The sequence below is a fragment of the Gossypium hirsutum genome, chromosome A05 (genome assembly GCF_007990345.1).
Source record: "Gossypium hirsutum isolate 1008001.06 chromosome A05, Gossypium_hirsutum_v2.1, whole genome shotgun sequence".
Taxonomy (NCBI): domain Eukaryota; kingdom Viridiplantae; phylum Streptophyta; class Magnoliopsida; order Malvales; family Malvaceae; genus Gossypium; species Gossypium hirsutum.
Window position 1 is genome coordinate 96,292,567 of NC_053428.1, and position 72,089 is coordinate 96,364,655.

At 34.4% G+C, this 72,089-nt stretch overlaps 2 protein-coding genes, 2 long non-coding RNA genes and 1 pseudogene across 6 annotated transcripts; 1 reads left to right on the forward strand and 4 right to left on the reverse strand.

The window, feature by feature from the left end:
- Positions 1-7,277: 7,277 nt before the first annotated feature.
- On the reverse strand, positions 7,278-8,360 carry LOC121229562 (uncharacterized). Its single transcript, XR_005927317.1, has 2 exons — positions 7,772-8,360; positions 7,278-7,627 (listed from the first exon to the last, which is right to left on the reverse strand). It is a non-coding gene; the product is annotated as an uncharacterized lncRNA (long non-coding RNA).
- Positions 8,361-8,516: 156 nt separating this feature from the next.
- LOC121229561 (protein YIPF1 homolog) lies at positions 8,517-13,350 on the forward strand. Of its 3 annotated transcripts, none has more exons than XM_041114166.1 (6): positions 8,517-8,669; positions 9,283-10,336; positions 10,455-10,539; positions 11,275-11,440; positions 12,352-12,625; positions 12,757-13,350. In XM_041114166.1, the coding sequence occupies exons 2-6, from the start codon at positions 10,280-10,282 to the stop codon at positions 12,949-12,951; spliced, it is 777 nt and encodes a 258-aa protein (XP_040970100.1). In that variant the 5' UTR covers positions 8,517-8,669; positions 9,283-10,279; the 3' UTR covers positions 12,952-13,350. The 3 variants fall into 3 exon arrangements, with proteins under 3 accessions (XP_040970100.1, XP_040970101.1, XP_040970102.1); XM_041114167.1 differs by having other exon boundaries at positions 8,542-8,669; positions 9,344-10,336; XM_041114168.1 differs by lacking the exons at positions 8,517-8,669; positions 9,283-10,336; positions 10,455-10,539 and adding an exon at positions 10,589-11,199.
- Positions 13,351-14,450: 1,100 nt separating this feature from the next.
- On the reverse strand, positions 14,451-16,116 carry LOC121229563 (uncharacterized protein At2g39795, mitochondrial). The gene is made up of 3 exons (XM_041114169.1): positions 15,663-16,116; positions 14,951-15,288; positions 14,451-14,873 (listed from the first exon to the last, which is right to left on the reverse strand). The coding sequence occupies exons 1-3, from the start codon at positions 15,933-15,935 to the stop codon at positions 14,714-14,716; spliced, it is 771 nt and encodes a 256-aa protein (XP_040970103.1). The 5' UTR covers positions 15,936-16,116; the 3' UTR covers positions 14,451-14,713.
- Positions 16,117-18,584: 2,468 nt separating this feature from the next.
- On the reverse strand, positions 18,585-21,843 carry LOC121229564 (probable mannose-1-phosphate guanylyltransferase 3; annotated as a pseudogene).
- A 2,911-nt stretch (positions 21,844-24,754) lies between these two features.
- Positions 24,755-33,033, reverse strand: LOC121229565 (uncharacterized). Its single transcript, XR_005927318.1, has 6 exons — positions 32,807-33,033; positions 32,374-32,517; positions 32,194-32,256; positions 31,750-32,111; positions 31,524-31,668; positions 24,755-25,119 (listed from the first exon to the last, which is right to left on the reverse strand). It is a non-coding gene; the product is annotated as an uncharacterized lncRNA (long non-coding RNA).
- Positions 33,034-72,089: the final 39,056 nt, after the last annotated feature.

Here is a 72,089-nt window from a genome sequence, read left to right on the forward strand (position 1 = left end):
GTACAACTTCCTTACCTTAATAGTGACCTAAGATGACCGATTGCTTCACTCCCTTCTTCTTCCTTTCAATTCGGCCAAGAAGAACCAAAGAACACAACTTGTTTTTTTTCTTTCTTCCTTAGAACATTCGGCCAAGAGAAATGAAGAAAGATGGACACTTTTTTTTGTTTTCTTTCTTACATTCACGGCAATGGAGAGGGGAAGAACAATCATACACATTCTTTCCTTTTTTTTCCATTTCTTTATTACCCATACTCCTTATTTTATTGTTCCTAACATACATCACTAATATAACATGTTTGTGACATGTTTCCACTCATAGCATGGCCGGCCACTAGCTCAAATATTGGGCAATTTGACATGCAAACCCACCATTTCTATAACATACATTAATAAGCCACTTTACATTTGCCTAGCACATTTCTAAATTCTTTCACATAAGTCCCATTTACTAAAATTCACCTACAATTAAACAAAATTCAAATATGAAATTTTCACACATGCATATATACATACAATAAGCATCAAATATGATAGCTAATTATTTTTATGACTCGGTTTAGCGATCCCGAAACCACTTCCCGACTAGGGTCAATTTTGGGCTGTCACAGTTTGGTTGTCTCCTATTTAGATTTCCTTGACCCATTTTGCGTGCTTGGAATCATCGTCGAAGTCATCACACCAGCTTGCAACATTTTGGTACCCTCTTCTTAGTTCATCTAAATGAACATTTTGGCATGTATAGGCTAATATGTATTTTGTTTGAACTTTGATATGTATACTTCCAGCCATGTGAATATGGCTTAAATACTAAGTTTGAATTTGGTTATGTTTAATCATGGTATAAATCGTCTTGGTTATAATGTGTAATGCCATTAATGAATTATATATATATAAATCTATACATATGTTTGAGTGTTGAAAATGCTAAGAAATATTGATTATGTGTTTTTGGGGTAGTTCGATTATGACATATTTATATAGGTGATTAATTGCAATTTGGCTATTGTATATGATCTTCGTATTTAAATTGAGATAGCGTAATGGGTCGTCTGGTTATGTCTGAACATAACATAAAATCGTATAATATGGTTGTTATATGATGTAAACTTATGTAATGGTTTTGATTGAACTTGATAATGATTAATTACGTGTTCCGGCTATGTATGAATAAAGATCGTATATGGTAGTATAATTAATTATGCGTTATTAAAGATGAACTTAACGAAATGAAGATGATAGAAGAAGATGCATGAAAATTTTACGAATAAGTATTTGGTTCGGTAATATCTCGTAACCCATTCCAGCGATAGAAACGGGTTAGGGTGTTACAGCTTAGGGGTTGTGGTCCAGCTGGGAGTGGTAATGGTTTAAGCAAAAGTCAGAGAGCACCGGGTAGAGGTGTTAATCAGACTGAGACGAGGCAGCCTACACTGGTTTATGCTTCTCGACGCCGAGAGGACGGAGACGCCTCTAATGTGATTACGAGTACATTCTTTATTTTTAATGTCCCTTACACTACTTTGATAGACATAGGGTCAACATACTCGTATGTAGCTAGTACTATATCTGGAAACATGGAAATTATTGTTGAGAGTACTTTTGGTGAGATTTCTGTACTAAGTCTATTGGGTCAATATGTTTGGGTTAATAGACTATATAGGAATGTATCGTTGGAAGTTCAAAAGGTTGTGTTTCTGGCAAATTTGATGGAGCTACCGTTTGGAGAGTTTGATTTGATTCTGGGAATGGAGTGGTTGGTAGAGCACTGAATTAGTTTGGACTATGCTACTAAGAGGGTAGTTTTGAGAACCGAGGATGATGTGGAAGTTGTTGTGATTGGCAAGCATCGAGATTATTTGTTTAATGTGATCTCCGCTCTAGTGGCCGAAAAACTAGTTTAGAAAGGGTGTGAAGCATATCTGGCCTTCGTAAGTGTTTCGATTTCTAGAGACTCTTCTGTCGGGAAGATTAGAATAGTGAGGGAATTTCCAGATGTATTTCCTGATAAGCTACTGGGTTTACCTCCAAATCGAGAAGTTGAGTTTGGCATTAAGCTTCTACTAGGTACAACTCTGGTGTCCATCGCTCCATACTGAATGGCACCGAAAGAGCTTACGGAGTTTAAGGCTTAGCTTCAAGAGCTTCTGGATCATGGATTCATTCGTCCTAGTGTGTTTTCATGGGGGCACCAGTTTTGTTTGTAAAGAAAAAGGATGGTACCATGAGGATGTGTATCGATTACCGACAGTTGAATAAGTACCGACTTCCGAGGATCGACGATTTGTTTGATCAATTTCATGGGGCTTCAGTGTTCTCTAAGATATATCTCTGTTTTGGGTATCATCAGCTTAGAGTTAAGGAAGCTGATATCTTTAAGATGACTTTTAGGACTCGTTATGGGCATTACGAGTTCCTGGTCATGCCCTTTGGTTTGATGAATGCTCCAGCTACATTCATAGATTTGATGAATCAGGTTTTCCAACTGTATTGAATCAGTTCACCATAGTCTTTATCGACCATATTCTGGTGTACTCTAAGACCGAATAAGAACATGATTAGTATTTTAGAATAGTGATTTAGATACTCCGTAAGAAACAGCTCTACACTAAGTTGAACAAGTGTGAATTTTGGTTAAGAGAAGTAACATTTCTAGGGCACATAGTTTCTGCTGATGGGATCCGAGTTGATCCTAGGAAGATTGAGGCTGTACTTGTTTGGAAACAACTTAAAAATATTTCTGAGATCCGTAGTTTTTTGGGTCTTGCAGGTTATTATCGGTAATTTATTAAGGGGTTCTCGTTGACTGCAGCTCCTCTGACTAAGCTCTTGCGTAAAAATGTTTCTTTTGTCTGGATTGATGCACAACAATCGAGCTTTGAGAAGCTCAAGTCTGTTTTAACTTAGGCTCCTGTTCTGAATCAGGCTCCTGTTCTGATACAGCTTGAATTTAGTAAAGAGTTTGTGGTTTACAATGATGCATCGCACGTCAGTTTGGGATGTGTATTGATGCAAGTTGGTAAGGTCATGGCTTATGCGTCCCAATAGCTTAAGTCATACGAGAGAAATTATCCGACGCATGATCTCGAGTTGGCTGTCGTGATTTTTACTTTAAAGATTTGGAGGTGTTATCTGTATGGTGAGAGGTGGATCATCTACACCGATCACAAAATCCTTAAGTACCTCCTTGCTCAAAAGAAGTTAAACCTTAGTCAGCGGAAATGGATTGAGCTGCTCAAGGATTACGACTGCATGATAAAGTATCATCCTAGTAAGGTCAATGTGGTGGCTTATGCTCTCAGATGTAGAAAAATGTCTGATTTAAGGGCGATGTTTGCACGCCTAAGTCTATTTGACGATGGGAGTCTGTTAGCCGAGTTGCAAGTTAAACCGACTTGGATTGATTAGATTTGGGAAAAATAGTTGAGGGATGATTCTCTAGTTCTAAGGTTCTGTCAAGTTGAGAGTAGAAATACGTCTGATTCTGGGTTGAATAATGATGGGGTTCTGTGTTTCCAAGGACAGGTTTGTGTATCGAACAATTCTGATCTGAGACAGTCGATTATAAGGGCAGCGCATAGTAGCCTTTATGTTATGCATCCCAATGGAAATAAGATGTATCGAGACCTCCGTGAACTGTATTGATGGTCGAGTTTGAAACAATATGTAATAGATTTCATTGCTCATTGTTTAACGTGCCAGCAAGTTAAAGCTGAGCACCAATTTCCTTTGAATTTGCTCCAACTCGTAAAGATTCCCTTATGGAAATGGAAACGTGTGATGATGGATTTCGTTAATGGGTTACCATTAACACCTACTAAGAAGGATTCTGTATGGGTTATCATAGATCGTTTGACCAAGTCCGTCCATTTCATTCTGGTTCAGACATATTATTCTCTACAAAAGTTGGCCAAACTCTATATTTCTGAAACAGTAAGACTTCATAGGGTTCCAGTTTTGATCATTTCTAATGGGAATCCTTACTTCAATTTTTGATTTTGGAAGAAAATTCATGAAGCTCTAGGTTCAAAGTCGAACTTCAGTATTTCGTTTCATCCTCAGACTGATAGTTAATCTAATAAGGTGATTAAGATACTGGAGGATATGCTTCGGAGTTGTGTGATTAATTTCTAATAGAGCTGGGAGGATTTTTTGCTTTTAACTGAGTTCGCCTACAATAATAGTTTTCAGTCTAGCATCTAGATGGCACCTTACGAGGCTCTGTATGGTCGTAAGTTTCGTACTCCGCTATGTTGGACTGAGTTGGGTGAACGGTGAATTTTGGGTTCGGAGTTGGTTTCTGAGATTGAGGACAAAGTTAGATTAATTCGGGATCGTCTTAAGGCAGCTTCTAATAGACATAAGTCCTATGTGGATCTCGAAATGAGGGATATCGAATGCTCTGTGGGTGACTTTGTCTTTCTTAAGGTATCTTCGTGGAAGAAGGCTTTGTGATTCAAACATAAGGGCCAGTTGAACCCTAGGTTCATTAGGTCGTATCCAATTCTGAAACATGTGGGACCGGTTACTTATCAGTTAGAGCTACCTTCAGGGTTAAATCGTATCTATGATATGTTTTATGTCTTTATGTTAAGGCAGTACCGGTCTGATCCATCTCACGTTGTTTCTGTTGAGGATATTGAAGTTAGACCGGATTTGACATTTGAAGAGGAACCGGTTCAAATTTTGGATCAAGATGTAAAGATTTTGAGGAGGAAGTCTATTCCGTTAGTTAAGGTTCTGTGGCAGAATCATGGCACTGAGGAAGCCACATAGGAACCTGAGGATTTGATGCGTCAGCAATATCCTCATCTATTCGGTTCAACTAAATTATAAATCGGTGACTTAGTTGCGTGGAACTACCATTGTTCGAATGAAGGTAAGGGTTTAGTTGTATAATGGATTGAACGGATAGACTTTGTTTTAGTTTTAGTATCGATTTAAGTGACTAATTCGATGATTTATTGGTTAATTTTAGGTTCTGGTTAACTCGTGGGAGCATTCACGGCAAATTTGAACCAGGTGTGTAACGAAAACACGGAAAATTAAAGTTTGATGAAAGCTAAAAAAAAGGTCTATCGACACCACACGGTCATGTGCCCAGCCGTGTGGCTGGCTGTGTGCGACACATGGCCGTGTGACAGGCGAGTTCATGGCCGTATGGGTCACACTGACTAGGCTGATTTAGGCGTGTAGGCCACAAGGGCGAGTAGGCTATGGGCCAAGCTTTGTGGGCCACATGGGCAAAGCCAATTTGGGTGTGTGTACCCACACAGGCATGTGGGCCCTCTAAATTTTTCCTAGGGTCCCACGTGTCGTTTCGATCGATTGTGGGCCTTCTGTAGGGTTATTAAGGGCAAAACAAAACCTAATGCATAAGATCTGTTATTTTAATTGACTGATCTGAGTTTAGGAAAACTAATATGTATGTCTGATTGTGTTGTATAAGCATGTATGATATTTGTATACGAGCATGCGGGTTATGTTAAATATGTTAATTCTATATATTTATATTTTGTATCTGTGTATGGGGTGCGTTCTGTTTGTTGGAAGAAGTGTTCTATAAGGCGATAATTCGTCGTTATTTTAGGAGCACAGCTGCAGATTATTCTGATAAGTGTCGTTCAGACACTATGTGGTGTGTAGGGCTAGGTGTGTGTTTTATACCCCACGTGGTGTATTGGGATGGTCGCAGATGGTGTGTAGAGGATGGGGGTAAGACTTTGCATATCTGTATGTATTTGATAATATGATTTTGATAAGGACTTATGTTCGCTTCTGTTATGATATACTGAAATTCTAAATTTGATGTATGTATGTTTCCGTTGAGTTACACATTGAGTTTATGAAAACTCACATCTATTGGCTGTTCTGTTTAGGCAATCCTCAGACATAGGTTGGTCAGTGCGACGGAATCTCAGCGGTGACCACTAGCTTGCAAATATTGTTTTGATCAATGGTTTTTATTTAAAAACTTGGATTATTTTTTGAGATTTTTGTAATTTTGGAACTCTCTGGACTGTTTGTTTTAATTTTGGTTTTGGATGTGTTTTTGACTTTTATACTGCCATGTTTGGCAAAACCACGGTTTTAAGCAAACAAATATTTTTCTGAAAACATAAACTCGGTTTTCAACTTTAACTATATCAAACTTCCGCTGCAAAATAAGTTCTCTGGAAAAGCAAATTAACAATGTTTTCCTTAACGAAAATAATAAAATGTTTGATAATGTGGATTCTTTTTAGTAACAATTAAACACAAGAAATTTAACATAATAAGATTGATTTCAAAACTCTTCTTCGTAACACTTCCAGATTCGGCCATAATGTCTAGGCCGAGTTCGGGGTGTTACATACCAATTCTTGGCAAAGATGAGGAATGTTTCTAATGAAAATTGCGAATTCAGTTGAAAAACAAATTGAATTTGGAATAGATTTTAATTCGGGAAACAAAAATAATTTCAACAATGGTAAGAAAAAATTTTGATGTAAAAATAGAATAGAAAAAAAAAGATGAGAAGAAATGGGGAGAGAAATAGAATTTTGATCGGGGTTTAAAAAGAAAAAAATCCTTGTCTAATTGAGAAAATTGGACTAAATAGCTAGGGTTTTCAAATCTTGAGGGGTTGCATGGTAATTTCCCCTAGTCTGTCGAAAATAAAATGAAAGGGACTTGGGTGGCTCAAACATTGTTATGTAAGGGGCAAAAACAAGTGTGTTACTATTAGGACAAGGTCTATTTCTTGTTTAATTTCTACTCCAAATAGTATTTATTTTGGTGTGGTTTTGTCCTAGTGTGCTGAAATTAAAAAGAAAAGAAATGAGAGAAGAGTGGTTTGGACCTAGAATCTCTAAGAAATCCACTAACCATTTAACCATCAAGCCTATTCAACTTCTTAGTTATTTATTTCAATTAACCCCCTATATTTTGAGGCATGACACTTGTAGTGTTGGTGTCACTTGGCTTAGAACCCATGCAATTAAAAACTTTATATATAGTATAGATAGGCATAGTTTTAAAATTTTGTTTTTTGTCTATTTCTTTAATTGAGTTTATCACACTTGACTTGTAACCCAATCAAAAGCTTTATTTTTTTAATGTGTACACAATCAAAAGCTTTAATTAACTAAAAATTAGGACATTTGTTTTTATATTTCAATATTGTAAAATTGTTAATAAAGTACTAAAATAGGAATTCGTAAAAGTTATTTCTCATAATAATTTTTTAACTATAAGAGTAATTATCTTATATAAATTTTGAGAGTTTTAGAGTTGTGGTTTTTGAATTTTTTTTTTTCAAACTTGAACGTATATACAAATGTCATAGTTAGTGCCTATCCCTTCCGAGCCATGAGAGTTCCCTTTTAAATGAAGGGCCTCCTCCAACCAAGGGCTTCCTAATGTGCGAGCAAGGTATCCCCTAGTGTGTTAACATAGGACCTGCCTATGTGTACTGGAGTAGCCCTTTTGGTGTGCTAGCAAATGGCTCCCCTAGCATGCTGGTGAAGGGCCCCATAGTATGCAACCGAGTAACCCTTGGGTGTTGGAAAAAGGCTTCCTATTAGCCCCATGTTAACCCTCTCTTGGGAGTATAAGAAGTACTTTTTTATGTATTTGAAGGAAATATCTGCATTGCCACCATAAGTTAAAAGCTTCAAGAAACCCAAATTAGACAACAACTTCAAAAGACCCCACACTACTAAAAGCTTCAAGAGATGCATAAATAGAGAAAGATAAAAGAGCTTGAGGGAATTAAGCCATGGATTCTTACTCATAGAAGAGACATGATCTTTTGCTTAGTTCCCACATATGACGCCAACTATTATTACACAAAATTGAGAGTATTTGTAATGGTGGTTCATACCACATTTGGTGTGAAAAGCCACTTAAGTTAGTGATTTTGAGGGGTCTCGTGAGCTTGGAGAGATTATGAATGCTTTGGCATATATCTTGGAACCTTTTTTTTTTTTTGATAGAGAGAACTTTTATAAAGAGTTTTTATGTGAGTCCCACTAAAATGATATGCTAATATATAAGGTGGTTGTATGGACATCAAAGCTTCATTAGAATGTGAATAACCCCATCACATTCTAATGAAGCACTCAAACTCGTAATCACCAAATATTATTTTATTGGGATCCATACCAAAATTCTTCCTTTATAAAATCTCTCTCCATCACAAGAGAAAAAAGATACGTGACAATATTTTACCTAATCTCTCTCAAAAATCTATTTGAATGAGACCCCCAAAAACCACCAACTTCAATGGCTCTCCGCACAACACATGTGTGAACCATAATAATAAATCATCCCCAATTCTTATGTTATTATATAATATTTTTTTATAAAATTTTTGAACTACTCATAATCTCTAAACCTTTAAAATAAAAAGTTATTATGAAATTGATAACACTTAAACTTACAACCTACAAATTATTATAATAACACAACTATATTTTTAAACACACGATATTTACATACAGAAATTGAGGGGATGCTGTTAACAATGAATTCCTATATGAACCTATCAATCTTTCGAGTTGTTGCAATCCTAGATTCAAAACGAAACTCTTTATTAATATTTTATATCATGAGAAATTTCAAGTTCGTGGCTGCTCATTTTGCTCTTGTTTTATTTGCTTTGGCTTTCACTGTATTGGTTGCAGAAGGTAAGTCCCAAATTAATCATTTCCATTATTTATTTAAAATTTCAGCGCATTTAATAATGTATTGGAGAAAAGTTGTAATTTAATTTTCTTTAAGTGTTTAAGTATTAAATAAATTTTTATTTAATATAAAATTCGAAAATCATGGTTTGTTGAATGGAGTTAATAAGTACATAGGATAAAATATATTTAGATAGATTTATTTAAATTTATATGTTTTAACTAAGAAAGAAAATTATTTTTTTAAAGTTTTATCCAAAATTATTTTGAATATATTATTATGATATAAAAGTAAATTTATAAACTAAATATTTCTTTTAAGGAATAAACTAAATGTTTTTAATAATTAATAATTAATACTTAATTTTTTAAATTTATTAAAGATAGTAATTTTTAAAATTTTGATATACTATCAGTAGAGTTTTTAATTTCATAAGCAGAGTCAAGAAATTGATAAGTCTCCTGTAAGAATATAGTAAAATATTTATATATATATATAAAAGAGACTTGTGATAATTTTTTAAAATTTTTTTGTAAAATAAAAAAATATGCTGTGAATATATCAAATATTAAATACCATTTTAATTTTATTTTATTTTATTTTATGTAAAAACAGGTAAGAGATTGCTTAATGCGAACATTAACCTTGGACCATGTCTGTTGCACCTTGAATGTAGCCCTCAAGTTAATTGTTGGTGCTGCATGGGCGACCCCAGAAAGCAATGTTGGTTGTATAAATCCGATTGCCTGGCCTATTGCTAATGAATCTGGAAGAAAAAGAGAAGTCCAAATTTATATGTCATTTCAAGTAATTCATGTTCTTCTAAAGATATTAAATCTAAGTACTTCAAAAGAAATCAATTCAACTCCATGATTTTGAGTTTGAATATTATTGGCATTGTTCAAAATGTAAATTCCAATTAAGGATATTAAAAATTATACGTATGCATTCAATTTTTTGTATAAATTTTAATTGCATGCATTCAATCATTTAACATAAACGAAGATAAATTAATTGAGTTATAACTTAGTTAACATCAGTTTAACTGTAACAATCAAGAGAACATAGATTTAATGGCATTTAAGCGCACATTTTTTCAATTTAAAATTTTTAAAAAAAATTATGAATAAAGTAGTTAATAGAATACAAGTATTTTTATTTGAAAGATAGGAATTGGAAATACTATTTTAATAATAAAATTTTATTTAATATTGTTAGAATAATAAAAATAAGGTATTCATTCATATGGGTTGAACCCAAACCATCCCATGAATACATGAGCCGTCAATTAAAGTAAAAAAACTGGAGCCAAAAGTAGGCCCATCAATAATCCAAAAGTGAAAGACTAATCATGTGAACGTAGCTGGAAAATTTAAAAAGGCGAGGAAACGCGTGAAACGCAGCGCTTATCAATGGCGCGTCCCAAGAAAGTTAGAGCCATAAGTAGTTGACGGTTTAGTCAAAGTATTTCTTTCCCTCGTCGTCTCCGTTGCTTCTAAACTACGGCAAGGAAAACTCATCAGAACTTTTCTCCTTTTAACTAATTTCCACTTTCCAAAAGAAAAACTAAATCTCTTTTTTGTTAAACTCTTAGTTCGATCTCTTACTTTCAATGGATGAATCTTCGTATTGGAATCATCCTACTAGTCATTTACTCGGCTCAGTTCCCGTAAGCTTCTTAATTTTCTTTTTCTCTTTTTTCTTCCTTTTGAATTAATTTATCAAGATCGGCATTCTTATGTAAATTAGTTTAGAATATTATTTGAAAATTGTTATTCGAATCCTAGGCTGTTGTTAATGAAGAAAGTGAAGCCTCGTATGGCAGAAGAGGAGGTGGTGGCCGAGGTTATCAAACTCTTGGACCTCCGACCGGTATATATTCTTTTTTATTTCTAGAAAAAGAAAATTAGTTAAATGTATCAATCTTTCATTTTTCGTACTATGAAACGGGATTTTTCCTCCTTTTAAAAAAAATATTTATATATCTTTTATTTGATTTCCTTGCCCTATTTCTATATTTGAAATAACTAATGTCTTAAGAGAATTGTTTAGTTTTATTATTTCCCAAATGGAAAATAACTGGGGAGAGGAACTTTCAATAATCATGATATCTAGAGTTGAGACATGGAAGATTTGGCGTTGAATTGAGTGGTTTTCTTATTTAAAGTTAAGGTAATTTAGTGAGGAAGAATGAAACTTCCGATGCCTTTTATTTTTGAAAGAATAGACTATAGCGCTAACTGTTATGTTTGTATTTGCATTCTGGAGTAGTTAACTGTTATTTTCGTAATCACAAATTTCTTTACATAGAAGGGAGGTACCCAATTAAAATCCTTTATTTGATGCATATATCCTTTTCGTGTTCTGTTAATATTTTTGAACTTTCCTGGAGTATTTCTTCTTTTTTTATTTTATTTTTTTGTGTATGACTCTTCAAAAGTAAGGGATGTAGATTACTGATTTTGCTTCCATGTTCTAAAATTCAAAGGCTATAGCAGCTAAAGTACTGCCTTAAGATGTCACCCACTGATGGTAATATGTAACGCTTTTATTTAGTGCTACTGAGGCACCTTAGAGTTTAACGATCCCTTTGTCTATTATATGCAGAAGGATTTGACCAACAATCACAAAACAACTGGAAGGGAGTGTTTAGTATCTCATCATACACACAGTATTTTGATGTAGATACAGATGTTGTCGTAAACAGATTGATAAGTTCCTTTTATCCTGCCGGTGGAGACTTTTTCAACAAGATTGGCGCTAACCCTGATCTGTGAGTCTGCCGCTCTTTTCCCCTTACTCTTTTATGCGGATGTAAAAACTGCTTTTGAAGCCTCATCTTGGGATGAAAAGTGATCCTCTGGAAGAGAAGATTAAGTGTGAAGGAGTATTAGAAGTATAGGAAGTCATATGAGTATTATCTGTAGTCAATATAAATTGGGATGAAAAGTAGGATTGAAAGCAATAAAAGCATCCATTGGCCTAGGCATTCTTTCATCTTCAAGAAACATGCTTTTTGGAATTCAGGACCAGAACTCACTAATCTTGTTCGTAAATTTAGTAAATTAAAAAGTTTAGTTATTTGGCTCTTCATTTCGACATGAATTGCACCTAGTAGGGAAAACTGTGAGAAGCACTAAAAGAAAGATATTAATGACAAGTGCACGCCATGTGGGCGTTATCAAAATGTAATAATGACAGCAGCAATAAAGAAGTTATCAGCACACATCAATGCATGTTTATTGCATTATTACCTATAGTACTCTTATTTGCATATATGGTCATCTTTGCAAGTAGATCGATGGAAAGAAGTCATGTATTAAGAAAAGAAAAAACAGGAGACAACTAGAAAAGAGATAGAATCCTTCCATCTGATTGGTTTTATGGAAGTTGAAGTACACTAGGATCTTATAATTAGTTTGTATTTGTAGCTTCTTATTTGTCTCAATGCAGAGACTCTTCTGTTTGAAAAAGAGATCATGGATGACCTGCCTTATTTCATGGCTTTCTGTATAATCCATATTTTTTTCTCCTTGGGAAAATCGAATTCCTTGCGACTATGATGTGGTGAATCATACATCTGATGGTGTAAAAACCTTGACCATAGCTGTAACAATCTGCAGTAGTAGTGTTCATGATTATCTGTTAAATTATTTTATTGTCTTGATTTCTGCCATTTGTTAGGTATGGGCTTATCTGGATCACAACTACATTGGTCTTTATGCTTGCGGCCTTTGGAAACTGTGCCACATACCTTATTCAAAAGCGCACTGATCGAACTACTTCTTGGAGCTTTGATGTTGGCTATGTAAATGCAGCAGCTTGTGGAATCTATGGTTATTCACTCGTGGTGCCAGTGGCATTTTACTTCTTGCTTCGGTATCTGGGTTCAAATGCTAGCCTTGTACGATTTTTGTGCATGTGGGGTTATTCACTTTCCATTTTCATTCCAACTGCAGTAAGTTTTTCTCTTTAAAGGAAGAAAATGATCCTGGTTTTAAATTTTATTCAAGTCCAAAAATTTCAATTTTTTAGTTATTCATTGTTTATTTACAATCAACTGAGTTGTAGTATATGGCATATTTGCAGTTTCTACTGCTTATTCCAGTTGAGATTCTCCGATGGATCATCATACTTATTGCCGGTACAGCCTCATCATGCTTTGTTACCTTGAATTTAACATCCTATATTGGTGGCAGTAATGATCTTAGAATGATGATGATTGCTGCGTTCTTGCTGCAAATGGCCCTTGCAATCTTTATCAAGGCTTGGTTCTTTCCATAAACCTTACAAAGTCATCCTATGCGGGCTATCTGAGCACCTAAAATCCAAACTCTGCTGTGTTTTGCTCTGCTCCTGGGAAATGTGAAAAAGAAGAACAGTTTGAGCAAAAAAGGCCTCTTGAAGAAAAGCTTGTGTATGTTTTTGGATTCCTTGTAGTTTAGTGGTAAATTTGAAACACGCAACGGATGTGTGTCATAGGAGTAGAGATGTTTTTGATGAGGTGCAGCAACGCGCTACTAATTGCGTTTTTTTGGAGTGGGTTAATCGAATTGACTTGGTGCTGTTGGCCTACAACTTTTAATAGACCAACAAAATGAGAGAAACTAGAAGCAAATGTGAATGCAAATATGTTTAAACCCTGCAAGTTTTCCTTCTGTGTATATACAGGTTTTCATGGTCTTTTTGCCAGTCTGTAATTGTTACTTCACATCTAAAAGCAGACTTTTGTATTAAAAAATAGGTTCTCTTTAAACCCTAAACTATCTTTGGGTTTAAAGTTACTAGGTAAGTAGGATGTATATCTCATTTGCAAATGAGATACCCTTATTCAGCTTTCATCTTTTGATTCTAACTTCATATTGCAAAAATCAGAATTTGAACTTAAGATGGAGTATAAATATTAAAATTAAAATAAAGTAATTGAACTAGTTTTTTTACTAGAAACAAGCTTAACTGAACGTTTTTACCGGATAAACACCTCTAGCAAAGGTGTTTTAAATTCGGTTACTAAATATTAACCAATTTGACTATGGCCAAATAAATAAATATATATATAAATATATATATTTGACACATGATCAAGTTTTAAATTCGGTTACTAAATATTAACTTATTTTTTTTATTACAAAGAATTAAGCTTTATGTCCTACCAAATATCTTAATGCTGGTAATACGGAAAGTGAAGAAACGAGTCGTTGAACAGCTACTGCGACACGGAACTTTACCTTGAGCTTCAAAAACACATCAAAATTTTAAAAACTTATCCAACATTTTTAAACTTTATATTAATACTCAATTTTCTACCAAAAATGTTAAAATTTTTTGTTTGAGCTACCAGCTCTAAGTTAGAGGGAAATGGTGGATGTGTACTATCGTAAAGCTTTTGGAAAGGACCAGACCTCAAGCGTGTCGTCGTCAAGGTTCAGTTTTTTCTGTTCCTTCCCTCTTCAAGCATTGGTTCAATTTTTATGAGTTAAGATTGAAATAGGTTACTTTGGTTTCAAAGCCTTTTTTTTTCTTTTTTTTTATAAAAAAAATTAGATTTTCAATGGGTTTTATGATGATTTTAATGGAGGAGTTTTTGGTTACTAAGAAAGTTGTGAAACTTAAAAAAGAAGAAAATGAAAAAAAGAGAGGTTTTGATATAATCTCTACTTTGAACAAAAGAAAACATAGTTCTCTGAACTCTACTTTTGTTGACAAAATCCTTTTCCTGATGGGGTGAATATGTTTAAATCACATAAATGATAGCAATGACTTTGAGATGGCTAGAAATCAAATAAAAACAAGTCTATAGTTTATTTTTTTGATCTCCCCTCCCAACCCTCCAATACATATTTTCACTATTCACTCACAAATATAATTTAATGGATGGATTCTTCACCATGTGAATGACAATGAAGAATGTGTACCGGAAATGGACCGAATTCTAACCCAAAAAGACGACCTAATCTCTTTAAAAATAGATAAAAATACTCGTATCTTAGTTCATACAACAACTCGGAACGGTGCTAGTTTGACCTTACCATTTTTCATAAACTACTCATTCTTCAATGAACTTCTTGAGGTTCTTCAACCACAGAATATACTCCCGGCCATCCTTATTAATCATGTACTCGTGCAAGTAATTTGTGGTGCTCGGTTTGATTCCTCGGATCTCCAAATACTTGTGAAAAGCCTTCTGCAGGTTCTCATCCAAATCACTGCAAAACAAGAACATTAGTAATCGCATTCCATGCAAATCAATATTCCAATTTCACAATGTATTGAATAGGCTTACTAGAAATCTGGGCCTTCATAGGCGAGTTCATCCTCGGAGTTGGGATTTCGAACGGACAAACTATCTATGGTAATCTCATCAGGGTAAGCGGTACAGTTGAACTCTAAACTCGGACAGCCTTTTTTTGAGACATTAACAACCAATGGGACATTTGATTTACTAGGCTTTTCAGTGTCATCATCATCGTCATCATCCGCTTCGCCTTCACCAGTGACAAGATCAGGCATGTGAACATTAACTTTGATGAGTTCACCATCATACTCTCGTGTCAATGTTATGGTTTGAAGCCCAGGAGTGTCTTCGATTTTGAAAGGGAATTCACTTGGGGTTCCTTCAGCCTGTGAAGAAACAATTTTTTTTAAATGATTAAAAAACAATTCAAAATAAAGCATCGATTTCAGCTTGAAAACTTAACATCAATACTGGCTATTAAGCGATTGTTCTGTTTTTTTTCCCCACAAATTCTTTCAATAACCATATTGTAAACAACTAAAAGCAGCTTCTAATTATGTTTCTCGGGTCGGATATAAGTTCTACAATGAGTGTTACCATGTTCCAAGACAGCTCTTGAATTCAATCCCTACAAGTCTTCAGTTGACACGATTTGGATTGCAAAACACCCAAAATCCAAGTTCTATTTTTCCACTTACTTTCGTATAAACCCTAAATGATAAAAGAAAATGGGGAAAAGAAAAACTAATTAATTACTCACCTGATCATATTCATCACTCTCCTCGGCACACTGAATCTCAGACTCAATAACTCGGAGAAGAGACTCATCAGAAGCGGATTTTTGAGAATCAACAGCCGTTGAGAAATGCAGGGTGTTTGGGTAAAAACGGTTCACAGTAGGATGCTGAGACTGGAGGCCATGGTTCAAGGCCGTGAAGATGCAAGAGTGGTAGCTTCTCTGGACTCGGGTGAGTCGAATCGCGAGTGGAGCTAAGGAGTTAGCTGTTTTCCGGAGAATGGACGTGAAAGCCATGGGGGAGAAAGGTTGCTAGGGTTTTAGGAACGGTGGAGAGGGTTTTAGGTTGTTTTAAAGGCAGCATTCATGTTGAGGTACTGATGGGCAATATTCAAAAGCTTCCCCTGTTGGGCCTAATTTGGTCTGGGATTGGGCACTTGCCCATAAAATCTCTAAATCTAACTTTATTCACTCGGGTTTAGCGTATTCTACAATGTCTCAACTGGTTATATGATGTTAGCTTTAGACATGGGATCTTAACGAGTCGTTTATTTCATTTGATTACTTATGTTTATTCGAAAACATTGTTATTTTCAGCATCTAGATAGATTATTTATTCTATTGAAACTATTGTTAGATATTTTTCAAAGAAATATAGTTTTTATGGGTAAAAAAGCATGTGTCTGTTACGATTTTAATTAAATAAATTATTAAAAATTACAAACCTCATAAATTTAATTCAATTTCAACCAACCTTAATTTTATATTTATAATTTTTTAATATTTAAATTTATTTATTATTCATGTTATTGTGTATGTGTCAAAATCTAAATATAAAAATAAAAGGTTGCATAAAACTAAATGAGTTATATATATATATTTATTTAAAGGTTAGAATTTATGTTAACCGAAACAGCAAATCTTAATAAGAAAACCATACATTTTTAAATCAATGAAACCTCAATTGTTGGACATGAAGTAACTTTGATGTAATTTCTTTTTGGATAAATTGGATAGGTGATTATCCAACTTTTAGGTATGTTCTATTTTGATCACCCCACTTAAAAAACTTTCAATTTTGTCATCAATGTTTTTAAATTTTAAAATTTTTGTCACCCTGCTAAATACTTGATGTGGGTAGTTTTTTATTGGTCTAATAATAAATTTAATCCTCCAATATTTATACATTTTATCAATTTGATCCTAAATCTAGCCATTTAGCCCTCAATATTTACAAAATTTCACAAACTTCTGTAATTTGCACAACAATAATCCTGTATTCTCTCTACTAGCAAATCGGTGAATTGCTTCCCTCTCAGCTTCTCTCCTTTCTTTTTAATTGTTTTTTTTTTTCTGTTCTGTCTCTGCAATTTTGTGCTTTGCTTTGAAAGTTATTCAATTTTTGCACTGGAATGAAGAGAAGAAAACCCCAAAGGTAAAAATAAGAAAAAAATATGGAAAAGACCTATGCGCCCAAACGTTTTCCTTACCCAACCAGGCCTAGTTAATTATGGAGAAGCAAGAGTCTGAACTGTGTGTGTTTTTTTTTTAATGGGTTTCCCCTGTAATTTGGATAGTTGCTTCTTTTAGATATTGTTTTTCGCTACTTCGATTGATAGTTCCGTTGGTTAATTTAGTTCTTTTTGACTTATTTCTTGCTGGGTTTTTTTTCTCCGATTTCCTTATGCCTGTGAAACTATCTGCACAGGTGTTTCAATTTCCCTTGAAGGGTTTGATTGTTCCACTTTTGGCTTGTTTATAAAAATATACCATCATCTCACACTGAAGAAGCCAAATTGGAACAACTTGTCACTGATTTCTTATAAGAGTCTTTTAGAATTAAATCCAATTTTTTTTTTAAATATAATAACTTTTTTAGAATTAAAATTAAATGATAAATTTTATAAGGGTTGAAGGTTAAATTTATTAAAATTTTAAATTTAAAGTTAAATTAATAAAATGTACAAATATTAAAAATTTTAATTTATCATTAGGCTAATAAAAAATTTCGGTAAACTTTCCGTTAAGTATTTAAGCCCCGATCGCTAAAATTTTAAATTTTAAAAGCATTGGTGATGAAATTGAAAGTTCTTAAAATTAAGTGATCAAATTAAAACCTACCAAAAGTTTGCTGATCACCAGGCAGTTTACTCTTCTTTTTTTTCTACAAAAGGAGCAGAAACACAGCAAGACTAAAATCTAAGCTTCCCATGCCTAAGGGCGTCAGCATGCAGTGAAGGGAGAAGACTGCCAGGCGGATTAGGCAAACGGAGGAGCCCATCCGTGCCTTCATGCGCCAAGTTAGCGAGATGATCAGCATAATGGTTACCTTCCCGGAAAATATGCCGAACCTCCATCACCCATCCCTCTCGTATCAAGTCCAAGCAATCACCAATATACATATTTAATAGATGCTGATACTCATAAGATCGAGACAGCAGCTAAACTACCCATAACTCGTCTAACTCAATAATCAAACGAGCTACCCTGAACTCCTTGGCTAACCGCAAATCATCTTGAACCCCCCCCCCAAAAAAAAACCTCCGCTTGAAGGCTGTCCGTACGTCCGATATTTAGCATGAACCTATGCACCCAATTTCCATCTGCACTGCAAAGCAAGCCACTAGCAGTCACTAAGGCCCGAACAGGAACGCACCGCCCCATCCGTATACAGGTTTCCTAATAACAGGGTACCATTTGAAGATTTGACCATTCCTTGTCCCCTTCAGGTCAACTTGGAACCCCTGCGACAATCTTTTATTAGATAAATTAGTTAGTCTAATGAGTTTGAACTTTTCTCGAATTAAGCTCTAATGGAGTTTGAAAAAATAAAATTTCAAGTTTAGTTCGAGTTCGCTTGAAGAAAACGATTCATCTAAAATGTTCAAGTAAAATATAAAAATTAAAAAGAACATTTTCCGACAACAATAAATTAAAGAATCATTCTTGAATTTAACTTGGTTGATTCCAAGATCTACAAACCTTTCTTTATTCGATAAACCAACTGGTAATTTATTTGTATAAACATACACTAAAATTACATATTTCACATAAATGATCAAACAACAGAAAAAATGACCCCTGAACCGTCTAAACACACATCACTCAGACTTGGAGAACTGTCTAGGATGGCAAAAGAAAAGAAAACTGAAAGAACAAAAGCATTATCTGGAAAATTGAACTCTGTCACATGACAATCTCAGGCTTCAAAATGCTGGATTTGATCTCTTTGTGAGGCAAAATGACGCCACCGTTGCTATATATTTCATCACATACATGCACATCTTCTCCAAGTATAGTCATGTTCTCTACTCGAGCCCATTGGCCGACAGTGGAGTGCCATCCAATGATGCTGCTTGATATGCAAGCGTGCTTCTTGATGCGAACTCCACGCATCACGGTGCAGCAAGAGAGTCTGACTCCAGCCTCGACCACACATCCTGGACCAACAACTACATCTGGTCCAATCAAACATCCTTCCCCGATTTTAGCACTCTCATGAACTAAAACATTTCCCACTATGTGGTGACCGGTGGCTAACTTAGTTGAAGATTTTTTTCGCAGGGAGTCTAGATAAAGCCTGAGTCCAGCAATGTAATCCTTTGGCTGACCAATGTCCATCCAAAACCCGGGTAGGACAATTGCATATAGTTTTTTCTCTGCTGCAATCTTCGGGAAGATCTCCTTCTCAATGGAGGTAGGTCTCAATTCAATTCTATCAAGAACAGATGGGTTCAGAAGATAAATTCCAGCATTAATTTTGTTTCCAACAAACAGTTTCAGTTTTTCCACAAATTTGTCCACTTTCCCTGTTGTTTCCTCCATAACCACAACACCGTATTTTGAAGGCTCATCCACCTAGTTGATTATTATTTAAGTATTGCGATCTCTGTGAATATAAAAATTGAAATTGAAAATGAAGATAAAATTTAGAACTGAATTATCACCTTGGTTACCACAATGGAAACTTCCCCGCCATGTGCTTTGTGGAATTCAATCATTTCTTTGAAAGGGTACTCACTGATAACATCACTGTTAAGGACAAAAAATGGCTCACCGGAACCATCAATGAGCTTATCCCTAGCCAAAGCAAGAGGACCAGCTGTCCCGAGTGGCTCTGTCTCTTGAGAGCATGAGATTGTGATCCCAAGTTTAGCTTCAAACTCCTTCAAGAAGTTCAACATCACCTGAAAAATCAAGTGTCCACTGGTCAGCCCATGAACACATAGCCATTAACCTTGCTGGCCAATGTATTAGTTTTACATATCTTATGCTTTGAAACACCTCACATACCTCAGGTTGGTAGTTAATAGCCAAAACAACTTCAGTTACACCAATAGCCTTGAGAGCCTCGATCGGCAAATATAAAAAAATGCATCATTCTGTAAAATCAACAAGCTTATCTTGAGAAAGAATAGGCGCTAAACTGAAAAGCAATGCTTCCAAGTTTCAGAAAAACAAAGGCCATAATGCAGAAACATACCTGATGCAGGATCATGGGTTTGTTTGCAAATTCAACAAGTGGCTTAGGAATACTGAGGGTCAAAGGCCTCAACCGTGTTCCAAATCCTCCAACAAGAATAAGTGCTTTCATTGTGATACACGTTCCGATTTGCCTGTAGATACTAGAGTCCATATCTTAATCAGAAATCAAATTCCGGAAAGCAACTTATATGATTCAGAAAATAAATCCCACAAATTCTTCTACATAAAGATGACAAAGAAACAAGAGATTGACCTATGCAGAACTCCGCATTGACATTCGTAGATCAATAATAACAATCACAGAAACGAGCAAATCATAACAGGTAAACATGAATTCCAAACTGAAATGATTTTACTACAGTGAAGGAGAAGAAAACCAGACAAACTTAAAGAAAGCAAATTGGGAAACACAAAACATCCAAACAAGAGCTATAAGGCAAAAACATAATGCTAGAACCTAAAAAACACTACTGAAAATCCATCCAGAAATGGTTTAACTGATTTTGTGACACAAATTTCAGCTATACCAGAGGCTGCTATCTTTCATGAGACCAATAAATCTATTACATGGAACCTAAAACAAGAGCTAGCCGCAATGTAACCCCTAGGTTACCCGGACTTTTCTTCTTTCTCAAAAATATTCCTGTCCAACGCATATAGTAACAGGGATAACATGCATCCTATAATTATATCAGATAACTTTAAAAGATTGAACACCCCCATATCTCGTTTAACAGAGTATAATTCTTTTTTCAAGTAATGAATCCCGTCTTGCTTTCGCTCTACAATGGAGCCGTGAAATACAGGAAATCGCCAAAAAAATCACACCTAGAAAGATCAAATAAACACAATTTTCCGACTATAAGCAATTTTATTGATAATTCCAAGTAAGTTTATCAAAATGTAAGCCTAGAAAACAGACATAGTCAGCTAAGTCAGATATGCGGACACGCAAAGTCTTGACCTTTGCCAATTATTTAACAACGAACGCAGGGAAAAAAACGAAAGCTTTGATTGAATCCATAATCGACATTAAAATCAGGATTACGAAAAACTAATTAACTTAAAAATTTTTAGCTAAAACAAGAGCGATACTAAGTAAATTAACTAAAATTCCTATTTCTTCTTTCGTTCCTGAAGAGATTTTATGCATGATTAACCATGCAAAATGCCAGACCTAAGAAGAATAACATTGCAAATCAAATTAAACCTCAAAATTCAACAGAATTGAAACAAAGAAATGGCGCAAAAAAAATTAAACACCGAGCGGAAATCCCATTGTCAGCTGAAATTAAACATTCAAGCTAGACTATTAACTAGAGCTCGAAAATACCAGAACTGGGCAATTACCTTTAAGGATTTCGGGATCCAAAACCCGAGTTGAGTTCGAACCAGAAACTCGAGCCCGGTTCGAGGCAAATATATATTGAAAGGGCAGGAAAACAAGTGGAACCAGACGAGTTTGGCTTGCTTGGTTTATTTGTTTTTTTAGCAACGGTTTTCTCCCGACGGAAGCTGAGGTGGAAGCGGGGAGTTGTTTGGGAGAAAGGAAGGAAATAGAGCGGTATTTATACAAAGGCAAGAAAATAAATGACGGCAAAGTACTGGGCTGATTCCAGATTAGGTATTAGATTCAATTTTGGAAGTAGTTTTTGGCGACGGAACGGAAATTGTAGGCGATGTTTCTGGGTGGTTTCGGTAACGGGTCATGGATAAAAATGTACTATCTGAACTTTTAGTGACGAAAGTGTTATAAAAGAAAATTATAGAAAAAGGACAGTGAAGATCGACTTTTATTTTTATTTTCATAATTAGAAATATAATAGTTAAACTTTAAAAATTAACCATACTTAGAATATGATTAAATTTTTAATAGTTTAATGAAATTTTACTTCAAAAACAAAACAATTGAACTAAATTTTTAAAGGTGAAGGTCACAAGTGATAAAAATGAGTAAATGTTAGGACTAATTTGATATATATCTTTTATATTTTACTTTCTTAATATAAATTAAAATAATTATTACATCTAACCATATAAATAAAGAGAAAAAAAGAATGGGAAGCATTTCACTTTCTAAAATTGGCATGCTATTTCAGCTACGCATTTCTCCAAATTTTGAGATTTCTTTTTAATTGATATTTATACTATTTTTTCTTTTTTATAATAAAAATGCTTATTATTTAACTAATTTTCTCTGATTAGAACTCCAAAATGGATATAGCCATACGTTTGTAGGAATTTTTAAAAATAATAATAAATGGAATAAATTGCAAAATAGGATGGTAAAAGTTAGAGATATCCATAGAATTATAGAACGAATTCGGATCTATTTGGAAATTCGTTTTATTGTTTAAAAAATATTAAATGATGGTTTTAAAATTTTATTAAAAATAATTATAGGTGAAGTGGTAAAGAATTTATATAGGTACAAAATTTATTAAACTTGTTTTTAGTTGTTTTATTTAAAAAGTTATATAAAATTATCAAAAGATTAAAGTACTATTGTAATAATATTAGTTGTCATTAAAGAAAAATATAATTATGTTGTTTGATAAAAGTAAATGTTGATTTTAAAAAAATTATTTATTTTTAATTTTAATATTTTATATTATTTTGGATGAAAGATACATATGTTACTTTTTTTAATATCTCATTTCAAAAAAATAATAATTTATTTCAATTTTTATTAAAATTAAATGCTTATCTTATTCAACAATTTTTTTAATTAAGAATTTTATATTAAAAAAATTAAAATAATTGTCAAACACATCTAAAATATTAAAGATTGAAATTTTTTATTTTCGATGATTCATCAAACACATCCTAAATCGTTACCTAATTAACCTATAATACCAATTTAAGCATGAGTTTTACAATAAGTATAAATATTTTCAAGGAAATACTTTTATAATTATTTTTATAAAATTAAATGGAAATAAAAACCAAAATTTGACTAATCAAAATTTGTCAAAGTGTAATCTACAAGTAATAATAAGAATTGTAATCTAAAATTCGCTTTGCCTCAAAATGTCTAATTTTTATTTACTCCAAATTAGAGTAGAGCTAGGAAAAGGAAAGTAAAAATATTTTTTTAAGATGTAAAATAGCTTTTTCACTCTTCTTAATTTTTTAGAAATCAAATATTTAAAAAAAAATCATTTACTTTCCTTCCTCTTACTAATTTTAACTATCCAACCAAAATAATATTTAATCACTTCCTTCCTTTAATCTTCTTTTCTTTTCTTTTACTTTACAATTATAAATCCAAATATAGTGTTAGGCTTAATTTCTGGACATTACCTACTTCAAAGTTTTTATAGACTACCTTAGAAAGGTTGACTCATGTAAAACTCATAAAAATAATGAAAGTGTTTTATAAGGGTCGTTGATATAAAGTTTAGATGTGGAAGAAAGATTTAAGATCATATTATGGTGAAAAGTTTTGGAAGTATCTTAAGTTAGAAGCTTGTAGGATTGAGTTATTTATAACCTTCATGGTAACATCTCAAACACTGGAAGTGTGAGATTTATTGTCCTTAGTATAGTATTTTCGTCTATATATACTTGTTGTTTTTGAATAAAATTAGTTTAATAAAATATATGTTACTTACATTAATATGTTTTGTATATTGTCCTAAATTGTTTTTACATGCAAAGCAAAATGAAGGCAAATATTGGCTCATTGATTATTTAACATTTAACTAATACTAAGCAGTATTACGTGGTCGGATCATAATATGGAAAGACAACTTATATTAGTAGATATCCTAAAGATATTTTTGTCTAATAAAAAAATGAGCAAACTAATATGTTACCTATCAAGTTTTGGGAGATATTTTGTCTCGGGTATTGGAGTAGATGACTCCCAAAATATAGAAACATGGATATGACTGACCTGATTAATAGTATATTGGACAGGAACCCAGTAGAATAGATCTTAAATTTGTTTATAGATGTATTAATTTATAAAGTTCATAAAGTAATATACTTTAATCCTAGGTGAATGGTGGATTACGTAAGCGTGACTTATATACTTTTATGTAAATAAAAGCCTAAGTTTAAATAGAGTCCATAAGCTCAAAGGGTAACAATGATCTATTTTAAAACAAAAGCCAAAGTTTGACAAGTCCAATTCAAATATTTTAACTTTCTTTTCAAATGCAAATCTGATCCATTCATCAAAGTCGTGTTTATAACTTTCACAAATATCAAAAGGAACTATGAAATCATCAATAGAAACTCTAGATAAATGACAAGATTTGAATATAAGATTCACATCGTTTCCTTTTCTAAATCTAAATTTTTTTTCAACTTGCAAACCAAATGCTCATATACCTTCTGCCAAAGCTTAAGCAATGCTTGTGAACTATCGAAGTGCAAACATGGATGGAAAGTCCAAAGCTTTTGCCATCGACGTGAAATGACACTAGTTTTTGTTGCTTCTTTCATTGTCATTCCAGATAGAATCGAAATCAAAATCTCATTTGGTAGCCCACTTATTCTATCTTGATGTTGTGGTCCATTAAATCAACCAAAGGAAAAGTGATAAAAAAAATAATCATAAGTATTGGATATGGGGGAAAAAACTAGATTTAGGGAAAAACATAGAAATTATAATAAGTACCAACTAAAAATGGGATCAATGGTGAATGCATCCCAATTCAGAAAAATAATACTATAACTTGAGTTTTTCCCCTGTACATTGACCGACTTTTGGAGCAACTCTTTCCATCTTAAGTTCTGAAATTTAGTTTCGTATGTTTTTACAATTGTTTTTTTGGATACAAATAATTGATTCAAAAAATACGATTAATCGAAAAGTCTGTTACCCTAGCACGCAATCGTCTGTACTTTAGCACGCAATCATCTGCCTCTCTGGCATGTTTTTATGTTTTGGGTTCTTTTGTTTCAAAGTTAATATTGGCAGTGGCCGTCTATCAGAATCTCCTTTAATCCTCTAGGATAACACGAATAACGGTGCTAAATCTCTGGCCTGCAATCATGGAAAAAGAATTTATTGAATTAACGTTTAATGAAGAAGAAGAAGCAGTTTTACAAGTACAAATTGAGCAGAATATGAAAATGGAAGAAAGAACTTTTCAACTTGTGTGATGTTTTTTAACAGCCAAAGTTATTCACTTCCCAGCAATGAGAAACACCACGGCGAACCTATGTCATCCTATTAGAGGCGTTCAGATCCAAGATCTAGGAGAAATATGGTTTATGTTTCAATTTTTTCATGCTATGGACATGGACAGAGTTCTGAATGGCTCTCAATGAACCTTTAATAATCACTTGCTGGTTCTACACAAGCTACAGTGGGGGGAAAACGCATTGAAAATACCTTTAATCTTTTCACCTTTCCAGGTACAAATCCATGATATTCTAATGGGGTTTTTTTCTGAAAGTTTAGCAAGGCAACTAGGTGATTTTTTGGGCAAATTCCTAGAGTATGATAATTCAGATCTGAGGAAAGGAAATAGGAATTTCATGAGAATTCAAGTTCAATTGGATGTTCGTCACTCATTAAAAAGGAAAAAGGAGATTATGTTCTTAGGAAACTGTTCATACGTCAGATTCAAATATGAAAGGCTGACTCTTTTCTGTTTCTATTGTGGTCAGTTGGGTCACAATGACTCTTTTTGTGAGGCAAAAATGGAATTAGGGTGGAAGTGGCGTTAATGGGCTGGGATTTGTCTTTGCGAGCGCAATCTAAAAGTGTTTTAGTAATGAATAGTATTTGGTTACGCAAAGATGGAGAAGATGACACAGGCGAAAGTCTCTATGGCAAACACAATTCAGAATACAGGCAATGGGGAATGAAGAATAAATCAAAATCTGGAGCAACTATCGATCCTATCCTGAGGATCAATTTAGAAGGTAATTTACTTTCTTCTTCACAATGAGGGAAAAACTCATTGGCAAACAGGCCCATTCTGTAATGGAACATGATTTGAAGGAAAGGGTATTAATTGGAGAGGAAGGAAAAAAAAAAGGCCTAAGGGGAAAGTGAGATCCAACAATAAGAGAAGAAGGCAACACTACAATGATAAGAAATAGGAGAATGTTGGATAATACTCTTTTATCATCGGTGGTTGTCAAAAGGCAAGTCGACAGATTGCAATGAAAATTTTAAGTTGGAATGTCCGTGGTTTAGGGAACTCATGGACAATTCGAAGGCTTTGGCATTCGCTGAAGAAATATAATCCCCAGATGGTCTTCTTTATGGAGACAACGATAAACAAGATTCAGATGGAAAAAGTGCGAAGATTCAGACAAATATAATCCCTATCTTGCTAATGGCATTGATATGAACCCCGATGGATTTAAAGAAGGTTTGTGTTTAGTTTGGAGAGGTGATGCTACTATCACACTTCAGAATTTTTCAAAAAGGCACATTGGCGTGCTTATTGAAGACCCTGACGATGGAAAAAAATATAGATATACAAGATTTTATGGTTCCCCTTATGCATAAGATAGGGATGTGTTACGGAATCTCTTAAAAAACCTATGTAGCAATGAGGAACTCCCTTGGATTGTTTACAGAGATTTTAATGAAATCATGTACAGTTTTGAAAAAAAAAGGGTTGGATAGAGATGAAAGAAGAATAGAAGTATTCCGAAATGTTCTAAAAGATTGTAATCTGATGGATGTAGGTTATTCTGGTAATTGGTTTACATGGGAGAGATGAAATTTGCCAAAAAAAATATCCAAGAGCGGTTGGACAGAGGTGTGGCTAATGAGAATTGAATGTCTATGTTTCCTGAAGCTACCATTCAACATCTGGTGCACTCGATCTCCGACCATTGTCCTCTTCTAATTGCCACGAAAAAAGAAGACAATAGACGAAGTTGGAAGACATTTAAATTCGAGGCATGGTGGGTCTTAGAGGAGTCATTCGATGTTGCAGTTAAATTCATTTGGGAAAAGGCAACAGGAGGTCTACTGTAGAAGTTCGATTGTCTAAAAAAGGGTTTAGGAAGATGGGCTATACACATTTGTCAATCTAGAAAATAGAAAAAAGAATTTTTATCCTCAAAACTATCAGAGTTGATGAAAGCTGAAAGGAGTGACAATAATTTATCAGATTTGATTGATACAAAACAGCAATTGAATTTTGAGATTGATAAAAATTAAAGGTATTGGGAGGAAAGAGCTAAAGTTAATTGGCTGAAATTTAGGTATAGGAATACAACCTTTTTTCACAGTCAAGCAATGCAATAACAAAGGAAAAATTGTATTCGAAAATTGCAGAATATGACTGGCAGGGAAACAGAGGATATACAAGAAATGGAAAAAATTGTAAAATCTTCTTTCCAAAACTTATTTTCAGCTGGAGAAAAGGGATATTATGATCATCTCTTATCAGATATTAAACGTTGTATATTTGAAAAGGATAATTAAAGGCTCACGGTGCAATACACAAAAGAAGAGGATTGGGAGGCGCTTACTGGAATGGGGCCTACAAAAGCACCAAGTGAAAATGAATTTCTGGCTTTATATTTTCAAAAATGTTGACACATCATTGGGGAAGAGGTCACACTTTTCTGTCTTCAACATCTAAACGGAGGTATGAAGGTTAGTCCAATTAACACTACTCATATTGTGCTTATTCCTTAAAGAGCAAATCCGACCAATGTTACTTATTTCTGACCCATTAGCCTATGCAACGTTATTTATAAAATAATGGCAAAGGTTATTGCAAATCGATTTAAAAAAGTCTTGGGAAAATGCATCGATGGTGCACAGAGTGCTTTTATGCCAGGAAGGTTAATTTCGGACAATGTATTGTTGGCATATGAAATTTTACACACTCTAAAATTGAAAAAATTGGGAAAAAAAAGAGTTTATGGCGGTAAAACTCGACATGAGTAAAGCATATGATAGGAGATGATGATGAGAATGGGTTTTGACCTTAGCTAGATTGATTATTCAGTGGTATTTAATGGTCAAGTAGGTGAAAATTTTCAACCAACAAGAGGATTACGACAAGGTGATCCTTTGAGCCCGTTTTTATTTTAGATCTGCGGAGAAAGCTTATCTTGTCTTATGAGACTGGCACTTCAAGCAGGACAATTAAAAAAGGTTAAGGCTAGCAAAAGGGGCTCACAAGTATCACATTTGTTATTCGCAGATGATTGCATTTTGTTTGGAAAGGCTATTGAAAGGGGAGCTTGTTTATTGAAAACAATTCCACGTGAGTATGGAACCTGTTCGGGTCAGTGCATCAATTTTGATAAGTCAATTGTTTTCTTTAGCACTAATACACAAGAGGAAGAAAGACGACTAGTTACTCGCATACTTGGGGTACGAAGCTCAAATGACCCAGAACGTTATCTTGGCTTACCTAATATGGTGGATAGAAAGAAAAAAAGTCTTTTCAAAACTTAAATGACAGATTTAAACAACAAATTGACAACTAGAGTATTCGGCATCTTTCCAATGTGGGAAATAAGTTTTTATTAAGGCTGTTCTTCAAGCTATTCTAACGTATACAATGGCCTATTTTTTAATACCTAACTCTTTGTGTGTTGATCTTGAAAGTATTATTGCGAGAATCTGGTGGCAAAAGGATCGTGGTAAAAGGGGCATTCATTGGTGTGCTTGGAAGAATCTTTGCTCCGTAAAAAAAATGTGGTTTAGGGTTTTAAAATCTTGGTCAATTTAATATCGCTTTATTATCCAAGCAAGGTTGACGCCTTCTGTAATAACCCAAAGTTTATGAGTATTGGAAAAGTGTATTTCTGGGTTACCATTTCTATAAGATGAATTCATAAATATTTATTAGAAACATTTATGATGTTAGTAATGTGATTAATTAGATTTTTGGCTAAGCGAATTAGCTTGAATTAAGGCTAAATTAGTGAAAGGACTAGATTGAATATAGGGTAAAAGTTTAATTATAGACTAAAGAAAAGTGAAGGGACTAAATTAGTAAATAAATCAAAAATGGGACAAATGTGTGGTATAAATTAATACATTTGTAATAATTGTATTTATACAAATGTAAAATATATATGTATTTACTTATATTTTAAGTATAAGATATTTAATATATATAATATATTATTATAATAAAAATATAATATAATAGTTAAAAGAAACAAAATAGAAAAAGAAATAGCAGGGAATGAAAACGAAATAGAAAGAAAAGAAAAAGAAAGGAAAAATAGGGTTTTGAGGTTTAAAGATTAATTGGTAAGTCAATTTAGTCTCTTTTCTTGTAATTTTGATGTTTTTGAAATCCTAGAATAAAGCCCTACTTGAATTTTGTTGAAGTTTAGAAAGTTAGTGAATTTTTAGATGTTAATTAAGTTGAACAATTGAATGAATTATGAGATAAAGTGATGGAAATTCAAGTTAGAAGTGGGAAAATGATTAAATTGTAAAAAGAGATATAAGTTTTGTTATAATAGGGACTAAATTGAAAAGATTGTAAAATTGATGTTTTATAGACGAAGTTAAGTGTTAAGACTTGTAAAAGATGGATTAGAATAAAAATATGGGATTGGTTTTAAAGAGAAAGAATGGTTATGGTGGAAGGACTAAATTAGAATTTATGTAAAAGTTATATGGAAAATAGAAGAGAGTGTTATTAAATGATATGTATTGATAATTTTAAATATTAATTTTTTTTCGTAGCTAACGTAGCACCAGGAACGTCATCAAAGAAGGGAAAAGAGAAAGTGAGCGAAGATAACGAATAAACTCGAGAACTACGGTTTGTATTTCTATAAACCGAGCTTAATAATTGTTTATTGTATCTATTATTTAAGTTGTATGAAAAATGAAAATGAGGTAAGTATTGTTATCTTACTGTACTATTTTGAAATGTGAAAGTTTAAATTTAAAAGAAACTGAAATCCCTATTAACAATGTCGGGCTAGTCAGATATAATTGGCATGCTATAGGATTGGAAGTGTTCAGGGATATTCCGACTTTGTGTCGATGAGGCACTATAAGTGTCACCTATTGATACTGTTCCGGATCCGTTTCGATGAGGTACTCTGTGTACCGATACTACTACAGTTACTGTTATTGTTACTGTATGAAACACTGTATACTACCCCAATGTGTGGGTTGGATCCGTGTATTCGTCCAGATCCGAGTTATGTTAATAGGGGTAAATTACTACACTGAAGACTGAATGATACAGACTAAATTGAATATTTTATTGGTTTCGACTCTAATGTTAAATGTTATTATGAAATGAAGATAATCAATTGAATGCTTATGATGTGTTTATTTATTGGATTCTATAGTTTAAGTATAAATGCATAAATAAAGTATTGGTTTATAGAAATACCACTGAGTGTATACTCAGCATACGGTTTATTTTCGTGCGCATGTTAGGTACAAACATAACTAACGTCTCAGCATCCAAGCCAACTCCCGAACTCAAATACTTGGTGATGTTTCTTAACCTAAAGAATGGCATGTACCCAGGTTGTTTTGATGATATTTTATGTATAAAAGATATTAGTAAGGAATGTTGATAGTTGGCTCATAATATAAAGTATATGATATAATATAGTTCATTTTGATCTAATTTCAATGGTTCTTATAAATAAAATACATATGATAGATTGTTGTACTAGTGGTTTTAGTGTGTATTAGATATGTTTAATTATGTTTTGGACTGGTTGAAAGATTGTATTTTAAATTGCTTGCTATTCAAGGTGTGCAGGGTATTGTATTTTAAATTGTTTGCTATTTAAGGTGTGCAGGGTTGCACACGGCATGTCACACGGGCGTGTGATCAGATTGTGTGAGACACACGGCTTGCACACGGGCATGTTGTAGACCATGTGTCCCCTGCATCCTTAAATGTAAAGTCAGTATAGTACACGAGAAAAAGACACGACCATGTGTCTTGGTCGTGTGAAGGACACGAGTTTCAAACACGCTCGTATGTCAAAATTGTGTGAAAATGGCTTAAAAATGGTGAAAAATTAAATTGCCACACGGCCTAGCCACATGGGCGTGTGCCCAGGCTGTGTACCCCTCTGATGCCTAAGAATTTACAAGTCAGAACTGCCCACGAGCTGGCCACACGAGCATGTGCCCCTAACTTCAAGAAAATTTTTTCAAAGTTTTCTAAAGTTACCGGTTGAGTTCCAAATCACTTTTAAAGCATGTAATGGGCCTCGTAGGCCCATATTAGGGACTTTTTGGTGAAATTTCAAAAGTTTTGATTTGGAATACAAATTTATGACTCGGTTTTATATAAATGCTAGTGTATGAGTCCGATAATGCCTCGTAACCCTATTCTGGTGACGGATACGGGTTAGGGGTGTTACACCTTATTAACTTTCCATATTCTTTATTAGCAATGGTCTTAAAAGCCAAATACTACACAAATTCAGACTTTATCAATGCACAGTTAGGGAGTTTACCTTCACTTACTTGGAAGAGCGTTTGGACAGCAAAAGGGTTACTGCAAGATGACCTATGTTGGCGAGTCAGTAGGGGAGATCAAATATCTATTTAGAATGATCGGTGGGTATCGGGAGTTGTTACAAATAGAATCAATGATAATTCCTACAATACAAAAATAGAGTTAGTTTCGGACCTAATTAATGCTTCAACAAGAAAATGGAAGATTGATCTAATAGTTAATACCTTTCAAGCGGACACAACACAGAAGATTTTGCAAATTCCTTTGGCAGAAGATGAACATGATGATTTTCAAGTCTGGCGAGGAGAACATTTTAGCGAATTTTCAGTCAAAAGTGCCTACAAGCTATTACAATAGGCTAATATGGATCTTAATGCTTATTTAATATAGGCAGAAACAAAAAATTTCTACAAAAAGCTATGAAATTTAAATCTCCCTTCAAAAATTGCTATCGCTATATGGCGTATTTCCTGGAACTTTATTCCTACTCTAACAAATCTCAGATTAAGAAGAGTGGCTGCAAATATTTCCTGTCCTCGGTGTCGAAATGCGAAAGAAGATAGCAACCACATTTTTCGACAATTCCCTACAATAACATAGACATGGAAGAATTTAAATCTCTCATGGGTCATTAATATTAATATTCAAGGTTTGTTGGAATGGCTTACCTGGGTTTTCACCATGGGTAACAGCAAACAATGTCGGCTATTTTGTTGTGGTGTTTGGACAATCTGGAGTTCAAGAAATCAGTTAGTTCATGAGGGGAAAATAATGACAGGAAGAGATTTATCGAACCGAGTCCAAAGTTATATAGCAGAGATCAATGGATTGGAGGAAAAACCACTTACTTCATATGGTTGTAGAAAAAAGACGGGAATAAAGGAACGCAAGAGTAGCTATTTATTTTGACGCAGCTTTTGATAGATCGACCTCGGGTCTGGTGGTTTGGGGGGAGATGGGTGAGTTTTTAGCCTCGAAAACAGTCCTCCATTCTACAATATTGTCTCCGTTTATGGAAGAGGCACATGCAAAGTTACAAGCAGTAAAGTTAGGCATCTCATTGGGTTTTCAATCAGTAGACATTTTAGGGGATTCAACAACGGTCATAAAGAAAAGTAATTCAACAGAGACAGACAAGTCAGTTATAGGGGCGATTATCTGAGACATTCAAAGCAAAAAAAAAAATTCCAATAAATCAATTTCCATTTTGTTCAAAGATCAGGAAATGGTTATGCCCACGAACTTGCAAAAGAAGCATTAAGAAAAGGAGAAGAAAAGTACCTGGAGGGAGCAGATATCGTCCACCTTCAACGCGAACAGGAGGAGAGATGGACGAGACACCTAGATTGAGGAGTCTCCATAGAAGATATGAAAAGATAAGGATAGTAGAAATGAAAGATTTTTTTTGAACTTGCTATCGATTGAAGTGCTGGTATAGAGATTCGAAAAGACAAACAATTAATGGATACTAGCTATTAACAGTGACTAGATTAGGTTTCCCATTTCTTTATTTAGCTTTATTTTTTTAGTTTATTTATTTTATCATGGGCCATTTACTCTTTTTTGGGCCGTTTCTCCTTTTTTATTAATTTCTCTTTTCTTAGGTTTTAGTTTCAAAATTTTATAGAAACTCTTCCCCATTATGTTATTTGATTCTGATCAATAAAATTCAGTCGAATTATTCAAAGAAAAAAGTTCCGAAATTGATTGAAAATCTATTTTGTTTTAATAGTTAGTAAGACCCAAAGTGTGATAACAATAGAATTAAACAACAATCAAACTGCAGTGCAATAAACAGTGTTTTAAAATGGCATGAACTAATCAAGCCAACTTTACTATCCCTTCTTGAAATTCCAAGAAAAAAAAAAGAAAAAGGGGTAAAACTTTGACAGAAAATAACATAAAAATACTTGTGATGGAAGCCCTTTGGACTCAATATAGAATTCAGAAGATCAATCGTAAAGCACTTTTCTTTTTTGTTATCAATTGCAAATTAAGGTTTGATTTCTCTTTGGTCTGCCACTAATCAACTTCAGTTATTGAGCCTACACACAAATTGAAGAAGCATTGCAGGTTACATAATTGTAGTTTTCTTTTGAAGTTCTATTTGAAATTTAATTCAAATATTCATTTTTTAATCCTCCTACCTAGCTTTTTAAAAGAAATAGCGTAAAATACACAAATAGCCCTTAAAAATTTTAAATTTATATTTTTATCACTTAACTTTTGATAATACTCTAGAACAACATATTTTTATATGCTAATTGCATGTTTATTTTGAGTATGATCCTACTAATTTGGGCTATTTTATGGTCTTTTGTCTTTTAGGGACTAAATTGAAGGAAAAAGTAAATTTAAGGGCGAAAAACATAAATTTGAAGATAAAATGGGCCACACATGCGAAGTAGGAGAAAAATGGTGTCGAAAATGCAAAGTGTGGAAGACTTTTGGGGCAAAAATGCAAAAAAAGAGAATTTATAGCACAAGACTCTATTTAATGTTTAATTATATTAAGATAATTATTAAGGATAATTATTTAGATTTAAATTTAGGATTTATTTTTATTTATCTTTAATTATGTTTAATTATCTTTATTTATTTGTATTTATCTTTTAGAATTTAATTAGAAATACATTAGGTTTCTTAATACTATAAATAGGGGATGAAGTGACACAAATTTGGTCCATCTTTTGCTATAAATACTCTCTCCCCCATAAATTTAGTCTTTTTGTTCTTTCCATATTTTCTTTCAATAAAAATTCCCTTTCCATTATTTCTTGTTTTTCTCCAAAAACCATGAGCCACAAAATCTAATCTAGCCGAAGGTTGTCAAAATTCCTCAAAAAGGTTCATGAGGCTTAGAATCCGCACTTAGCCTTTTGAACAGGGCATTCATCGCTTTTCCTCATTACGGGCTGACGCTTCCGTCCATGTCCCTTAATAGGTGATTTCTTCAACTTGTGCAAGGAACGACTGCTTTGTACATTTAGGGAAGGTTGCACAGTCGGTTCGTTGGCTTTCTGCGTCAGAGGTTGGCGAGTCCAAAAGATAAAATGGTGTAGTATTCGTCGTTAAGAAGTGATGATTTAGTAGAAAATAGTCTCACAAATGCGATTATTGGCTAGAGTCAGGTTCCACCAAATCTTAAGTCTAACTTCTTGGAGTTAGTGGTCGTAGGCGTCCTCTTCCACTATAACTGGCTTATTCTGCTTGATAAGGGTTACTTAAAAGCAAAGGATTAAACCCAAGGCGAATCGAGACAACCGGATGCTAGAATCTCGCTACATAAGAAACTCTCTCTTTCCCCAAATTTTGTTTATTTTCTCCATTTTAATTTTTGCATTTTATTTAATTTCGTAATTTCAATTCAACTTTTAATTTCGTTTTTATTTTATTTCACTCCCAGATCAAAACTTTAAAATTCTATTTTTTTTATTTTTTTTAGGAACATAAGTTTTTTTGGGCACGATTCTACCTAGGATTTCGAGAAATAAGCATTCGTGCAATTCGGTCCCTGAGGATTCGACCCTACTTCCCCTTTACTATTCTTTTTCATTGTTTAATAGAGAATATGATATTTTTGGTGCTCTCAATGACCGTATCAAATTTTGGCGTCGTTGACGAGGACTAGCAACATACTAATCTTGTTTTTTGTTTCTTATAACCAGATCTACTCTAGGTACTCTTACGTTTGATTCGGAGATTGAAAAGCCTGCGAGAGCTAATCGCAAGGAAATAAAGCTAAGGAAAAAGCAGTCAGCGGTGGTTGGGACTCAAAGTAATCCACTGCCAGAAATCAGAATCGACAATGAAGCAGAGTCTAGGGTTAACGAAAACCCTACTCAAACATTTGAAAGTGAAAAGGTAGAAGTCAATTCACCAGAAGAAGTGCTTAACACCAAGGTTAACAAAAACCCTAATTTACCACATCAACCAATGGCTCAAACGATTCGGCAACTGGCCGAAGCTTCGACAGAACAATCGCCATTGTGCATTGCGTATCCTACTATGGATACTGGTTTTAAATTGAAGACAGGCTTAATCCAACTTCTGCTAACTTTTCTTGGGTTGCAAAATGAAAATCCTCACAAGCACTTGAAAGAGTTCCATATGGTTTGCCTTAGTATGAAACCTCAAGGAGTAACTGAGGATCAAATCAAATTGCGTACTTCTCCTTTCTCCCTAGCAGATTGAGCTAGGGAATGGCTATTTTACGTACCTCATGGATCTATTACAACTTGGGCTGATCTTTCTTGTTTATTTCTCAATAGGTTTTTTTCCAGCATCACGAGCAGTTGAGTTAAGAAGAGAAATTCTTGAAATAAGACAAAAAGAAACAAAGTCTCTTTAAAATTATTGGGAGCGATTTAAGAAGTTGTGTGCAAGTTTCCCACAACATGGTATAACAAAGCAATCTCTCCTCCAATACTTTTACGAAGGTCTGAAACCCATGGAGATGAATATGATAGACGCCGCTAGTAGAGGAGCGTTGGTCAACATGACTCCTCAACAAGCAAGAGACTTGATCCCCATGGTGGCTGCAAATTCTCAGCAATTTCGAACCAATCCTGAACCCCCTAGAAGGGTTCACCAGCTAAGTAATTCTACCATTGAGGATAGACTTGATAGACTTACTAATATTGTGAATTCTCTTGTTGCAGAAAAAGAAAAATCAGCCTGAGTATGCGGAATATGTGCTACACCTAAACATACAACTGATGCATGTCCTAGTCTGTATGATGATACTATGACTCATTTAGATGCTGTGGCAAATTTCCCTGGGCCACCACAAAGGCGATATGACCCTTACGCTAACACCTACAACCTAGGATGGAGGGACCACCCTAACTTAAGTTATGGAGCCAACCCACGATATAACCAGCCATACCAAAATCGGGTTCCACAACAGCCACAAGATTCAGGTAATTCTCTAAAAACTTTGGTCAATAAATTAGCAGCTAATTTCTTTGATTTCAAACAGCAAAATCTTAATTTCCAAAAAGAAACAAAGGAATATATAAGAGAATTGACCATATCAATTGAGAAATTAAACTCTCAAGGGAAGCTGCCGTCACAAACAGAACCTAATCCAAGCCAACAAGCAAATACAGTGACATTGCGAAGTGGAAAGGTACTGGAACCAATTCTTGGTAGGAATCTTGGCCAAGAAATCGCCTAGAAAAATCCCCAAAGTGATGAATAGGTCCAAGAGAAACCCCCATTACCGAAAATTCAACCTCCATTTCCAGGATGATTAAATCAATGTCGAAATAGCAAAGAAGACAATGAGATCTTTGAAACATTCAGAAATGTCGAGATCAATATACCACTGTTGGATGCCATAAGACAAATTCCGCGGTATGCCAAGTTCCTTAAAGAACTCTGCACCAACAAATGAAAATTAACAGGTAATGAAAAGGTAAGTGTTGCTGAGAATGTAGCTGCAGTGTTACAGCAGAAAATGCCAGCGAAATGTAAAGATAGGGGAATGTTTGCAATACTATGCAAAATAGGGCATTGGAATTAAGAAGGTTATGTCTGATTTGGGGGCCTCCATAAATGTCATGCCTTTTTCTATTTATGAATCACTTAACGCAGGTTTTTTGACAAAGAAAGGTGTTATCATTCAGTTGACAGACAGGTCCATTGTGCATCCCAAAGAAGTCCTTGAGGACGTATTAGTCAAAGTCAATAGGCTTATCTTCCCTGCAGATTTCTATGTGATAAAAATGGAGGAGGATAACGCTCCTAGGTCTTCAGTCATCTTGTTGGGGCGACCTTTCCTTAGTACTACAAATACTAAGATTGACGTACGAAGTGGAACCCTCACGATGGAGTTTGACAGGGAGATCGTGAAGTATAACGTTTTTGGTACTATTAGTCACCCAAGTAAAGTCTTGGACGTAAACCGTGTCGATATAATTGACTCATCAGTAGAAAAAACTTTTGAGTCATCTTATGGAGATAAATCTAGAATGATATTTGATGATTTTGAATTTGTTAATAAATTATTGGCTCTTATGGATACTAAACTTCTACTTTCTGTTGTGCAGGCACCATATCCGAAATTAAAACCACTTCCTGAGAATCTCATATTCATATTTTTGGAGAATGATGAAACCATTGCCGACTTAAAAGGGATCAACCGCTTGGAGGAAAATATGAAACCAAGAAAAAAGGTGCAAGGACGATTAAACCCAATTATGGTGGATGTGATAAAAAAAGGCGAATTTCCAAACCCATACGAACGAAAGAATCCAACTGGAACAGCCCCAATACTAGTTGAGGCGTCAAGTTAACGACGTTAAACAAGCGCTTATTGGGAGGCAACCCAACCTTTATTTTTTACTTTTCTTAATTTTTATTAATTATTTTTTGTTCCATTTTATTAGTATTTATTATTTTATTTCACTTTATTAGTATTTATTATTTTATTTTATTATTTATTACTTTATTTTTGGATATTGATAAAATTCTCTTTTTCTGTCTAGGTAACCAAAATGAAAATAGAGAGAAAAATGAGAGAAACAAAATATTTGTATGCAAACAGCCCTTATCCTGCCCCTATTCCAACCAGGAATAGCATATCCCTGCCCATGACTACCCAAAACCTGCAGCCAAACATCCCTCCTATACACCCCCAAACCCTAACAATTTATCCCATTTTTCACACAAACCCCCATCAGTCGCCGCGCCTTCCTTCTACCCCCTCCACCGCTAATTTTTCCAACACCATAGTGAGAACCCGAAGCCAAGCCGCCGCCGAACCATCCTTCATCGTGAATAGCCGTTGGCGTCAATTCCCCAACTCGTCAACTTAGCTGACGAACGCCTTCTCCTCCTTCCTCTCCACGCGACGCCAAACCTTCTCCTCCTTGCATCTTTGCATAAACGATAGTGACGACATGGGGAGTGTTCTAAACTCTTTCTTTTCATATATTTATTAATATTATTTTTCACATCAAGGACAATGTGTTTTAAGTAGGGGGAGGCATTCCTCATTATTTCTGTCATTTTATCTACTGCTTTTACTGTTGTGGTACTGTTGCTACTCCTTATGCCCGTTTCTGCCCATATTTATTTTTTTAAGAATATTCTACCTCTTTTCATGCCCAAGAATTTGACCATGACTTGACCACTGTTTGACCTCCATGCATGATTCTTATCTACAAAGTTAATTATGATTTTGCTTGATAGATTTCATCTCTACTGTTTTATTTCTTTTAGTTAAAATAATTATGATTAATGGATTTAACCCTATTTTGATTTTAGTAAATTTGATTAAGTCTAAATACAAGAGGACACCTAATACAATTGCATGCTTAAAATATGTTCATGACTATTAAGGTGGCTACTGAAACTTATTTTTGACACTTGATTGTTTTTCTTAAGTCCTCTAGAATTAAAATTTCGTTTAATAATAATAATGTTTCCGTGGTTATGAGTGCAGCTTAAGACGTGACTAGCTGAGTAACCGGGGTAGGGTGTTTGGGTCGTCATCCTATTTCGCGTCAAAAGGTTCAATATATTCTTAAGCAACATTAAATAAATAAATAACTAAAAAACAAAAAAAGGAGAAAAAAAAGAAAAAAAGTATTAATAATAAAATAGCATTTGGTGACTAAAGGTGGAAACAAATAAGGTGTCTTGATAGGTTTGGTAAATTACCTAATTTTCACGAAATAATCCAAGTTGATCTTAATTTTTCTATGTGTTAATTGAAACACTTTTTCAATTTTACTTAAATCAAACTAAGGTTCTCTTTATTTTTCGTATGCCTTTTGACTAATTTTTATAAAACTTTGGAGTAGTATTTCTTTCATGGCAGGATCTAATTTTCATCGTGGACAGGAACCATACTTGAGGGCAAGCATGGGTTAAGTAGGGGGAATTTGATAATATTCTAGAACAACATATTTTTATGTGCTAATTGCATATTTATTTTGAGTATGATCTTACTAATTTGGGCTATTTTATGCTCTTTTATCTTTTAGGGACTAAATTGAAGGCAAAAGTAAATTTAAGGAAAAAGTGTAAATTTGAAGATAAAATTGGCCAACATGCGAAGTAGGAGAAAAGTGGTGCAGAAAATGCAAAGTGTGGAAGACTTTTGGGGGAAAAATGCAAAAGAAGAGATTTTATAGCACAAGACTCTATTTAATGTTTAATTATATTAAGATAATTATTAAAGATAATTATTTAGATTTAAGTTTAGGATTTATTTTTATTTATCTTTAATTATCTTTATTTATTTGTATTTATCTTTTAGAATTTAATTAGGAATAGGCTAGGTTTCTTATAATGTGACACAAATTTGGTCCATCTTTTGCTGTAAACATTCTCTCCCCCATAAATTTAGTCTTTTTATTCTTTCCGTATTTTCTTTCAATAAAAATTCCCTTTCCATTATTTCTTGTTTTTCCCCAAAAACCATGAGCCATTAAATCTAATCTAGCCAAAGGTTGTCAAAATTCCCCAAAAAGGTTCATGAGGCTTAGAATCCGCACTTAACCTTCTCAACAAGGTATTTATCACTTCTCCGCATTACGGGGCTGACGCTTCTGTCCATGTCCCTTAATAGGTGATCTTTTCAACTTGTGCAAGGAACGACCGCTTTGTACATTTTGGGAAGGTTGCACAGTCGATTCATTGGCTTTGTGCATCAGAGGTTGGCGAGTCCAAGAGACAAAATGGCGTGGTATTTGCCGTTGAGAAGTGATGATCTAATAAAAGATAGTCCCACAAAAGCGATTATTGGCTAGAGTCAAGTTCCACCAAATTTTAAGTCTAAATTCTTGGAGCTGGTGGTCGTAGGCGTCCTCTTCCACTATAACTGGCTTATTCTGCTTGAAAAGGGTTACTTAAAAGCCAAGAATTAAACCCAATGCGAATTGAGACAACCGGAGGCTGGAATCTCACCACATAAGAAACTCTCTCTTTCCCCAAACTCTGTTTATTTTCTCCATTTTAATTTTCTCAATTTATTTAATTTCGTAATTTCAATTCAACTTTTAATTTCGTTTTTATTTTATTTCTCTCCCAGATCAAAACTTTAAAATTCTGTTTTTTTTCAGGAATGCAAGTTTTCTTGGGCACGATTCTGTCTAGGATTTCGAGAAACAAGCATTCGTACAATTCGGTCCCTGAGGATTCGACCCTACTTCCCCTTTACTATTCTTTTTCATTGTTTAATAAGGAATAGGATATTTTTAGTGCTCTCAATGACCGCATGAACTTTTAAAAGTTATGTAATAGTCATTAATATTATCGAATTATTACATTTTGACCGCTCATCCATTAACTTTCGTCAAGAGATGTAATTTAAAAGATTAATAACTAATTTAGCCCTTAAACCAATTCTATTTTGGGGCAAGAAGCTTTCCTATCAAAGTCTTGTAGACAACGGTAGCACCTGCTCGCTTTTGGGAAAAGTCAAAAAAGACAACAATGAAACAGAGGTTCGTTTTGTAATAAATAATAATAATAATAATAAGAAAATGTTGAAATAATCCACAAACTCTTCGATCTTCATGTTAACACATTCTTTAAAATCATTATTACCTTTCCAGATGTTGAATTCCTCCATCTCTATAGATATTAGATACAATTCGATTATCTCTCCACTCCACTCCAATTTTTACTAATTATTGATATGAAATTCAATTTTTTAGAAACAAACAAAATTTTAAGTAGAGTTAATTGCATCAAACATCCCTAAACTATAAACCTCATTCTATATTGATCCCTAAACTTCAAACCAGTCTAATTACATCCCCAAACTATTAAGGAAATATCAATTAGGTTCTTCCGTTACTAAATTGTTAATTTAACCTTTAAATGGCATGTTAGATTTTATGTGACATAATTTAGAAGGAAAATTTTAAGCGAAATTAATATTATAAAAATAGATGGTTTGAAAACAGATCCATTCTCTTCGCAATATCTGGATGGTTTTGAACTAAGTTTCGCAGAGAAAACCATGGAACACAACTGACTTCATTCTTTTTCTTTATCTATTTTTCAGCACATATATCGGTCATTTCGGTCAACCTCACTAGCTTTTTCTTGAAGGTCATTGGCTTAGGCTCTTTCACATATATCTTGTTGAATTGTACAATGTCAACACGAAGAAAAGCAGCATATTCTTCTATGGTCGGAGTCATATCTTCATGATTGTAAGTGAAACATTGGTACGCTGGGTCCCAGAATCGAATCATGGCTTGAATCAACTGTTCGTCTACATTGACGGCGATCAAGTGAGCTATATCCCCGTACTTTTCAGTGAAAATCTCCCTAGTATCTGAGTCCCACTATTTCCAAATCTGAGTAAAGTCTTCGAGGTTATTCTGACGAACGTTCAAAGTTACATTTTCGGGAAGATTGGAGATACATCCTTCCGCTAAACTGTCCCCTTTTAATTTCTGGGTTTTCAAAGACCAGTCTCGAACCACGACATTTTTCTCGGTTACTTGCGTAATTGACTCCTCCATCAGAAACCCATTTTTTGCAACCAATCTCTTATCAACACCTTCCTAATCAAGATGCCTACGATGCGTGATGAAACATAAAAATAAAGACAAACAACCTTGGTTAGTAATCACAACAAATATAAACTGAGAAAAACTATGGAAACTTCAACAAATTAAGCTATCCGGTTCAATTCTTTTGTATAAACAGTGTAAATGTAAAGGAAATGAAAGGTAAGAGGCGTTTCTCCTGTGTGTTTATTTTGGTGATTATTAACGGACGGAGGTTCGGCAAGGCTCTAGTTAGGTGGCTCATATGGTTCACTATATGCAGTTTCAGTTCTAGACAGGTACTCGAATTGTTCCCACTATCGTCTACTAAGACTAGTACAAAGCCTCGGTCGTAGCCCATCACAGGCTCACGAGTTCAATTCGAGGGATTACATTCACTTATGCCTATGCGGAGGAACAAGTTAACTCACGAAAGCATAAGTCATATGTAACCCGGAAGTATTCACTAGCCTGTGCGGAGGGACGAGTTAACTCACGAAGGCATAGCGTTTACTTCCATTTAAGCGGACGGAGCCCGGGTAGAGAGCTCATGTTATACAAAAATGCAAGTGCTCGGTGTGTGGGGAGAAACTCACAAACCTTTTCGGTTTTTTTAAAACTAAAAGAAGCTAAAACTATAAAGACTTAGAGCTGAGAAGCAAAAGGATAAAACAAGTTAGAAAAAAATATTTACAACATGATGCAAATGCGTGATTTTTTTTTGAAAACAAAATTTTGAGGATCACGACTAATTATTAATTTGAACAAGGAAATTCAAAAATTTTGACAACACGCGTTTAATTCGACTCAACTCTCAAAAATAAGATCCTCAGTGGAGTCGCCAGCTGTAGCGACGTAAAATTTTTTTGCTTTCGGTCGTTAGTTGAGTCAATTTATTGAAAATTTAAAAATCGACTTTACATTTAAAAAAAAAGGGGAGTCGCCATCGATCCTTTTTCCTAGGTGTGATCGGACACCTGATAAATCCTCTTATTTTAAAAGAAAATTCATTTTTTAAACAAAAAGAAGGTCGAATTTAGGTCTACGTCAAAAACCAAAGTAAAGTTGGGTTCGGGAGTCGGTTACGTGCGAGGAAGGTATTAGCACCCTCGCGACGCCCAAAATTGGTATCTTTATTAAACAGGTGTTGTCTTGATTTTCAAAAATACGAATTCAATTTGACATTTAATCGTGATCCGATTGAAAAATGAGAATTTTCTAGTTTTTGATTTTTTAGAAGGGTGTCCAGTTTTTTAACACGAGCCGACGAATTTCACCCAACATAGCGATGAAATCGATGACTTAATGTTAAATCGGTTCATCGCCTTATTTATTGAAATTAGTAAAAAAACATGAATAAAAATATCTAAAGTGGTGAATAGCAAAATAATATAAAATGGGCGGGAAACAAAAAATAAAAGGGTTAGAAATACATCGAAGCAAATAATAAATATGACAATAATATTAAAAACAATGACAATATATGCGATATTAAACATGATAATAATAGTATTAAACACGAAATAGAGACAAACATATATATAAACATATAATAATAAGTGAAGTGACGTAAACATAATATTAAAAATACTAATAGTGCTATATATATATATTAAATTATATACGTAATAATAGGAATGAAAAGTGTATACATAATAATACTAAATAATATATATATAGATAATATATATAAAATGAACATGTACAATATATATTAGAAATACTAATAACATAAAAAATATATTAATAATACTACATAAATATGTTCATATATATATATGTATTAAAATAAATACATAATAATATTAAAAGTATATACATAAAATAGTTATTAATATATATATACATATTAGAAATAATAATAATGTTACAAAACAATTATTAATAATACTGCATAAACATATACATATATATTAAAGATATATACATATAAACATATACTAATAATAATAATAATTATAATAATAATAATAATAAGATGTATGTACACCAAATAACACATAATAATATTAAAATAAAATAATAAGTGACAATAGTGAAAATAGTAGGTATAATAATAAATATAACGATATATGAAAATAATACTATATATAAAAAGTATATATATACCCATATAATAAAATACATGTACTAATATTAATAATAAATATAATAAGGATAAAATAGATATAATAATATATACATAATATGGTATTCAAATATATATATATAACATAGTATTCAAGAATATGTACATGAGATGATATAAAAATATATACATGGAATAGTAAAAGAAATATATAACAAATAACATTAAAAATATATAATATATATACAAAATATATACAATATATACATATATTTCGAAATGATAGTAATATATAAAAAAAGCTATTCATACGCTACATAAATACGTACATATATATAAATAATAATGGTGTTAGAAATATACAGTATAGTATTAGAAATATACATATAATAGTATAAAAGATATATAACTAATAATATTAAAATATATACATAATAATATATATAAAATATAATATTAAAAACATATATACATAATATATATGAAAAATATATATATAATATAATATTAAAATATTTATATAATATATATTTATTAGGAATAAAAAATGACTAATAATAATGCTACATAAATATATTAAAAAATATACATATATAAAAAAAATATACACTAATATATAGTAATAATGATAATAATAATAATATTGAAATATAAAAAGAAAATATAATAAAGATATTAAAATAAAGTAATAAAGTAATAAAGTAATAAAGTAACACCATATATAAATATGTATATACATATACGTACATAAAAAGTATACACTATTACATAATAATAATAGTAATAATATTAATGACGACAATAAAAATAAAAATAAAAAATAAAGATAACAATACTAATGCATTAAGTTACAAAAATAAAACAGGAAATGATAATATTTTAAAATAATAATAATAGTATATTCATAGAAGTAATAGTAGTAGTAATAATAATGAGGATAAAAATAATGAATAATGATAATAGTAATAGATTGATATTAGTAACAATAATAATAATAGGAAATAGTAATATAAATAATAGCAAAAATAATAAAATTAACTAATTTAATAAAAAAATAGCTAAACAATTAAAAAAGGATTAAATCGAAATTGAAACAGAAAGTTTGGGGCGAATTCGTAATAAAAAAATAAGGAATGGCTCATTTGAATGCGCGTGAGACGTAGGGGGACCAAACGAGGAATTTTCCCAAACCCCAAAACGCGCGTTTCATGGGGGACTAAATCAAAAACCAAAACAAATTATAGGGTAAATTAAAATTTAAAAGAAACCCGATTCCAAAATAATAAAATGCGGAAGGACTATTCGCGCAATTAACCCGTCAAACGAAAACATGGGGATCCTGATTGGGATGGGTCGTGTCGACCCGCTTTACTCCAAAACGACGCCATTTTATATCAGCAGGCACTAAGCCAAAACGATGCCGTTTTGTAAATGGTATAAAAGACAAGTTTTTTTTTAAAATTCATTTTCAGCTATGGTTTTGAAAAACAAAAGAAAAAGGGAAAGGGTTTTGATGCTCTGGGCATGGGCGATTTCCAGTGATCGGACCACTGTCCGTCTGTCACCGGCGACCGCCGTAGACGGCGGCCGGAAGTGCAAAATTGACCCCTTTTTTTCCTTTTTACTCCCCTCACCCTAGATCCGTAGTTAAGGTACCCAAAAACCTCACGAAAGCCGGTGGAAATAAAAAAACTTCTCGGTTCTAAACTCTCCGATCACCCCCCTTCAAAACAAGGTAAGAGTTGATATTTTTTATGCTTATCTAAGAATAATAGCAGTAAAGAAACAAAGAATCACCTTTCTATTTTTCTATCCGATTGCTTCTCAATATTCGGTTTTTTGTATTGATTTGTGTTTTCCTTTTTTATTCGAAAAAAATCCCCTTTTTACATCACTTTGTTCGGCTTATATAGCCGTTTACATTGCTCTCTAATCTGTTTTTGCTGCTTGTGTGTTCTCTTTGTTTTGCAGGTGGTGGTTGAACGGTGGAATGGGGGTTGACAAAGGTTATGGGACAGAAGCGGCGACTAGGGGGAAAGGCTAGGGTTTTTTCTTTTTCTGATTTTGTTTGGGCTGGGGTTAGGTTGGGCTGCTAGGTTTTTTTTTTAATTAGTTTAGGTTTGGTTTTGGGCTAATGTAATGGGGGTGGGTAGTTGGGTTAGTTTAGTGGGTTGGGGTTTTTTGGTGGATGTAGGCTGATTGGGTAGGTTTAGTTTTGGGTTAGTGGGTTTAATTTAGATGGGTTATGTTTAGTTTAATTTGGGCTGGTAATTGGGTTATTGTAAATGGGTTTAAAGTTGGGTCAAATTGGCTTACAATAGCTATCCCTCTTTGCTCATTGTCGTGTAACGGGAATATAGCAAAGACACAAAGAAAGGCCAATTTTTCCTGGTCTTGCCAAGTATTAACTTCTTTGTTGCCCTTCTTATTCAGGTAATATCTTTCTAGTCCGCCGCATCTTGTTACTTTGATCATTCCACTGTGAGTTCACAGAGACATGACTTGTAGCTTCGATCCGCTCTACCGCAATTTTGGAGAGATAAGGTTTGTTGTGATCAGTCTGCTCCGCTACAACTTTAAGGATATGAGATTTATGTCTTCGATTTGCTTCACTATGTCTTCAGGAAGATAAGATCTGCAACTTCAATATGCTCCAATGCAACTTCGATCAACTCCACTGCAACTTCAAGGAGGCAAAATCTGTGTCTTCGATTAACTTCAATCTTTATCCTCAACATGTGACCCGAGGCTCAACTCACCTCTCGCGATATAAGTTGATTTTTGAAAACGTAACAGGAATTGAAAATACCTTGGCGTGTGAGCCAAGGCTCAACTCACCTCTAGCAATATGGGTTGATTTTTGAAAAGTAGAGTTTGAAAAACAGAAATTGAAAATACCTCGACGTGAGACCCGAGGCTCAACTCACCTCTCGCAATATAAGTTGATTTTTTTGAAAAATAGGAGTTGAAAATACCTTAGCGTGTGAGCCAAGGCTCAACTCACCTCTCGTAATATGAGTTGATTTTTGAAAAGTAGAATTTGAAAAACGGAATTTGAAAATACTTTGGCGTGTGAGCCAAGGCTCAACTTACCTCTCGCAATATGAGTTGATTTTTGAAAAGTAGAATTTGAAAAACAGAATTTGAAAATACCTCGACGTGAGACCCGAGACTCAACTCACCTCTCGCAATATGAGTTGATTTTTTTTTTGAAAAACAGAATTTGAAAATACCTCAACGTGTCTTGAGGCTCAACTCACCTCTCGCAATATGAGTTGATTTTTGAAAACAGAAATAAAAACATCAAAATACCAAAACATGTCATCTGGTGGAACTCAGGTGTCTTTTCCTTTGATTCAGTACAGCTATCATCACATCCTCTTGCTCTACTGGAGTACCTGTATATGTCATACATGATGTTATCATGATATGCACATGTTTGTCTTAAATGCCTTTATGCCTATATGATTATGCTATGCGCCTTAGGCATGTTTGTCGTATATCCTTTTTCGTCACGATTTTTGTAATGATCTGCATTCGTTACTTCGGCTCTTGACTTTCTTTTCAAGCTTTGTACCCGTTCTCCGGCTTTATGAGTAATCTGTATTTCTCAGATATCACTCTTTTGCCCCTGGTTGAACTTTGTCCTTACTTTGAGACTCTTGTACTTATCAAATTCTTATCCGGATAATGTTCAACATTTCTTTTTTCTAGAGTATATCATTTCACTATTTATCATTTAAATAAACCGCATAGTGAGATGCATGAGAATGGTCAGGTAGGTACAAAAGGGATACCTCCATTTATTTATTTCAAAGGTGACAAACAAAGAAGGTTAACCAAGAATATTGAAAAGTGTAATAAAAGAAAGGGGATTCCATTCAGCGGATACAAATGCTTAGATTTTCAACGCATGAACTCTTCCACATTTCTTAATCAAGAATCTTTTCAAGCATTGCTTCTTGCGTAGAAGATTTCGAGTTTTCAGAAATGCTTCAAATACTGTAGTCTCGCTGTTTGACCCACCGTTCAAAACGCCTTGCTTTTCAAGCCCAGTGTTTGCTTCATTAGAATGCCCTTTCGGGTTTTCATCCTAATCTTTTGTGTTAATCAAGACGCCCTTTTCGGGTTTTCACCTTGATTCTTTTTTTTAGGCATAATATTTCTTCACAGCATCTGAGTTCACTGGATTCGGTAACACCTTCCCATCCATCTCAGTGAGAATCAAAGCTCCACCCGAGAAAGCCTTCTTTACGACATATGGTCCTTCCCAATTTGGTGCCCATTTTCCTCCTTTTTGTATTGGGAGGATCTTTCTCAACACGAGTCCTCCTTCGCGGAATTCTCTTGGCCGTACTTTCTTGTCATGGGCCGCGATCATTCTCTTCTGGTACATCTGTCCGTGACAAATTGCCTTTAAACGTTTTTCTTCGATGAGGTTTAACTAGTCATATCAAACTCGAACCCATTCTGCTTCCTCTAATTTCGACTCCATTAAGACTCGTAGAGAAGGGATCTCAACTTCAATAGATAGCACAGCTTCCATTCCATAGACCAGAGAGAAAGGAGTTGCTCCCGTAGATGTCCGTACAGATGTGCGATATGCATACAAAGCAAATGGTAGCTTCTCGTGCCAGTCTTTATATGTCTCGGTCATTTTCCCAATAATTTTCTTAATATTCTCGTTGGCCGCTTCAATAGCTCCGTTCATTTTCGGGCGATAGAGTGATGAGTTATGATGCTTTATTTGAAATTGCTCACACACTTCATCATCTTGTTGTTCAGATTCAAGGCGTTATCTGAAAAGATTCTTTCAGGCAAACCATACCTACAAATAATTTCCTCTTTCAAAAACCTGCAAACTACAGTTTTCGTCACATTGGCAAACGAAGCGGCTTCTATCCATTTTGTGAAGTAATCAATAACCACAAAAATGAACCGGTATCTATTAGAAGCTTTTGGGGAAATTGGCCCTATAACATCCATCCCCCACATAGAAAAAGGCCATGGAGAAATCATGACATGAAGGGGCGAAGGGGCTACATGAATTTTATCACCATAAATTTGATATTTGTGGCACTTTCGTGCATAACTAATGCAGTCACTTTCCATCGTCAGCCAGTAATAACCAAGTCATATAATCTTCCTGGCCATAGTGAAACCATTGGCATGTGTCCCGCAAATTCCCTCATGGACATCTTCAAGTATTTTTCTGGCTTCAACAGCATCCACGCATTTCAAGAGCACTTGATTTTTTCCTCTTTTGTACAGAATGTCCCCATCAAGAACAAATCCTACTGCCATTCTTCTGATTGTTCTTTTATCGTTCTCATTTGCCTGTTCAGGATACTTTTGATTCTTGACATATTCTAAGATATCATGGAACTATGACCGCCCATCTGGCTCTTTTTCAATGTTGAAACAATGTGCAGGGACTTCATATATGCTCATTTGAAGAGGCATTATTTTTGTTTCTCTGTTCGTTTTGAACATTGAAGCCAAAGTGGCTAGGGCATCAGCCAATTGGTTTTCTTCTCGTAGGAAGTAATTAAAAGTTATTTCTTTGAATTCTTTAATTAATCCTGCCACTAGATCGTTGTGTTTAACTAATTTCGAATATCTCACTTCCCAATCTCCACGGATTTGGTATATCACCAATGCTGAGTCCCCGTACACCTCTAAGATTTTGATGTTTCGTTCAATAGCTGTACAAAATCTCATGATACATGCCTCATATTCTGCCATGTTATTAGTACAGAAGAAATTCAACCTGGCAGTGAACGGATAATGATTCCCTTCTGGTGATACTAAGACTGCTCCAATCCCATACCCCAATGCATTCGATGCACCATCAAAGCTCATCTCCCATGACTTCTCTTTGGATGGCTCACATTCTTTTTTCGTAATGCACATCAAGTCTTCATCTCGGAAATCAAATCTCAATGGCTCGTATTCCTCCCTTGTTCGAGTTGCTAAGAAATCAGCTATTGCACTCTCTTTTAACATAGACGATTTCGTATTCTGACAATAGGATCTGCCATCGTGCCATTCTTCCTGAGAGTGCAGGTGATTCCATCATGTACTTTATAGGGTCCAGCTTTGAAATTAACCACGTCGTATGATACAACATATATTGCCTGAGCCTCCGAACTACCCAAACCAAAGCGCAATAGAATTTTTCAATTGACGAGTACTTTGCCTCATACTTTGTGAACTTTTTGCTGAGATAGTAAATCGCCTTTTCTCTTTTCCCTGACTCATCGTGTTGCCCCAGTACGCAACCCATTGAATTTTCGAATACAGTCAGATACAATATTAACGGTCTTCCTAGAGTTGGCGGTACTAGCACGGGGGGGTTAGACAAATACTGTTTTATCTTGTCAAAAGCCACTTGGCACTCCTCGTTCCATTCTCCCAGATTATGTTTTTTAAGAAGTCGAAAAATTGGGTCACACTGGTTGGTAAGTTGAGCAATGAACCGAGTGATGTAGTTCAACCTCCCTAAAAATCCTCTAACTTCTTTTTGCGTGCGCGGAGGTGGTAGTTCTTGTATAGCTTTTATCTTATCTGGATCAACTTCAATACCTCTCTCGCTGACGATAAAGCCTAGCAATTTTCTTGAGGTAGCCCCAAAAGTACATTTGGCTGGATTAAGCTTCAGCTGGAACTTTCTCAGTCTTTCGAACAACTTCCTGAGGTTCCCAACATGCTCTCTTTCCCCCTTGGATATGGCGATCATATCATCGACGTAGACTTCTATTTCTTTGTGCATTATGTCATGAAACAACATCACCATGGCCCTCTGATATGTTGCCCTAGCGTTCTTTAATCCAAACGGCATCACCTTATAGTAGAATGTTCCCCACATCGTTACAAAAGTAGTTTTCTCCATATCCTCAGGAGCCATTTTTATCTAATTATAACCCGAGAATCCATCCATGAACAAAAACAATGAATGTTTGGCTGTGTTATCCACCAATGTATCAATGTGTGGGAAAGGAAAATTATCTTTAGGACTTGCTCGATTCAAATCGCGATAATCCACACACATTCATACTTTACCGTCTTTCTTCGGTACTGGGACTATATTAGCTACCCATTGTAGATACTTAGAGACATGTAGGAAGCCAGTATTGAATTGTTTCTTGACTTCTTTTTATCTTTAACAGTATTTCAGGTCTCATTCGTCTTAGCTTCTGTTGAATGGGTTTGCATTCTGGTTTCAGTGGGAGTTTATGGACCACTACATCCTCATCCAATCCTAGCATGTCCTGATATGACCATGCAAATACATCTTTGTACTCATAAAGCAAAGCGATCAAATCATGTTTGGTGTTATCTGAAATGGAGATCCCAATCTTCACTTCTTGCCTCTTTTCTTCATTTCCCAAGTTTACTATCTCAACAGATTCTTGATGAGGTAGAATCTGTTTATCTTCTTATTCTATCATTCTTAGTAAGTCAGGAGACGAGACATAGTCTTCAACATTTTCCTCAGTTTCAAACTCTCCTAAGCAAATAGCCTTTTCGAAATCGATTTCAAGATTTGTAACGAGTTTGTTCATATCGTTGATAACTGAGCACCTGAAAATTGAATGGAAAAAAAAACTATAGAGGAGCATCAAAGTATTGGGACCAACAAGCATGGTATGTCGTGAAGTATATGCAATGACAGGCAGTAAGAAGAGGGAAAATTTATGAAGTTAATGAGAATGTAAAGACCATGAAAAAATGCATCTTTATTAATGTTCATTTAAATGATAAAGAGCAAATCATAAGCTCTTAAAAAAGCATCCCTCTATTACTTAGGGACACACAAAAAGAAGAGTGTTAACATTGAGCATTACTCTAGAGAAGACTTAGAAACTACAAGGAGATCAACAGCAATCCAATTGTTCAAAACGAATCCAGGAGGACAAGGGCGTATCATTGAAACATCTTTAATTGCATCATCTCCTTTTTCAATTACATTTATACTGACATTCTGAAGACCCCTTTCAATCAATACCAGCGTGCCTCGTGGATTATCTTGCCCGGGGTATATCATTCCTACAGATGTAAATATTTTTGACAAAAGAGAGTATGTTATGGGTTCCCATTCCAATTCTCGTCCTAAGACTCTTGCAATCCGCCTTTCTCGATCTTTCTGCAATTATTTTCTTCTCTGTGGTATATCCGGCTGGAACCCTAAACCATATCAAGCTTTGTGGGGTACAGGTTTGAGAGCTCTAACTATCCCTTCCTGATATCTTCCCAAACCTTTCCTTGCTCGGGCTCCATTTCCCATAGTCAACTCAACTCCCATCTTGGTATTCCTCGACAGCTTAGGCATGGGAATTTTATTTCCTTCAGCAACGAACATAGCTTTGATGAATTCGAAGGAACGGAAGGAACATTCTACTATATCCTTACTTACTTCGAGGTATGGTGTATCAGCAGAGATAGATGCGATAATGTCTTCCTCACCCACGACAGTAACCAAAAGACCATCCATGATAAACTTCACTTTTTGATGGAGAGATGAAGGAAGTTCCCCAGTAGAGTGGATCCAAGGCCTTCCTAAAAGGCAATTATATGAAGGCGTGATGCCTATAACCTGAAACTCGATGTCATATATATATGGGCCCACTTCTAGAGGAATTTTAATTTTTCCTATGACTTCTCATCTTGCCCATCGAATGCTCTTACTGTGGAGTGACAAAGCCTTAGATAAGACAAATCAATTGGAATTCTAGAAAGTGTGGCCAAAGGCATGACGTTGAGTGCAGACCCATTATCAATGAGTACATTCAGTATTATGTAACCCTTATAACGAGTTGTGATGTGAAATGCTTTTACGGAGCCCCTACCATTTGGCGGTATTTCGTCATCACTGAAAGAAATAAAATTATCCGCGTTCAGGTTATTCACCCACCTATCAAGTTTTTTGACAGATATATTTCTTGCCACGTAAGCTTGATTTAACACTTTCAGCAAAGCATTCCGATGTGGTTCTGAATTCAACAGTAGGGATAATACCAAGATTCGTACCGGTTGTTTGCTTAACTGTTCCACGACGTTATATTCACTATGCTTGATGAACTTCAAGAATTCATGTGTTTCCTCTTCATTCACAGGCCTTTTAACTTCTTGTTCGGACAGAGTCTCAAGTTCAACCTCGGCCTCCTGCATCGGTGCCTTTCCTTTCTGCTTCAAGTCATTAGTCTTCTTCATTGGTTCGAATGCTTTAGAATAGCATCTCCCGCTGCGAGTAAAATGTCCTACTTCACCAACACTTCCAGTCATGGCTTTGGATTTTTCACCTTCAGGTGTGATAATGTTGACATTGTATTTCTATGATACCGCCTTATTGCCTTTGTCAGGGAAAGGAGATGGTACTTTAATTATCATTTTCGGTTTCACTTGTTCCTTTTTTGCATCATAATAAATCACCAATGGACGATCGGCGCTATAAGGGAAACTTGATGATTGATTGTCAAAAGCGCATACTTCTCCCTCACCGGCCTCTTTGTTAAAGATCTCAATCTCCTTGTTGTCCATCATGTCTTGAAGTAACTTTCTAAATTCCTCACAAGACTGAATGTTATACCCCTCAATACCATGGAAGTCACAAAAATATTGACTTTTTATACTTTCTTCTTTGAAAACTCTATGGGGACGACAGAACAGCCCCTTTTCAATCATCACTTTCCATATCTTCTGTAAAGGTGTCTTTATTTCAGGAACGCAGCTTTTGGTTCGCCACTTGTCTTCCCCAATCATCGCACTCACATTCCCTTCAGTATGGTTAGGGAGCGGATTTCCAGTTGTATTGCTAGTACCATCAAATCGTAAGATACCTGCATCGATGAGGCCTTGAACCCTCATTTTAAATGCTAGACAATTTTCTGTAGAATGCCCCTAGTTTCCGGCATGGTACATGCAACTGGCATTAGGATCATACCATTTTAGGAATGAAGGCTTCAAGGGTGCCATATAATGTGGGGATATTAATTTTTTTCCAACAGTTTTGGGTACAGCTCTCCGTATGACACGGGAATTGGGGTGAACTGGGGTTTTTCAGGATTGGATCTTGTCGGTCTTTATTCATCTTTAGGTTGGCTTTGAGCTGGCATGGTATTCTGTGGGAATGTAGTGACTGGTCTTTGTTTATTTGTGGCGTAGACGGGGTAAGAAGGGTAATGAGGTGGTGCTTGATAGTAAGGGCTTTGGGGAAGATAATAGAAGTTTAGAGGTGGGCGATATCGAGCTCGTGGCTGGGTTGGATACGGATTAGAAGTGTAGTAATTCTCAGTTCCCACCATATAGGCTTCTGCCTCTTTTTTCTTTACAGGTGCTGCCCTTTTCGAGCTCTCGGAACCTTCTATCCTTCCACTTTTGATGGCATTTTCTATAAGTTCCTCGGATATTACAATATCTGTGAAGTCTTTCGTGGCACTTCCTATCAACTTATCATAAAATGGTGCTTTCAAAGTGTTGATGAAGAGGACCGTTATTTCAGTTCTAGTCAATGGGGTTCTACTTGAGCCGAGATATCCCTCCACCTTTGTACGTACTGCCTAAAAGTCTCCGTCAGCTTCTTTTCTATCATCTGCAGAGTTAGTCGATCAGGCACCATGTCGGATACATGCTTGTATTGTTTTTAAAATACTGATACCAAGTCTTTCCATGATCGGATTCTTTCTTTACTAAGTTGATTATACCATTGAAGGGTCTATCCGACTAAGCTGTCCTGGAAATAGTGTATTAACAATTTATCTTCATTCACGTAACCAGTCATCTTCAGGCAAAACATGACAAGATGCGCCTTTAGACATCTCGTGCCATTGTATTTTTTGAAATCTGGTACTTTGAATTTCAGAGGTAGAACCAGATCGGGCACCAAACTGAGCTCTTTTGCACTCAATGCAGAGAAGGCTTCAGTACCTTCTATCGCTTTGAGTCTTTCTTCCAAACTCCTATACTTATCCTGAACATCATGATCATTCATTTTCAACCTGGCTATTTCTACCGGATCATCCAAATCTGGAATATTGGGATCGGCAGGATTAGTTCCGGGGTTCGATACGAATATACCTTGCCCTAGATGAGCAGGGGGTACGGGTCGTTGCTCCAAGCTTGCAGATCTCCTCGAGGACATTCTCTTTACATTACATGTGCATGAGATGGAGTGAATCATGGGGGATAGAGTGGATCCTGATCATAAGTAGTTCTTGGCTGAGGCTCCATAGTGTCAGGGTTCTGCATAGGTCCTTTTCTTTTGACCAAAGTTGTCATCATCTCTATCATTTTGGCCATCTGATCTCTTTGCTGGAGCGATTCTTTTCGAGATCTTAACATCAAATCTCTTGCTTCCTGTTGCGACTTGGTCAACTACTCTTGCAATTCTCTTTGGGCCCTTTCCATCCTTTCAATTCTTTCATTGAACGCGACTTCCATAATTCTAGCTTTTCGGCGCATCCTGTAAGAATGGCGTGATTCCAGACTTGTAGTGTCGCAACTGCGGATCATATGGTTTTAGCCTCAGTGAATGATTATGGTGATATGTACATACAATGAATGAATAAATGACAAATGAATGTTGAATAAATGACGAATGAATGTTAGTCATGAATAAATATGCAAGAATTTGATGTTGATTTAAAGATAGCCCCATACTTAGGCATTTCATTTATCAAAAGAGTCTATTACAAAATGTTTCGTCATTTTTTTGATTCAACAGTTACACAAATTTCCTAGCCACATTGCGTTGTTTCTTCACTCGCTCTAAAAACTTTGACATGCTTGATCTTTAGCTCGGAGGGAATTGGCAACTGAGAGCTTCTGTTTCATCTGATAGTTGCACAACTTGGATAGCTGCCTTGCGAATTTCATTGATCAAAAAGTCGAGTTGCATTTCTTTTTCTTGGAGAGCTCTTTCATAAGTGCTAGTGTCTCTGTCGTACTGATCATTCTTTTCTTCTAGAGCTTTTAGAAGAGTATCTAACTGTTGCTGATGAGATTGCAGCATATTTTCTAGATCTCGTATTTTCCTTCTTAGCTCTTGACGTTCGGACTAACTAGTCACAAATTCTGCAGTCACCGTTTCATACTCAACATTCTTCTTTCTTAATTCTATCATAGCACGCGCAGCTTTTTCCTCTTCTTTCTTTGCTTTCCCTTTTCAGAATTCCATCTCTCCTTTGATGTTGCTAATTTCTTCCTTCCATTCTGCTGACGATTTGCACAACCCACTATTTTTTATAGTGCTTCTTAATTTCTTATTTTCCAAATGAAGGTCCCTTAAGTCATTTCTCACGATCTCAAGTTCTCTTTGGATTTTCAAGGTTTGGGACTTTTTAATCTGAACATCAATCTTTAGCTGGTAGTTTTACTCTTGAAGAGAACTGATATCCCGTAACAACTTAGCCTTTTCACGTTCAAATTCGTGTCTTGTTACCTCTAGCTCGGATGGCATTTCTTCTGAGAAAGGATTCTGGAAAGTGTAATTCGTCGATGAGACTTGTTGACTATTCACTCGTCGTTTTCTCCATATGTCATAATCTTGAATGATAGTATCAGTATAGAGAGCTAACTCCATTAGGTGAATTTTTTTTCCAAGCCTTTGCAGTATCCCAGACTCTTTTCATGTAACCTTCACCTGTAAAGGCAAACTCTAACTGTGCCAACCATTCAGTAGCGGGTATGAACTGTCGTGAAGCAAACTGCCTTTGAACCATTAACGGAGTGTATCCAATTCCTCCCTATAGTCATAGTAAAGGCACCCAATATTGGCTTCCACATTTGTATAATAGAACTGAAGGACGAATCCATGGTGCTCTCTAGGTTATATCTTTGGTGCGAAGGTTCTAAAAAATCGAAACCCAGTGCTGCTCGGTGACATCTTTCGGCCAATCTTTCTTAAAGTAAGCTTTTGATTGGGCGAATGTTTTTGAGAACACGTGGAAAAGTGTACATTCTACTTTCCAGAAATGGCTCAGAATCGAAACATTATGCAACCGCGCGCATCCGATAAAACGTCCTTCCTCTTTTCTCCTACAACTACTCAGAGATCTAAAAGTCTCGGCCAAGATAGTTGGGACAGCATTGATCACTTGCCCCAACCTTTCGAAGAAATCCACTACCGCGACTTCTACATGCCCCAAAACCTTTGGGAAGACGATCAATCCGTAAATGGCCAAAGCAAACAGATCCATTCTCTTCGCAATATCTGGATGGTTTTGAACTAAGTCTCGCAGAGAAAACCACGGAACACAACTGACTTCATTCTTTTTCTTTATCTGTTTTTCAGCCCATATATCGGTCATTCCGGTCAACCTCACTAGCTTTTTCTTGAAAGTAATTGGCTTAGGCTCTTTCACATATATCTTGTTGAATTGTACATTGTCAACACGAAGCAAAGCAACATATTCTTCTATGGTCGGAGTCATATCTTCATGATTGAAAGTGAAACATTGGTACGCTGGGTCTCAGAATCGAATCATGGCTTGAATCAACTGTTCGTCTACATTGACGGTGATCAAGTGAGCTATATCCCTGTACTTTTCAGTGAAAATCCCCCTAGTATCTGAGTCCCACTGTTTCCAAATCTGAGTCAAGTCTTCGAGGTTATTCTGACGAACGTTTGAAGTTACATTTTCGGGAAGATTGGAGATACATCCTTCCGTTAAACTGTCCCCTTTTACTTTTTGGGTTTTCAAATACCAGTCTCGAACCACGACATTTTTCTCGGTTACTTACGTAATTGACTCCTCTATCAGGAACCCGTTTTTGGCAACCAATCTCTTATCAACACCTTCCTAATCAAGATGCCTACGATGTGTGATGAAAAATAAAAGTAAAGACAAACAACCTTGGTTAGTAATCACAACAAATATAAACTGAGAAAAACTATGGAAACTTCAACAAATTAAGCTATCCGGTTCAATTCTTTTGTATAAACAGTGTAAATGTAAAGGAAATGAAAGGTAAGAGGCGTTTCTCCTGTGTGTTTATTTTGGTGATTATTAACGGACGGAGGTTCGGCAAGGCTCTAGTTAGGTGGCTCGTATGGTTCACTATATGCAGTTTCGGTTCTAGACAGGTACTCGAATTGTTCGCACTATCGTCTACTAAGACTAGTACAAAGCCTCGGTCGTAGCCCATCACAGGCTCACGAGTTCAATTCGAGGGATTACATTCACTTATGCCTATGCGGAGGAACAATTTAACTCACGAAAGCATAAGTCATATGTAACCCGGAAGTATTCACTAGCCTGTGCGGAGGGACGAGTTAACTCACGAAGGCATAGCGTTTACTTCCATTTAAGCGGACGGAGCCCGGGTAGAGAGCTCATGTTATACAAAAATGCAAGTGCTCGGTGTGTGGGGAGAAACTCACAAACATTTTTGTTTTTTTAAAACTAAAAGAAGCTAAAACTATAAAGACTTAGAGCTGAGAAGCAAAAGGATAAAACAAGTTAGAAAAAAATATTTACAACATGATGCAAATACGTGATTTTTTTTGAAAACAAAATTTTGAGGATCACGACTAATTATTAATTTGAACAAGGAAATTCGAAAATTTTGACAACACGCGTTTAATTCGACTTGACTCTTAAAAATAAGATTCCCAGTGGAGTCGCCAGCTGTAGCGACGTAAAATTTTTTTGCTTTCGGTCGTTAGTTGAGTCAATTTATTGAAAATTTAAAAATCAACTTTACATTTTAAAAAAAAGGGGAGTCGCCACCGATCCTTTTTCCTAGGTGTGATCGGACACCTGATAAATCCTCTTCTTTTAAAAGAAAATTCATTTTTTAAACAAAAAGAAGGTCGAATTTAGGTCTACGTCAAAAACCAAAGTAAAGTTGGGTTCGGGAGTCGGTTACGTGCGAGGAAGGTATTAGCACCCTCGCGACGCCCAAAATTGGTATCTTTATTAAACAGGTGTTGTCTTGATTTTCTAAAATACGAATTCAATTTGACATTTAATAATGATCCGATTGAAAAATGAGAATTTTCTAGTTTTCGATTTTTTAGAAGGGTGTCCAGTTTTTTAACACGAGCCGACGAATTTCACCCAACATAGCGATGAAATCGATGACTTAATGTTAAATCGGTTCATCGCCTTATTTATTGAAATTAGTAAAAAAACATGAATAAAAATATCTAAAGTGGTGAATAGCAAAATAATATAAAATGGGCGGGAAACAAAAAATAAAAGGGTTAGAAATACATCGAAGCAAATAATAAATATGACAATAATATTAAAAACAATGACAATATATGCGATATTAAACATGATAATAATAGTATTAAACACGAAATAGAGACAAACATATATATAAACATATAATAATAATAAGTGAAGTGACGTAAACATAATATTAAAAATACTAATAGTGCTATATATATATATATTAAAGTATATACGTAATAATAGGAATGAAAAGTGTATACATAATAATACTAAATAATATATATATAGATAATATATATAAAATGAACATGTACAATATATATTAGAAATACTAATAACATAAAAAAATATATTAATAATACTACATAAATATGTTCATATATATATATTAAAATAAATACATAATAATATTAAAAGTATATACATAAAATAGTTATTAATATATATATACATATTAGAAATAATAATAATGTTACAAAACAATTATTAATAATACTGCATAAACATATACATATATATTAAAGATATATACATATAAACATATACTAATAATAATAATTATAATAATAATAATAATAAGATGTATGTACACCAAATAACACATAATAATATTAAAATAAAATAATAAGTGACAATAGTGAAAATAGTAGGTATAATAATAAATATAACGATATATGAAAATAATACTATATATAAAAAGTATATATATACCCATATAATAAAATACATGTACTAATATTAATAATAAATATAATAAGGATAAAATAGATATAATAATATATACATAATATGGTATTAAAATATATATATATAACATAGTATTCAAGAATATGTACATGAGATGATATAAAAATATATACATGGAATAGTAAAAGAAATATATAACAAATAACATTAAAAATATATAATATATATACAATATATACATATATTTAAAAATGATAGTAATATATAAAAAAAAACTATTCATACGCTACATAAATACGTACATATATATAAATAATAATGGTGTTAGAAATATACAGTATAGTATTAGAAATATACATATAATAGTATAAAAGATATATAACTAATAATATTAAAATATATACATAATAATATATATAAAATATAATATTAAAAACATATATACATAATATATATGAAAAATATATATAATATAATATTAAAATATTTATATAATATATATTTATTAGGAATAAAAAACGACTAATAATAATGCTACATAAATATATTAAAAACATATACATATATAAAAAAATATACACTAATATATAGTAATAATGATAATAATAATAATATTGAAATATAAAAAGAAAATATAATAAAGATATTAAAATAAAGTAATAAAGTAATAAAGTAATAAAGTAACACCATATATAAATATGTATATACATATACGTACATAAAAAGTATACACTATTACATAATAATAATAATAGTAATAATATTAATGACGACAATAAAAATAAAAATAAAATAAAGATAACAATACTAATGCATTAAGTTACAAAAATAAAACAGGAAATGATAATATTTTAAAATAATAATAATAGTATATTCATAGAAGTAATAGTAGTAGTAATAATAATGAGGATAAAAATAATGAATAATGATAATAGTAATAGATTGATATTAGTAACAATAATAATAATAGGAAATAGTAATATAAATAATAGCAAAAATAATAAAATTAACTAATTTAATAACAAAATAGCTAAACAATTAAAAAAGGATTAAATCGAAATTGAAACAGAAAGTTTGGGGCGAATTCGTAATAAAAAAATAAGGAATGGCTCATTTGAATGCGCGTGAGACGTAGGGGGACCAAACGAGGAATTTTCCCAAACCCCAAAACGCGTGTTTCATGGGGGACTAAATCAAAAACCAAAACAAATTACAGGGTAAATTAAAATTTAAAAGAAACCCGATTCCAAAACAATAAAATGAGGAAGGACTATTCGCGCAATTAACTCGTCAAATGAAAACACGCGGATCCTGATTGGGATGGGTCGGGTCGACCCGCTTTACTCCAAAACGATGCCATTTTGTATCCGCAGGCACTAAGCCAAAATGATGCCGTTTTGTAAATGGTATAAAAGACAAGTTTTTTTTAAAAATTCATTTTCAGCTATGGTTTTGAAAAAAAAAAAGAAAAAGGGAAAGGGTTTTGGTACTCTGGGCATGGGCGATTTCCGGCGATCGGACCACCATCGTCCGTCGCCGGCGACCATCGTAGACGGTGGCCGGAAGTGCAAAATCGACCCCTTTTTTTCTTTTTTACTCCCCTTGCCCTAGATCCGTAGTTAAGGTACCCAAAAACCTCACGAAAGCCGGTGGAAATCAAAAAACTTCTCGGTTCTAAACTCTCCGATCACCCCCTTCAAAACAAGGTAAGAGTTGATATTTTTTATGCTTATCTAAGAATAATAGCAGTAAAGAAACAAAGAAATCACCTTTCTATTTTTCTATCCGATTGCTTCTCAATATTCGGTTTTTTGTATTGATTTGTGTTTTCCTTTTTTGTTCAAAAAAAATCCCTTTTTTACATCACTTTGTTCGGCTTATATAGCCGTTTACATTGCTCTCTAATCTGTTTTTGCTGCTTGTGTGTTCTCTTTGTTTTGCAGGTGGTGGTTGAACGGTGGAATGGGGTTTGACAGAGGTGATGGGACAGAGGCGGCGACTAAGGGGAAAGGCTAGGGTTTTTTCTTTTTCTGATTTTGTTTGGGCTAGGGTTAGGTTGGGCTGTTAAGTTTTTTTTTTAATTAGTTTAGTTTGGTTTTGGGCTAATGTAATGGGGGTGGGTAGTTGGGTTAGTTTAGTAGGTTGGGGTTTTTTTGGTGGATGTAGGCTGATTGCGTAGGTTTAGTTTTGGGTTAGTGGGTTTAATTTAGATGGGTTATGTTTAGTTTAATTTAGGCTGGTAATTGGGTTATTGTAAATGGGTTTAAAGTTGAGTCAAATTGGCCTACAACATTGGTATAACGGCAACATTCTATTTTAAAAAAAAGTTTTTTAAATATTGATTGATAAAAGAAAAATAAATATTAAATTGATAAAAGATGAAAACATTAATGGTTGAAGTAATCATCAGTTGCTCCTCATAGTTCATGCCATAACATTTAGATGTTTGAAATTTTCTGTTACAAGTACTTGAGAAGTAGGCCTAAAATAAAACGTACGATAAAGATGAGTTATACGAGGCAAGGAAACACTAATTTTTGCGATTTACCTAACACAACGTTAGAATCAATGAGTATTAACTATGAATAATTCTTTTTGCTATTTCCCCATACAGTTTAACAACATTGCCAGAAAAGTTGGTTATGGTTATGCTATGATTCAACTTGGGAGAAAACAATTTTGTTGTTGTATTGATATGTTTTAGAATAATTCCTAGAGGAGACGGGTGCTTGCATGTGCACAATAGAGGGAGAGGGATGACGGTGGGGGAAGGGGAAATTTTTTTAAATATTAATATAAATTATAAAATCAGAAAAATAACACATGAGTGTCGATTGGTCAATGTTTTTTTAATGGTGTTAAGATTTGGGGTGATTTGTGTAATAGAAGAATAGTTTAAATACCATTTCTAACAAAAAAATTCAAAAAGTACCAAATTCGGAAAAGTGGTATAATTTAGAGTGCAACTTGTTAATAAGCCATTACAAAACGGCCCCTTTTAAGGTATGACCCGAGTTGGATCCGCACATATGCCTCAGGGCAGGCCGAGGATTATCGAAGGTCTATAAGTACTTAGTACCTAATAGCCTAAAAACTCTCCTTTTCGGGCCTTACTTCTAAAAAGTTTAAAGCAGTTTGAATTACTTAGTTTAAGCCCATATAAAATCAAAACAAAAACCCTAAAAATTCCCCTATAAATAGCCTTCATAAGCTCGTCTCAACCATCTGCAACTAAATGCTCTGTTCATCCTTGTTCTGCGTTCATTCATTGAAAAATTTTCGTTTTCTTCATTTTTTATCCTTGGGGTGGGCAATTAGCCAGTCACATGTCTAGCCAATTGGCTATTTTTCTTCTTTGTGTGAATGGTCAGTATCCCACCAAAATCAGCTCTTTTTGTTGTTGGCTTTTCAACTTTGTGTGAAATTGGAAACTTTGGGTTTTCGTTTTTCACTCTTTCAAGGCCATTAACTACATTGATATCATGAAGAAAACTGGATTTGGGGGCTTGTTTTGATGGGTTTAGCTTTGTTTGGTTAAATATTTTGCGTCATATACTGATTACCATCGCTCTTTTACATAACTGTGAGCGCTTGTGTATGAGCTGACGCCATAGTTTCTCTCCCTTTTTGCTCAGCCAATTTGGTAGCCAATGGCTACTTCACTGCAGATAAGGGGAAATTTATTTCTATTTGTCTTTAGATATGCTGATGAATTTGATATTAAGATATAATTCTCAGATGGATGGTGAGATTACTATCCTGATGATAGATTGATTACCAGAAAAAAAATATTTTCAAGTACAAAGATAATTAAATTTTAGAGATTTGTATAATAAAACAATATAACTTATTTAACATTTAATAAGCGAATAGTTGGAAGTTAATTCGGTAACGACAATCGAACCAGAAAATTTGGTAATTAATAATATAAATGTTAAAATGAATTCAAGATAATGGACACATTATTTTATCAATATTACTGCATAAATTCATATTTAAAAGGGTAAATTCTTGTTTATACAATTGTTAAAAGTTTTTTTTTAAGTTGCTCACTTATTTTATTTTTAATTTTATCGCCTAATTTTTAGAGTATAGTACTCATTTCTTAAATTATTTATGGAAATGGGTTGCTCCAAAAAGTAATTATTGGAATAGACCAAAAATATTAAAACGCATTGATATGGATGCATTTTTAGGTGAAAATGTAGAAAAGTGCGTTAACGAGGATGCACTTTTTATCGTGTCAATAAAAGTGTGCCGACGTTGAATTGTTTTAGTAAAAAGCGCTGATGGGGATGTGTTTTTCCCCGTTTTCCGTGTGTTTGATTAGGGTTTTTGGGATATTTGAAAATTAAGGCTTAGATTTAGGGTGAGTTTTTTAATTAGGGTTAGGTTTAAGGTTTAGGTTTAGAGTTTGTTTTTTTTAAATAAATTAGGGCCTAGGGTTAAAATTTTTTATTTGTTAAGTATTGTTCTGGAAGAACTGAATTTTACAAGATAGGATATGAAAAAATAAATTTGATGTGATGTATTTTAAAAAAATTATTTTGAAGAGATGAATTTTTTTTTGGTACTGTTGATTTGTAAAAAATAATTTTAAGAAGATGATTCTAAAAGAAATCTTGGGATTCTCGAGAAATCTGATAGTTGGGGTCGAAAAATGCTACAAGCAGGATGCACTGTCAGCAAAAGTACTAAAAAAGCTCCTAGCTATCCGCTTTTTCAGTAGTGCTGGTGACAATGCATCCCACTATCCCTTAGGCTATAAATGACCCAAATTTCATTCTTTTGTAGCATAAGTTACAGCAAGAAAGATTGAAGAAGTTGAGAAGATATAAGTCGATATATCATGTTAATATTTATACGAATCATTATATTTTTGCATAATATTTTTTTTGTTTTAAATTTTTTTCAACAAATAATTTGGTTAGAAATGAGTGGACATATTAGTACTGTTATTTACGACAATGAGGTCTGTAAAACCGAGAACGACGTTTTTTTTATTGGAGAACACAGGGCAACTGATTTTTAACCAGAACATATAATTGACAAAACTTCGTAAAAGAATTAGGAGCAAAATCTTCGGCATGACGCCAATGAGAGTTTTGTCTATTAAGTATCAATTTTGTGCTTCGACTGATCCCATGATATATGACTCATTGATATCAAAAGTACTTGTGGCTTGGAGGCGATGGTGTAAACGCACCTCACTAGTGGATCATCCTATCTTGAATTATATGTAGAATTTTCAACGCCAAATGAAGCACTTGCGACTTCAATATCTACTACTATTTGAAAGGAATACACGACCCTTGTTTGACATTCCGTTAGTAGGAGGCAGAATACAGAACTGTCCGTTTTTTGTGGCGGGACGAAATGCACGACTCTTGCACGATACACTGTTAGTGGATATGACATGCACCTTGGTGGGTCGATTCTTAATGCTGGAAATATTTACTAGGGAATGACATCAACTTCTAGTGGTTAACAATCCACACTTGATTGAGGAGTTCTGAAACGTATACGAGAAAGGATGATATACTCTCTATGATATCCACTGGCTAGGGGACCTCCTACATTGCAGATGTTGGTGGGTCGGATAATGACTTCGATGTGGATCCACCTAAGGAGTCTGGTGCCGATGGTGCAGAAGTTACATTATTTTCTAAACCAGAGCCTGTTCCAACTGAACTTGAAGATGGTGAAGGGGGCTTAGATGAAGAAGAAGAAAATTCGCGATTCACGGTGTACTCGTCTCCAGCCTATATGTATAATGTCAATTTATTGGCAAATGATGCGTTACAGTTTCCAGATCTACCACACAGGAGGCGTGGCCATACAAGTTCGTCGTTGGATTTGGGTGAATTAGAAGTTGGTAAGGAGTTTTCCAGTAAGGATGTTTTTCTCAGTGCATTGAAGCAATATAGTATCATGAATGGGATTAACTACCACGTTGTTAAATCCAAAGCTAAAAAGTTCGAGGCCAAGTGTACAGTACGAGACGATATATGTTCACGCAAAATCATGGCCTCAATTAAGAAGATGACAGGGTTGTGGGAGATAAATAAGTTCACCAGTCCACATACATGGGTTGCCTCTAGTACAGTATCACTAGGTGTTTAGGATTTTTAAATACTACTGTTATTATTTAATGTTGCATTATTTAACGTACTCATGATTTGACAGGTGTTTCACAAGATCATCCCAAGCTGGATTCAGAGATAATAGTGGACTTAATACTACCGATGGTAAAAACAAATCCCAAGACTGCTAAGTCTGTCTTAGTTGCCAATATTCGTAGCCAATTCAAGCATACATTTTACTGCAATGCCTGGATAGTTAAGCAAAAGGCATTGGAGAAGATGCACAGTGGGTGGGACGCTTCATACAATGAGGTGTGACAGTGGTGTCAGGTGCTGGAGAGATACGTCCCAGGTTGCTTAACAGACCTTAAAATGGTTTTACATACTACAACAACTACTTGCTGTGTGGATGCCAAGAGTTCAAGCATCTGTTTTAGAGCTTTAAGCAATGCTGGGACGCATTTCAGTACTGCAAGTCACTGGTACAAATTGACGGTACCTTTATGCATTGTAGATAAACCCATCGACTATTACTGGCTATGACTCAATATGGTGATGGGAGGATTCTTCCAATTGCATTTGCAATAATACTAGGGGAGTCAGGTGATGACTGAGATTTCTTTTTTTCTAGGTTGAGGAGGCATGTCTTCCCCAAACCTAATATTCGTGTTATATTGGATCGAGGCACTAGAATACTAGTCTTAATTGAATGACAAGAAAGCTTCTAGAATCATACACACAAATGATATTGTCTAAGGCACGTTGCATCTAACTACTACGGGCAATATCAGTCACCCGCTGAACGACGACAAGTGACCAACATGGGTATTTAATCGCGACCAATATTATTTGGTTTGTAATATTCAATTTGTTATGAATGGAAGAGTGGTATGTAATTATCGCTATCCACTTATATTGACAAGATACAAGATTAATAAGGACCGTTTTCATGAGATGTTGACAGTTTTACAGTCAATTAATGATCAAGGTTCAAACTACCTCTATAACATACCTTTCAAGCAACGGATACAATCATACAATGACGACCTATGGTATGGTCAGATGACCTCAAAACTGGCTGAATGCATCAATTCTGTTGTAAAGAGAATGCGTCATTTGTCGATAACCTCAGTTGTGCGGGAGACATACTTCTATTTGGCGACACTGTTTCCAAAGTGGGCAGCGAGTTATAAAAGCCAAATGCAAGGAGGCAATGTATGGTGCCAGAAGGTAGTGCAAGAAATTAATAAGGCCAAGGCGCTGGCCAACTCTATGCACACAGTGTGTTATGACCGCGACAACCTATGGTTTCGTGTGACGGAGTTCGACAGACTAAACCAAGGTATTCCCAGCAGACAATATCGTGTACACCTGAGAAATAGGACTTGTGATTGTGGGAGGTTTGACGCACTTCGTTATTTATGCGTTCATGTAATTGCAGCTTGTCAGAATCAATGTTTGGATCCTATGGGTTATGTCGACGAGGTGTACAAATTAGAATGTATGTACAAGGTGTGGAGACACGTATTCCCACAAGTACCAGATTGAACATAAGTGGCCGTCTATATCGCTTGCTTTGTTTAAGTTGTTACCTGATAAAGAATTATATCACAAACCAAAAGGTCGACTGTGCTCGACTAGAATACATGATAATATGGATATCCAGAAAAGAACGAACCAATAGAAGTTATGTGGGTGGTGTAGGAACATGGGTCATACAATGCCGACATGTCCACATTGAGTTAACTCCTAATTTATTAAATGAAACAATATAAAAATAATTTGTACAAACATAATCAAAAGTACTTCTATTTTATTAAATGAAACAATATAAAAAAATTGTATAAAAATATTCAAAAATAAATCAATGCATGTGTCATCAGAATCAGTGCCACATGGAGGTGGTTGATGATTACGTGCTAGATTCTTTCTTAGTTCAGCTTCCGGTCCGGGTTGTGGTTGCTCGGGATCAGCTTCTAGTTGTGAGTGTTGGGAAGATGACCCACCTTGATAGAACAAAGATTGCAGAGGTGTTTGCATCACCCATGAAGAATGAGTGTAACCGGCTTAAATCCCATAAGGCGATGGGGATTAAAAATGAGTTGAGCTCCCCAATAGTGCCTCGTGTAGTCCCTTCTGTGACGATGGCCTATATATCGTCGGTTGATTCGGAGTTATCGGGAAATAAGATACACCGGGCCATGCATTCCAACCTTGCATAAAAGTGGAAAAAGGAAACATATAAGGGTTAGGATACATATAAGAGTTAGGATACGCACCTGGCATAATCTGAAGGGGCTATGGTGTATGCATCGTCACTTGCTCTGTTGGGGTTGGTGATTGCGTGGGTGTTGTTGATGGGCTCACCTTTCCATCCATTGCCTTTGGATTTAAAGGGCCTCATCGTTTCTTTTTAACACGGATTTTTCGATGCTTCTCCTCTTCCGAGAGCAAGTATGGCTTGTCATGAATCCTAAACCATATCATGTAATCCGGATCACACACTAACTCTGGAATGATAATTGGTTCACAAGTAAGTATATTATCATACCGATTTTCTCACATTTCGATATATTCCGAGTAGAATACTGGCCAATGCGTATTCGGTTTCCATAAGTCAATTTTGTGTTCATCACCGAGAACCTCAAGTTCCACGAGAATCGATTATCGGAATCTAAATTGTCGTAACACTCTTTCCGTCAAGTGTATCTCGACAGTAGCGTAGTTGACCAATAGGACTGTGCTAGATGTTCGGATTTTGAAGGAATTCATCTGGAATTACTTCCTGAATTGCCGGATCCTCGTATGGTGGCCTTTGAAACTATATGAATGTGATAAAAATATTAGTTATATACATAATACTAAATACTAAATACTAAATACGAAATCGACTATGTTATGTATATATAGTTCAAAATGAAATAAATACTTACATGTGCTTCCGACCGTTGGTCTAATGGAAGTCATATATCTTCAAAACCGATAGGTATTCCCCCGTAACTCGGCGAATGGTTCCATCTATTTAAATAAAATTTTAGCATAAATTAAATATTTTAAATCTATTTAATAATTGTAAAATCTAATATTAATTTTCACTTTGTTAAGAGTGAGAATGTATACGATGGTTTACTCGAGGGCGTAAAAATGGAAAGCGGAACCGAGCCCATGATTGTAGCAGTGAGAGGCAACCTCCAATTTTGATTTTATTTGGTTGCGTCGCCTGACACGTCTCTCGGTACAATGTCAACAATACGACAGACCCCTAACTGAGTTCGCTAGTTGCTCTAAAATCGATGAGTTTTAGTAGCCACCTCAGATATACGAGGCTTTGTGACTTGTTCGACATTAGATAACCTTCGAGGATTTGAAGGATGTACACCTAAGTGTATCGTACTCTTTGTACTTCAGTTGAATCATCCCTTGACTCTGGGAATGTGTCTCGTAACCAGCCCATATCGATTCGACCTCCGTAAATAATATTCGAAATTGCACCCAAAAGATCGTAACATATGGCTCCCCAATCAATACCCATCCACCAGTAACTCGAATTGTAACTGCACGTCCTCTAAAGTGATGGTACGCTCCCCACATGGAAGATGGAATGTGTGCGTCTCGGGTCTCCACCTCTTCACAAACCACTGATGAGTTTTGAGTCTAAGTTGCACCCCCGGCCTATATTGGTCATGTACCAAAAACCCGCTTCCCTCAAGTAATTTTCAATTAACGGTGATGGATGACTAGGTATATTACGAATAAAACATTGTAACACTCGATCTATCAACTGTTATAAAAAATTATAAAAATATTAATTAAATTACAAAAATAAAATAAAAATATTAAATAATATTAAAAAAAATAAAATTAACCCTTACCATTTTCATTTGTTTGATGGAGATATGTTTATCATTGAGACGAATTAATTTCCGGGTCATTGCTAATATAATCAAATTTCTTAAAAATTTTAAAAAAAATAATACTAATTTAGACAAAAATTAAAAAATTAGAGAGCTTTGAGAGCTTTTATGAGAAATTTAGAGAGAAATTTCGAAGAATTACTATTTGGAGGAAATTTTGTGTGAGAAAAATGAGTGGGGGGTTTATAATTTTTTTTCTTGACCGTTGAGCCCAACGATCAAATTTTTAAATGAATATTGGAGGTGATCGTTGGGGGAAAACACAAAGAAAAGTGTGTCCCTGTCAGCGGTGCTTTTGCTGACACGGGAAAAAGCACGTTCCCGTCAGCGCGTTTTAGTGTTTTCAATCCATTCCAGTAATTATTTTTTGGAGCAGCCCATTTTCGTAAATAATTTAGGAAATGGGTCTTTTTTGGTACTATACCCTAATTTTTAGGATTTTTTCATTTTAGTCAATCAAAGTGTTACAATTTTTTTTAATATTGACTAGGATAAAAATAATAAATTTGTCATATTTTACTTATTTGTTGCATGCCAAAAATTTTAAGGATTTTCAGTTAAATAAATTGTTCAGACTAGTGTTAGCTTTGATTATATGGATAAAATTTTTGTAATTAATTAATTTTATTTTTCATGCAAAACAAAATTCAAATTATGAAATATCAATTATTTGAGATTATTTTGTTGAAGGATAGTTTAGAAACATAAAATAAAATTTTAAAATATATAATTAAATTAAATAATTATAAAATAAAATTTAGAATTTAAATTAATTAATTTTAATATTATAATAACAAATCGGTTGATATTATAAGCGATAAAAAATTAACAATTTATTTAAAGGTGAATTACCTAGTTCTTTTAAGGCGTTTTTATTTTGGTTACTCAAAATGAAATCTTTACAATTTTGTTATTCAACTTTTAAGTTGTTTTCATTTTCAATGATAATTAATTATAAACATCATGTATACACTTTGATTTTTGCCACCAAAAACATTCTTTTTTAAAGTATTGGCCGGGATAAAAAAATTAAGAATTTAAGTGAAAAAAAAGGAAGAAACAAAAATAATACATTAAAAATTTGTTAAATTATACTTGTTTACCACATTGTTGAAAATTCTATTTTTTTTAAAAATTCAATATTGAAATAAGCTAATTTGCTACTATAGCATTGAAATTAATTAATTTAATTTTCTAAAAATTTAAAGTTTATATTATGTTTTCAAGTTAAAATCAACTCGATAATTTATTTTTAATAATTGTCTATGAAACACAAATTTCTTTTAATTACATGATCTTGAATCTTCCATACTAAGCTAAAAGTAAAGGAAATCCTTGCGAAGATAAACTTCGTTTAATTTAATTAAAGGTAAATTACACCAACAGTCACTCAACTTTGATGGAGTTGGCAAAACAATCACTCTAATTTCAATTCAGTCACTCAACTTTCAAAAAATAACAAATTTTTCACTAACATTATTGAAAAATGACAAATCATTCACCTATTAACATTTTCCGTTACAGGCCTAACAGGACAGGTGACTTGGCAAGTTAACTTGTCATGTTAAACAAGGCAAAGTTTCAATTCAGTCACTCAACTTTCAAAAAAATAACAAATCAGCCACTAACGTTATTGAAAAGTGACAAATCAGTCACCTATTAACATTGTTATTGAAAAGTTACAAATCAGTTACTGACTAACATTTTCTGTTACAGGCCCAATGAGATAGGTGATGTGGCTAGTAAACTAACTAATGTGGCTAGTTAACTTGCCACGTTAGACGAAGCAAAGTTGAGTGACTTTTTTTTTCATCCTCTTTTTTTCCATTCTTTAATAAATGGCCATTATTTTTACTTTTTATGTAAATGACCCAATATGTTTATACTTCTTCTTCTTCATCCCAACAATCTCGTCGTCGCTGCCTTCGCCACAACCATCTTTGGCGTCACCATCATTAACCTCCAAACCACCACCCTGTCTTTTTTTTCTTTTTCAACCCCCCAATAGAGGAGCCACCATAGTTGGGATCTGGTTGTCTTTTTCTCCTGCCCAAAGCCATTAACTCTGAAAACACTAGATTGAAATAGGATTGGAGATAATTTTGGGTCAAACTAT

Excerpts from the sequence above, each read along its gene's own strand:
- LOC121229561 (XM_041114166.1), top strand. The coding sequence starts at position 10,280 with ATGGATGAATCTTCGTATTGGAATCATCCTACTAGTCATTTACTCGGC. Across the intron at positions 10,337-10,454 it reads ATTTACTCGGCTCAGTTCCC|GCTGTTGTTAATGAAGAAAG; the intron begins GTAAGCTTCTTA and ends TTCGAATCCTAG. Across the intron at positions 11,441-12,351 it reads ATTGGCGCTAACCCTGATCT|GTATGGGCTTATCTGGATCA; the intron begins GTGAGTCTGCCG and ends GCCATTTGTTAG.
- LOC121229563 (XM_041114169.1), bottom strand. The coding sequence starts at position 15,935 with ATGGCTTTCACGTCCATTCTCCGGAAAACAGCTAACTCCTTAGCTCCA. Across the intron at positions 15,289-15,662 it reads AGAGTGATGAATATGATCAG|GCTGAAGGAACCCCAAGTGA; the intron begins GTGAGTAATTAA and ends GTTTCTTCACAG. Across the intron at positions 14,874-14,950 it reads TATGAAGGCCCAGATTTCTA|TGATTTGGATGAGAACCTGC; the intron begins GTAAGCCTATTC and ends CTTGTTTTGCAG.